At 50.4% G+C, this 50,769-nt stretch overlaps 4 protein-coding genes across 4 annotated transcripts; all 4 read left to right on the forward strand.

The window, feature by feature from the left end:
• The first annotated feature begins 6,556 nt into the window (after positions 1–6,556).
• Positions 6,557–11,472, forward strand: LOC128090490 (keratin, type II cytoskeletal 4-like). The gene is made up of 9 exons (XM_052702882.1): positions 6,557–7,115; positions 7,667–7,881; positions 9,007–9,067; positions 9,481–9,576; positions 9,657–9,821; positions 9,945–10,070; positions 10,236–10,456; positions 10,626–10,660; positions 10,740–11,472. The coding sequence occupies exons 1-9, from the start codon at positions 6,603–6,605 to the stop codon at positions 10,967–10,969; spliced, it is 1,662 nt and encodes a 553-aa protein (XP_052558842.1). The 5' UTR covers positions 6,557–6,602; the 3' UTR covers positions 10,970–11,472.
• A 4,798-nt stretch (positions 11,473–16,270) lies between these two features.
• Positions 16,271–21,072, forward strand: LOC128090489 (keratin, type II cytoskeletal 6C-like). Its single transcript, XM_052702881.1, has 10 exons — positions 16,271–16,867; positions 17,485–17,699; positions 17,928–17,988; positions 18,214–18,309; positions 18,465–18,629; positions 19,101–19,241; positions 19,436–19,650; positions 20,139–20,173; positions 20,280–20,318; positions 20,412–21,072. The coding sequence occupies exons 1-10, from the start codon at positions 16,271–16,273 to the stop codon at positions 20,627–20,629; spliced, it is 1,782 nt and encodes a 593-aa protein (XP_052558841.1). The 3' UTR covers positions 20,630–21,072.
• A 4,191-nt stretch (positions 21,073–25,263) lies between these two features.
• LOC128090483 (keratin, type II cytoskeletal 3-like) lies at positions 25,264–29,542 on the forward strand. The gene is made up of 9 exons (XM_052702874.1): positions 25,264–25,869; positions 26,649–26,863; positions 27,049–27,109; positions 27,241–27,336; positions 27,497–27,661; positions 27,792–27,917; positions 28,128–28,348; positions 28,627–28,661; positions 28,750–29,542. Exons 1-9 carry the CDS (start codon positions 25,264–25,266, stop codon positions 29,097–29,099), a joined length of 1,875 nt encoding a protein of 624 aa, XP_052558834.1. The 3' UTR covers positions 29,100–29,542.
• Positions 29,543–33,326: 3,784 nt separating this feature from the next.
• On the forward strand, positions 33,327–37,902 carry LOC128090484 (keratin, type II cytoskeletal 6C-like). Its single transcript, XM_052702875.1, has 9 exons — positions 33,327–34,084; positions 34,917–35,131; positions 35,317–35,377; positions 35,515–35,610; positions 35,771–35,935; positions 36,066–36,191; positions 36,394–36,614; positions 36,892–36,926; positions 37,029–37,902. Exons 1-9 carry the CDS (start codon positions 33,575–33,577, stop codon positions 37,295–37,297), a joined length of 1,698 nt encoding a protein of 565 aa, XP_052558835.1. The 5' UTR covers positions 33,327–33,574; the 3' UTR covers positions 37,298–37,902.
• Positions 37,903–50,769: the final 12,867 nt, after the last annotated feature.

Raw genomic sequence — 50,769 nt, forward strand, 5'->3', positions numbered from 1 at the left:
AGGTTTGGGTTTTGGGGTTTGGGATCTGGATTATGGGGTTTGGAGTTTGGGATTTAGGATTTGGGATTAGGGATTTGAGGTTTGGGATTTGGGGTTCGGGAACTGGGGCAATGCACAGGGTGCATCCAGGGTGCCCCACAGATGAGGTTTTGCTGTCACCTGACCCTGGGACACTGAGGGACAGTGGCCATGACTTCCCACCCAGACTCTCCCACCCCACCTCGTGTTCCCCACCCCAAAGCCAACCCAACTCACCATTCTATGGGGGATGAGCACCCAGGTTCTGGGGGGCTCAAACCCATCCCTCACCTCCCCAAAAGCCACAGACCCCAAAGGTGAGCCCATTGGGGGAGGGCGTTGTCACCGTGCCAAACTGGAGATGTTGAAGTTTGGGGACACCAGGGGTTGGGGGACATCAAAGTTTGGGGACACTGATGTTTAGGGAACAGCAATACTTGAGAGACACTGAGGTTTGGGGAGACCAAGAGTTGGGGACACCAAAGCTTGGGGACACTGAAGTCTGGTGACATCAAGGGTTGGGTACACCAATGATTGGGTGCCCAAAACTTGGGGATATGGAGGTATGGGGACACCAGTGGTTGGGGGCACCAAAGCTTGGGGACACCAAGGTTTGGGGAAATGGAAGTTTAGGACATCTAGGGCTTGGGGACACCAAAACCTGGGGACATTGATGCTTGGGAGCATTGAAGTTTGGGAACACCAAAGTCTGAGTACAGTGAGGTTTAGGGATACAGAGATTTGGGGACACCGTGCCTGGGGACACCAAGGTCATCAAGATTTGGGGTCATCAAGATTTGGGGATAACGTAGCTTGGGGACACGGTCTGATTCTGCGTGTGGGCTGTGACCCCATGTCCCCCTCCTGTGTCCATGTCCCAGGGCTGATGTGGTGCCAGGGCATCACACCACAGGAGGTGCTGCTGACTCATGGGCAGATGTGCCCGGCCCTGTGGGTGCCCATGGACATATGGGGTCCTGGAGGGGGCAGAGCCTTTTGGGTTGTCCCAGCACTGGCACAGGGAATTTCCAGCCCTCAACCCAAATTTTTGCCTGAATGGGTTCTTTTACCTCAAAATTGGATCCCCCTTGGGATCCCACTGCTGGAAGACCCAGGATGGCATTTTGGGGACTCCTTTCTGCAACACTGCACCCTAATTGGACAGGGGAACCCCAAAGCTGCCCCCTCCTCCTCCTCCTCTGACCCAGTTTTACCCCATTTGGGAAAATAAGGGCACTACTGGGAAGTTAGGGGCAATAGTGGGGAATTAAGGGTAGTATGGGGGGAATAAAGACAGCATTGTGGAAGTGGGGATGATATTGGGGGAAATGAGGGCAGTATTGGGGAATTATGGGCAAGATTAGGGAAATAAGTGTAGTATTGGGGATTTAGGGGCATTACTGGGGAAATAGGGACAAGACTGGGGAAATAAGGGCAGTATTGGGGAAATAGGGTCGAGATTGGGGAATTAGGAGTAGCATTGGGGGAAATAAGGGCAACATTGGGGTATTTGAGTCAGTACTGGGGACACAGGCAGTATTTGGGAACTGAGGACAATATTGAGGAAATGGACACTATTGGAGAAATAGGGACAAGACTGGGGAAGTAAGAGCAGTGCTAGAGAATTAGGGTCAGTATTGGGGAAACAAGGGCAATATTGAGGAAATAAGGGCAGTATTGGGGTATTAGAGGCAGTATTGGGGAAATAAGGGCACTATTGGGGAATTAGGGGCACTGTTGTGGGAATAAGGGCATTATGGGGGAAATAGGAAGAAGACTGGGGAAATAAGAGCAATGTAGGGGGTATTAAAGGCAGTACTGGGGAAATATGGGCAAGATTGGGGAATTAAGGGCACTACTGGGGAATTAAGGGCGCTGTCGGTGGCGGGGGGCTCAGCTGGGGTGCGCCAGGGGGCACAGGGCCAGCAGCAAGCTGGGGCCTGCTGACAAGGTTTTGCCTGTAATTAGTGGTGGGGCAGGAGCCGCCCAAAGCTCGCTCTCTGCATTTTCACACGCACACCCCTCGCGCCCTTCCCGGCCCTGGGGGGAGATTTCCCCGGGGGGATTTGGCTCCTCTTGGAGTTTCCCCATCCCAATAGGTTCCCCCCCCCCCCCCCCCCCGGTCCCACAGAATCCCCACAATTCCAGTTGCCCCCTCCCTATTTCTGTTCAACGCTCCAACACACTGCATACTGGGGAGGGCATTGCTTTATTTATTTTTTTTAGGGTAGGGGGGGGGGTGTTTTCCCAGAGTGTGGGATGAGGTGATGGGGAGGGACAGATCCATCCTCCCCCTCTCCCCCAGCTCTTCCCCGTCCATTTATGCAGATTTCTCCTCAAAATGTGCTCTTCCCATCCAAAAACCCAGTTCTCCCCAATGTGCAGCGCAATGGGGCAAAGACCCCTACTCCCTCTGCAGCCCCCACTGGAACTGCATTGCATTTCTATGAAGCTCGAGGGCTTCACACTTGTCTTCCCTTGTTCCTTTTTTGCATCCCGACCCTGGGGAGATGCTCTACACCCCAAATCCTGGAGGCAAAGCCACATGGCAGTTCAGCCCCATATCCTCCCATTGCCCATTGGTGCAGCACAGCCCCTCTCTGCTCCTCATTGGCCCCACTTTGGGGACTCTGCTCACAGAACTGCAGGTCCTGAGCCGGGAGCTCTGCCCCTATTTTTTGGGGTGCTCAGAGAGGGAGTGCCGGGCTCTCCCTATGGGGCAGTGGCTGGGCTCTGACCTTTGGAAGTTGCCCACCATTCTCCCTGCGTGGCACGCGGGGCTCATTCTGCACTGCAGCTGGGGCCGCTTTCCGATGGCCACAAAGCACTCCACGCCATCACCAAAAGGAAACAGTTGCCCTGATGGATGCCACCGACGGAGGGCCACGGTTCCCAGAAGAAGGTGTTGCCTGTGAGCAAGGTTAGCAGCCGGGTATTGCAGGCAGAGCCCGGGGCTCCGCCGTGCGCAACGCAGTGGGGACGGCCCAAGGAGTGCCGCCGTCTTCTGCAATAGGCGCCTTTGATCTCGCTCGGGATCCGCCTTGTTATTTCTGCTCGATGATTCCCAGCTCGGGTCCCAGCCCTGCAATTTGCCCGCTTACTAATTGCGAGTCCGCGCTGCTCGACGGAGCGGTGCTTTGCTCTCCCGAACGCATCTTTGGGGCGAAACCGGGTGGACTTGGGCTCACGGATCTAGCTTTCCACTGCGGGGTGAGGGGTGCTGTGATATGAGGTTCCATACATGGGGCAGAGGGACACGGACCCCCCTCCCTGCCCTTATCCCACCACCCTCACCGGGCATCAAAGCACGGAGCAGCCCCAGGCACTTTCCTGCCCACTCCGGCTCCTTCCTCCCTTTATTCCTTCTGTTTTGCATCCCAGACCCAGCTCACCCTGGGGGAATATGGGGACAGCAAGCAGACAAACTGGAGAGCCCAGTGCTGTTCCGTCCCCTCCCTGCCAGTAGCTTTTTTGGGGCTGTGGGGAGCATCCGTGGGTCTGAAGCACTCCATGTCCCAGTGGCAGCTGGGGGGCTTCCATCACTGCGATACCTATGGGAGCTGTGAGATGCTGAGCCTTGCCAGCTCCTGTTGGGTTCAGTCATGGAAAGTTGGGAAAGAGCACCCAGATCCTTGAGCCCAGCCATGAAGCCAGTCCCTAAATGCTGGTATTCCTGCCTGGGAATGGAGCATCCCATCATGGTCACCTCCTGCTCCTCCACGGAACCCCGAAGATGCATCATCTCCGTGTCCCCATGAAGAGCTGCAGTGGCACACTGAGTCCGTGGGTCCCAGCCCCATGGTGTCACCTCAGGGTGCTAGGCATGGCCTCTACCGGTGACAGGGCTCGAGGGGAATGAGGAGCTCATTAAAACGGGCTGGCTGCTCTAATTGGAGCAGCTCAGGGCATTACTGGGGTGGTGGAACCTCTGGCTCAGGATTTCCACCTCTGGGTTCTGGAAGGGCCAGAAAGCTGTCAGGTATTTGTATCTTCCCATGGGAAGAGCCTCCTGGCCTGATTCTGGCTCTTTTCTAAGCTGGGCTGAGCAAAACCTTCATGCATGGGCAGAACCCAGGAGTTGTCCTCCTGTCCCGGGGTGCAGGAAAAGTCCCTCTGGAGGTATTTGTGTGTGGTCATGGTGTTGTGTGGCGGGATGGCATCTGCAGTTGGGAACCCCCAGGCTTGTGATGGGAACACACGGCTCTGAACCTGGTGGTGACTTGATTTAGCCCAGTTTTGGATATAGGAAAGGAGTCTGGGGTGCTGTTCTGAAGGAGGATCCATGTCTGCTGGCTGTGGAAAGGTCTTGGCTCCATTGTGCACTTTGTTACATTCATGGCTCTGCTCATTGTGCCCTGCAAGCCCTCGTGATCCCACAGCCACTCATGATCCTGCAGCCCCTCATGTCCCCACAGCCCCTCATGGCCCTGTAGTCCTCCCCAAGCCCACAGTGAATAAAACAGAAGGGAACTCAGCAAGGCCACCTCCAGGGCAACCCAAAGCCCCTCGCAGCAGTGCACTTGCAGCTCCAGCCCCTCAGCTGGAATCTCCCACCCCAAAAGAGGGCTGGGACCTCATGGGTGTAGCAGTGCACCCACTGAGCCTTGTATTTCTTGGGTAAGCGTCCAGATGGGCGCAGAGCCAGCGCCGCATGCCAGGGACCGCTGGCAGAGCCACCCTGGGAGCTGCGCCGGGCTCCAACAGGTTCACTCAGTTTCTCTGTCGGTTGCATAAAGGTGGAGGAGATGCAGCTGCCGCCGCCTTTGGCAAAGAAACCTCAGGGTGTCCCCGTGGAATCGGAGAGCCCGAAGCTCTGCAAAGGGTGGTGGCTGTGGGTTGCAGAGCTCAGCAGCTTCTCCACACGGTGCAGATCCCCTTTGGGCTGGAAATGGAGAAGGACAGTGAGGTTCAGGAGAACTGCTCCTTCCATCCCAATTCCTCCGCAGAGGTGGTTCAGATCTGCTCCTGGACCCAGATTTGCATGTTTGCAGGGGAAAAGCTGAGAGGGAACAGGCCCTGAGCTGGAACTGGTTCCCCAAACCTCTCCCATGAGTGTTTCCAATAAAAGATAATTACAGAGTGCATGGTGTGAGGCTGGCTTTTGTCGTCATGGCTGCAGCTGCACCTTGTGGTTTGGGGGGGAAGTCTTTTTTTTTTCCTTTTAATGGCAGGATAAGCGGGGATCCTCGGTTTGATGGCACCTTCAGTCACCTCCGCCAATTAAAATATAAATTAAAAGTGGTTAAGCAATTAAGCTGGATGTGTTAGAACAATGAGAGCGTGCTGACAGGTGGTGGCAGCTGGCGGGTGGTGGCAGCATGAACAGAATGGGGCTGATGATGGACCCACAGGGAACGATCCCAGCAGCCTTTCTACAATGCTCCTGCTGGAAACACATCTCCAGCCTTGCCTCCCTTCCACCAGGAAAGGTGGAAGTAGGATCAAAGTCCCCATGCTCATTTTCTGCCCTTTTTATCCCATAACTGTGGAATGGTGTATATTGGGCACGCTTCCAGGAGATTGGAGGAGAGCTTTGGAGGTCATCTGTGAAGCTGATGGCTGCTGGATTCTGTCCTGCTCATCTCCAAAGGGCTGTTTGCTTTGTGGGGAACTCATAGACACCTCAAAACACGTCTGGTCTTGGCACGATCCCCATTGGGGAATTGGAAACCCTTGACATGGACACTCCTTGTTAGCGGGTAATGGCACCTCGACCCTAATGAAGAAAGGTGAAGATGTAGGGTGAAGGTTACCTGGAAACACCAAGATGTTTTGGGCTCTGCAATCCCCGTGTGTCCCTCTGGGCTCAATAATCACAGAATCACAGAATCACAAGGTTGGAAATGACCTGCAAGATCATCTAGTCCAACCACCCTCCCATTCCTATCAGTACCACAAGCAATACCATAACCATAAGTCACAGTCAGAGTGGTCCAACCTTCTAGAAACCCTTAAAAACCTTTAGAAACTCCCTTATTGACACAAAGCTGATGCTAACCCTAAGACTAAGTCCTGCTGGGCTCCCTCCCTCGGTTGTGAAACAGCTTTGGCCAAACAGAGTCGAACCGGAGCAGAAAGTTGAACAGGAGCGCATCTGGGGCTGTGATGCAAACCAGGCTTTTGTCAGAATTCAGCGAACCAAGCACCTGCCATATGGCTCCCAATGAGTAATGGAGGCAAGACAGGGGTCTCCCTGGAGGGTGTAACACATCAAGCAGCTTGTAGTGCTTTGTCACTGCCAGGAGAACTATAGAAGGGCCCGTGATGGATTGACAGCACCAGCTCAGGAAATCTGATTTGACGATGTGCTTCCAACACCAACAATAGATTTGTTTTACTTTCTGAGTTATCTAGGGAGTGTTTTGAGGCAGGTCACGGAGAAGGCAAAGAGGAGGGGGGAGGGCACAGTTCCAAGCACACCTAAAACCATTCTTAGAATAAAAAATCACATCTCCACTCCCCTGACAGCCGGCCAACTCCCTCCGAGCATAAAAAGGGGCGTTCAGGCACTGTGCTCACAGGACAGAGCTTCTTTCACCTCTGGACACCACTCAGCTCTCCTCTCCTACCACAAACCTATCGCCATGTCTCGTCAGTCATCTGCTTTCAAGAAGGGATTCAGCTCCAGCTCTGCTTCCTTAGGAGGGAAGAACAAGGTCACCTTCAGCACAGTGCCCCGAGGATGCCGGGGGCCTGGTGGCAACGCCGGGGGCTTCAGCAGCCGCAGCCTCTATAGCCTGGGAGGGAGCAAGAGCACCGCTCTGGGAGGATTTGGAGCTGGAGGCATCTGCAGAGGGTTTGGGGTTGGCGGCCAAGGCTTTGGCTATGGTGTTGGCAATGGGATAGGGTTTGGCAGCGGGGCTGGATATGGCTTCAGTGCCATATCTGGTGGTTTTGGTGGCTTCGGCGGAGGGTTTGATGGCGGGGTTGGGGGCTTCGCCCAGTGCCCACCGGGCGGCATCAAGGAGGTGACCATCAACCAGAGCCTGCTGACCCCGCTCCACCTGGAGATTGACCCCGAGATCCAGAAGGTGCGAACGCAGGAGAGGGAGGAGTTGAAGACCCTCAACAACAAATTTGCCTCCTTCATCGACAAGGTAAGAGCTGGGTCTGGGGGCAGGCTGAACCTTGCTGGATTGTGAGATGGGCATAGAGGGAACAGGGAGCCCAGCGCTGCCCCAAAGCTGTGCAGGCAGAAAGGAGGCTGCAGTGTCAGAACAAGTAATGATCCCAAGGTGTTGGAGAACAGCAGGAATGGGATCCTTGATTTGGAGGCCATGACACTGGTGCTAATCCATGGGGCCATGCAGCAGCATGCAGGACATCCTCAGGGAAGGTTGCTCCCCTCCACCTGTGGGCCATTGGGTGTTTTGTCCCTGTGCTTGTAGCCCTGAAGTGATGGAGCTCAGCACATTTCTTCTGTTTGGACCTTGTGGAATGGGAGAGGGAAAGTCACCCATCGCCGTGAGAATGGGTTTCCCATCTCACCAGTGGGACTCTGGGGGAGGATGGGGAGTTTTTGGAGAGGAGGCGAGAACAGACAGAAGGGCTGAACTCATTAAATGTAGGCAACGGAGGAAAACAAACAACAGAGAGATGCTTTGAGGAACATTCTGACTTTTCTCTGCCCACCCCCGTCATTGCTCAGGTGCGATTCCTAGAACAGCAGAACAAAGTCCTGGAGACCAAATGGAAGCTCCTGCAGGAGCAAAGCCCCACCACGAGCACCAGGAGCCTGGACCCATATTTTGAAGTCTACATCAGCGGGCTGAGGAAGCAGCTGGACGGCCTTTCCAGTGAGAAGATACAGCTGGAGTCAGAGCTGAAGAGCTTCCAGGACATGGTGGAGGACTTCAAGACCAAGTGCGTTGCTCACGGTGCCAGCGCGGGGCTTGGCAGTGCTGGGCAGCCCTAGGGATGTCCCCAAATCTAGGACCAAATGGATTTATTCTGGATTCACTCCTAGCAATGTCTGAGCTCTGGCTGATTTCACCAGCTGTGCAAAAGCAGATGTTTTGGAGACTTTTTTTTTGCCACTTCTATTTCACTTCAAATTTTTTGGGTAGCAAGTGGCAAAAAAAATAGGAGTAAAGAATCACTTTGAGCGGTCAGAAAGTTCAACGAATGATGGGAATTGGCAGTGTTTCACTTGTTGCAGCCATCCGTGCTATGAGGAAGTTGCAGCAGCTGTGAGCTCTGACAGCAGGCGATGGTTTTTCGAGGTGTGCCCCAGCACTCATTGTTGTGTGAACTGCCGTTGTCACCAGCGCAGGATCTTCTGCTGTTTGCCTTTCCCCGCTCGAGAATCCATGACATTATGATTTAATGAAGCAATTAGGGCAGTTGCTAAATCCCACTATAATTTCCTCATGGGTTTCCTCATGGATTCCTTACAATAATTTCCTTCATAGTTTGAAGCTTACTTAGATGGTTCTTCGGAACGCTGATGGGAGGGGGATCAATTATTATCCTGACGTGATGAGATTAATTTGCTCCATCAGAAGAGCAAAGATGGAGAAATATCTCAGCTGATAAGCTGCAGATAACTGGGATTTGGGAACAACTTGATCCCTTGCCTTGCTCGATTTTTGCTGAGGCTGTAGGATGAGAGGTGATGTGGTTCTGGATGTGACCTCCATTGCTCCGAGCTCTGCAGTGTGCAGCTGCCACGGACATTCTCTCTTCATTGCAGGGTGTTAGCTGGGATGACCATTAAAAAAAAAAACAAACTCCAGCAGTTCCATGATTGTAAGGTTCTGTGCCACGGCTACGATGGCCAACTGGAGACCAGGAGGTCTCCTCGTGGAGGCAGCAGGATGTTTGTAATGGAAGGTTCATGCAGGATGGACCCCACTTCTGTTTGGCTGCAGTCTGCTCACAGCACATCTGTTTTTTGCTGCACCCATTGCTCCAAGGCCAGCAGCCGCCAGCAGTGGAGCAGGAGCCAAAATAAGCAGAGAGATTGAATCTCCCTCGTTATCCCAACAGGTACGAAGAGGAAATCAACAAAAGGACAGCTGCAGAGAACGACTTCGTGCTCCTAAAGAAGGTAAAGCTCTGGGCAGCCCAAGTGTGTGTGAGGAGGACCAAGCACTTGCAGGCACAAGGGCAGGCTTTAATTAAGCTTGTGCCTTGTTAGAATAAGGAGAGCTGAAGGCAGAACCTCATAGGGCAGAGGGGGCAACTGATGGGAGTTGGTGCTCCTCCTCCCTGGAGCAAAACATCCAGATATCTGAATTGCCACCTTTTTCTATGTTTTCTAAGAGCATTGTCATTTTTAATTCTTTTACACAAATTTCCACCTGGTTCTCAGCAGAGCTTTGCATTGGTGGGGCTCAGATGAACCCAGGGCCCCCAGAGCTGTGTGCTGCGGAAATGGAGCAGCACACTGACTTACAGTGCTTGACTTAGACCCAACTGTGTGCATCAAGGGAAGGCTTTCAGCCCTAATTTCTGCTGCAGGATGTGGATGGCGCCTACATGAACAAAGTGGAGCTTCAGGCCAAGTTGGACTCTCTGGCAGATGAGCTGAACTTCCTGAGGAACCTCTACGAAGCGGTGAGTGTGCAGCAGAACGGGATGGAACCACGGGGAAGGTGTTCTAGCAGGGCTCAAGACAATGCTGGTGGGAATTGCAGGAGCTGAGCCAGATGCAGAAGACTGTTTCTGACACCTCTGTGGTGCTGTCCATGGACAACAACCGCAACCTGGACTTGGACAGCATCATCGCAGAGGTGAAGGCGCAGTATGAGGAGATCGCCAACCGCAGCCGGCTGGAGGCTGAGACTTGGTACCAGAGCAAGGTGAGGGCTATCTGCATGGCAATGGTAGGGCTGAGGGGCCTCTGTGCTCCCCTTCCTGGTGTGGAGAAATCCTGGGAAACCTCATGCTGCCCCTGATGATCTCCTCTGTCCCCTGTCCATCAGTATGAGGAGCTGCAGGCCACTGCAGGAAAGCATGGAGACAGTCTGAGGGACACCAAGGCTGAGATCTCTGAGCTCAACCGCGTGATCCAGAGGATACGGGCTGAGATTGAGAACGTGAAGAAGCAGGTAGGGGTGTTATGTTCTGGGGAATGCGTGTCAGATCCTTGTAATTCCTCTTGGAGCTGTGCCCCTGGTCGGAGCTGTTCGGGATCAGCTGAGCCAGGTGATTTGGGCACAGAGCGCTGCAGTGGCCTCTGCTCAATGCGCTGCATCCCTGTCCTTGTCCTGCAGTGTGAGAGCATTCAGAGCTCCATTGCTGATGCTGAGCAGCGTGGGGAGCTGGCCCTGAAGGATGCCAGAGACAAGCTGACTGAGCTGGAGACAGCCCTGAAGAAAGCCAAGGCAGACCTGGCCCAGCTGCTGCGCGACTACCAGGAGCTGATGAACGTCAAGCTGGCACTGGACGTCGAGATTGCAACCTACAGGAAGCTGCTGGAGAGCGAGGAGTGCAGGTGGGTGGGGATATGGCTGGATCACATCCTGCTAAGTCAATGGGAGGGATGCAGAGCAGCGCATCTTCTGTTAAGATATCAACGACGCTGCCCTCCACCGTGGTCCTACGGAGCGTGATGGACCCAAGCTGGTGGGGCGGTGCTGACACTCCATCTCTTTTCCTTGCAGAATGTCTGGGGAGTGCCAGAGCAACGTGAGCATCTGTAAGTACCAGCCTGCCCCTGATCCCTGTGCTCCCTGGCTCTGCTGGTAGTAACCTCACACCTTCCCTTGTCCCCGCAGCTGTGGTGGGCGGCAGCAGCTCCATAGGAGGTGGATACGGTGGTGGTCTCTGCCTTGGAGGAGGAGGATTGGGATTCGGCATTGGGAGCGGGAGAGGCAGCTGCAGCATGGGCGGTGCTGGCTTCTGCAGCCTGGGAGGGGGAGGATTTGGCTCTGGAGCCGGCAGCTCCGTCGTGGTGGGCTCTGGAGGCATCCTGAAGAACAGCTCGGTGTCCGCCCGGCGGCAGTAGGGCAGAGAGCTGTCCCCATCCCCGGCACCCAAAGGAGAAAGGAAGCAAACATCACCAGGACCACCACCCCGCTGCCCAGCTGAGGGCCGCCCATCTGTCAGACCAGGCACTGCCCTCTTTTGGACATCGCCCGGGAAAAGAACAGCAGGCTTCATCCACCACAGTGACTCAGATGCTCTGCAGAGGGCTTGGGAACCTCTCGCTTCACCAACCTCCTCCTTGAGACACTTTAAAGCTGTTGCATGGAGCTGAGAGCTGGCATTGGAAGGACCCACCACCCCAAAGCCCCCAGCCACAAAACACCCCATGCAACGCACAGCCTGTGGGGTCTGGGCATCCCTCAAGGTCTCCCATGGGACCCTGATGTGCTGCAGTGGCCACAGTACTGCTCACCTCTGTTTGGGCTTTGCCTTTTTGTTGTGATTGTGAGAACACTGGTGCTTGTTTGCTTAAGGCTTTCTCCTTTGGCGTGTGCCATACCCCAATAAACACTAGAGGCAGTACACTGGTGTGGTTTTCTTTCTGAGCAGGCATTTTCGTGTTGCAACAAGACTGCTGTTCTGCTGAGGCCTGAAAGCTGTCCTGACTTTCTCCTGCCCTTTCAGGGACACAAAGCGAGAGCTGGGACATGTATGCAGCTGGGATGGGCAGAGGCTGACAAAACAGTGGCCACAGGGAACCCAGTGAAACCCACGGGGACCATAATGTCCTGGTAGCATGTGGCACAAGAAAGACATAAAATTATTATAGGGAGGAGGCTGGGCTGGAACTGGCTGTGGTCTCTATTGCCCTCATCTCTTCGGGGCATGGAGGGAGCTCTCAGCCCTTTGAGAGCAGAGCTGATGGGATTGCAGTTGGAGATGTCAGCAGATGCTGCACTCCATTTGGGTCCCTGTGATGGTGTCCGTCTGTAGAGTCGTAGGATGTCCCCAGTTGGGTGAGAGTAAGGCTGTCCCACTCTGCTCTGTGCTGAGGGGAGGCCTCATGGTGATCCTATAACTCCTCATGATCTACAGGCCATCGTGGCCTACAGACTCTCACGGCCCTACATTTCCTCATAGGGAGCAGAGCAGCAGCTGCTCTCTGATGACAGCAACAGGACCCGAGGGAATGGCATGGAGCTTTGTCTTTGGAGGGTCAGGTGGGGGTGAGGAAGGGGCTTTGTCCTAGAGAGCGGTGGGCATGGCCCCTGCCGGAGCTCAGGAAGCACTGGGACACCACTCCCAGATGTCGAGTTTGGGTTTGTGTGGTGTGCTGTGGAGCCAGGATTTGGACTCTGATCCCTGTGGGTCCCTTCCAACTTGGGACATTGAGTGATTCTGTGATTCTATAATCTCAAATTGGAATGAATCCCCAAGGATCAGAATCCAAAACCAACTCCACTTCTGCCTGACCCCTGGGGGGCAATGTGCAGCCTCCATCTCTGCCTCGCCACCTCCTGAGGTCCTCATGAGGGTGGAGGTGGGCACCTTCCTCTGTTCTGCCAGCTAGCTCTTTTGGAGCATCCTGCAGGGAATGGGGGAAGGGTGGCTGTCCTCTATCTGGATTATTGATGTGATTGCTACAGATCTGTGTTAGATGGGACCAGGCTTGGGCATGAGGTTCCAGCCTCTGAGGACAGGGAGATCACACACTGCTGCAGCCCACCCCTCTCCCAGCAGTCAAATATTGCTTACAGCTGCCAATGTAGAGCCAAAATCGCTCAGTGTGGTTTTACCTCTTGCTCAGGAGACCTTGAGTCACATCCCTGGTCAACCACAGCTGATGAGTCACCGTGCTCCGCTCCCTGCTCCTACAGCTGGAGACACTGCAAGCAGCCAAGGCGTGTAGCTGCTCGGATGGGGACATTGCCTGAGCAATGGTGAATGCTCCAGGAGGTTGCAAAGGGACTTGGGAAGGTGTTGAATGAAAAGACATCGCTGCCCTCTGTGTAAGCTTGCCTCCATGATTGACTCTTGACAGGGCTTCAGGATGTGTACAGAGGCTTAAAACAAACAGACACCTGAAAGCATTTTTCTTTTGTTCCTTTGATTGCAGCAGCAATTAGAGGAGAATTCTGGGCTGGACTGAGTCATGACAGTTTCTGCGTTTTGTTGGAACAGCAAGAACTTTGCTTGACCTGAAAGAAGCCTTGTCTAATTTTATTGAGCTTGCCCTCCCTGTCAGTAATCTCCTTCAGAGCATGCTTGCATGAAAGGAATGCTGAGATGTCAATGTTTTACTGAACATATAGTGTTTTAGTGCTCAGCTCAGCTTGTCCTCCTGCTCTCCCCAGTTCCATGCAGCTCCTGTCCAAGCACACAAACACTGAGCACCTTCTCCTCCACCACTTTGTGCTGTCCTTCAGCAGAGCAGTGGGCACAGTGATGTCACTGCAGATCATTGGATCCTGAGCCACATGTAGCGTTTGAGCTCTTGACGGTGTCGATACCCAAATCCCTGCCTGATTTCCCAAACTTGGCCGGAGACGCGTCGGTGACTCAATGAGAACGTTATCTAACCATTGCTTGGGCCGGGAGCATTGTGCTGACTTAACGAATCTCCTGCTGAGGTCTGCTGGGAAACTGAAACCTCCCAATCACGTCGTCCTGCCAGCAGGAGGAGAAAGGAACCACGCAACCGTGTGTTTGGCAATCCAGAGGGAGGAGAAGGAATAGATCAGCCTGATGCTAAATGTAGGTGCACGCGCAGCCTTGTGTTCACAGCACCCTTCAGAACCCTGCTGAGTTTGACTGATATATCATAGAATCATAGAGTCATTAAGATCGGAAAAGACCTCTAAGGTCATCCTGTCTAACCATCAACTCATCCTCACCATGCCCACTGGTAGAATCATGAAAGTTGGACAAGACCTCTAAGGTCATAAGAATCATAGAATCACCAAGGCTGGAAAAGACCTACAAGATCATCCAGTCCAACCATCCATCTATCACCAATGGTTTGTCACTAGGCCATCCAATCCAACTCCAGCCCATCCCACCATGCCCACTTGTAGAATCATTGAGGTTGGACAAGACCTCTAAGGTCACAGAATCATAGAATCACCAAGGCTGGAAAAGACCTACAGGATTATCCAATCCAATTGCCCATCTATCAGCAATAATTCTCTCTGGGTCATCCAGTCCAACCCTAACCCATCCCACCATGCCCACTAACATGTTCCTCAGTGCCACATCTCCACAGTTCTTAAGCACCTTTTTGGAAGGTGATCCCACCACTCCTCTGGGCAGTGGCCTGATGACAACTCCCTTCTCCACTGCAGCACACGCTGGGCTCCCAGTGACATCCAATCCTTGAGGTGAAGGTGCTGCTTTGAACCCTCAAAACTCAGAGACAAAGCCCAAGCAGTCAACCGTCCGTGGTGTCCCCATGCCACGTGACTCTGACCCACGCACACTGCTGGGAACAAGCACTGAGCCCCATCCTCCCCGCCCTATGGTGGAGCTGGGAGCTGGATGCCCTCCCTGAGCCGTGCCGTGTGTGCCGGGGTGGGATGAGCACACCCATAGGGTCAGTCAGGGTTTGGTGGCGGTGCCGGTCTAACCGCACGTCGAGCGCAGCCTGGGTGCCCCAGGTGCTTTTGGAAATAGGTGTCTGGGTGATATTTCTGGAGCTATTCAAACAACTGGAGATATCAGGAGTTGCTGGTGTGGATTTTCAAGAAGCGCTTAATTGCCTGTGTCGCATGGGAACTTCAGAGAGTCTCGTTAGACAGCACAGTTAGATGCCCAAATAACCACAATGACTCTGGGGCTTCAAAATGGCCTCAGTGGCTTTGAAGTCGCCACGCTGATTCCTCTGCTGCTGGGGATTGTGGAGAAGGGGGAAAGAGGGAAAGAGAATTTCTCAGTAAAAGTTTTAAAAAAGGGAAGTGTTTGGTAACCAGGTTTCCACAATGAAACGTTGCAGAATCATAGAATCACAGAGTTGTTTGAGTTGGAAAGGACCCTTAAAGGTCATCTGGTCCAACTCCCCAGTGCATGCTGCTTGCACAGTAGTATTTCTGTAGGTGTGTCTTGTAAACTTATTCCATCTCAGCAACAACATCAAAAATGGAGAGTTTTTTATGAAGTTCCACCTTTCTAAAACCCTGCTTTAAATAAGCTAAAAAAAGACACCTGCCCACGTTCATACAGAGGGCTCAACACAGCTCACGGCTCTACATGTCTGCGAAAAATATACTTGCATATAAATGCCAAAGTAAGCCAGGTAGTTGAAAAGCATGCATTTCCTCCAGTGAAAGTTATTGTGCGCTCTGTTCATCCATTTTATGTCTCTACAAACAAGGTGAGCTGTTTAGCATCCTCTGCCTCACTAATTGCATGTAAGCAGTTGCAGCATGCATTATGTGGGCAGCTCGTTTTGCATGCCTCCTTCTCTCCGCCTGTTCTCAGGGCTGTCCGCCTGTCTGTCCGCACTTCCCGTGGCAGCAGCTGACTTGCTGAGGTTTTCCCTGGCTCTTCTCATGGTCAGTCACTTCCTGAAGCCTTTGGAGAGCCCTAAGGGGATTTCACATTGGCATTTCTCCACGGATGCAGAGGCTGTCTTGGCACGAAGACTGCAGCACTCATGTTCAGTGAGAGCTTGGCCCAACAGCAGGCAAATTTCCAGCTCCAGCCATTGCCATGGCATCTCCTGTCCAGTAGGGTTTTATTTATCGAAAAGATGCAAAGCCTCATCAAAATGCAATTTGCTGAGCCCTGGCTCTGGATTGAGAAACTACTTCTCGAAGCCAAAGGCAATTTTCCACGTAAAAAGAAGGCTAAGGGTGTAACATAGGTGTGTTTTGGGAATTGTGTAAGCTGTGCTACAATTTGGCATGAGCCGCAGCGCTTGCCTGCCATAGGGCTTTGGAGTGAAAGATCAAAATAAAGATAAACGTAAGCAGGGAAACAACCACAATGGATGAAAGGTGAAAAAAAGCCACGTCTGTCACAGCGGGACTGTTACTGTGCCGCAGAACTGCATGGCTTCTTAGTCAGAGTGCTGCCCTTTGGTAGACATGGTTGTATCTTTTTTAATTTTCTTCTGCATTATAGGGTGTGTTTCTGGGTAGGGTCAATGTTTGGCAAAGTGAAGATGAAAATCTGTAAACCACGCCAAGCTGATGAAGACAGCAACTGTCTCCTCCTTCACGCCCATGCAAACCCAGCCCACCTCCAGAAACAGATAAAAGAGTGCATCAACTGCCCTCGAGTCAGAGGGACTTCCTTCCCTTTTCCTTGCACGCATCTTCTCGCCACCCAGCTCCATTCATCCTCCTCCTCCTCTTGATCTTGACTCCACTTGGAAGAAGCAGCCATGTCCCGGCAGTCTGTCTGCAGAAGCTTTGGGGGAGGGAGCAGAAGGGGCTACAGCTCTTGCTCTGCCATCGGCGGTGGCTTTGGAGGAGGTGGTGGCAGAAGCAGGAGCAGCTACAGCTCGTTCTCTATGTCCAGGGGATATGGAGGTGGTGGACGTTGTGGAGGCTTTGGCAGCAGGAGCCTCCATAACATGGGGAGCAGCGGAAGGATTGCCATAGGTGGATGCTACAGCGGTGGAGGTTATGGAGGCAGAATGGGTGGCTTTGGTGGAGGCTACGGAGGACTAGGCAGCTACGGAGGAGGAATGGGCTTTGGTGGAGGAATGGGTGGTGGTGGTGGAATGGGCGGCTTCGGTGGAGGGATGGGTGGCTATGGTGGAGGAATGGGAGGTGGAGGAATGGGTGGCTATGGTGGCCCAAGCTTTGGCTTTGGTGGCCCTGGTAGAGGTGGCCCTGGCATTCAGCCCGTGCAGGTCGACACAACCCTGCTACAGCCAGTCCATGTTGAGATCGACCCCCAGATCCAGCAAGTGAAGAACCAGGAGAAGGAGCAGATCAAGACTCTTAACAATCAGTTTGCCTCCTTCATTGACAAGGTGAGGGAGTGGGACTGGGGCTAATGAAGGGCAAAAATTAGGAGGAGCTGCCAAGCTCTACAGAAACTTCCTTTTGAGCCAAATATGGGCAGGCTAAGGAGCTGGAGAAGAGCCTTTTCTCAAGTGCTGCTATGGAAAAGATGAGAATCTCCCTTCCAGATGAGATCAAAGCTGTATCTTCAGGGCTTTAATCTAGCCTGTTGCACCAGGTTCACCTAATAGGTTATTACTGCAAGGCTAAACGCCTCCAAACTTCTTCAGGTTTCACTTCTGCACTCTTCCCTTTCCAAACGCTCCTATTTAACTATTCACAAATTTAGGGTTGCTTTTCTTATTTTTCCCCTGCTGGGTGTTCAAATATCCAATCTTTTTTTATTTCGGACTAGGAATCTAATATTTCCAAGCTACCAGCTATGGGAACGTGTTGGAGTTCGTTCTGCACCCTTGACTTGGAGATTCCCTCCTTTCCCTCATCCTGCAATTGACTCAACGGCAACCTCTTTCTTTTTTTTAACTAACAAAATCACATAATGACACAAAGAACGGACCACTCTTTGTACCTGGTGGAAGGAGTGCCTTCATGACTGACTGTGCATCCTCCGCCTGTTGGCTTTCAGGTGCGCTTCCTGGAGCAGCAGAACAAGGTTCTCTCCACCAAGTGGGAGCTCCTGCAGCAGCAAGGGCCTTCAGGACCCAGGAAGAACCTGGATGTCATCTTTGAGAACTACATCCAGAACCTGAGGCGGCAGCTGGACTCCATTCTGGCACAGAGGGGACAGCTGGAATCCGAGCTGCAGAACATGCAGCAATACGTTGAGGATTACAAAAACAAGTAAGTGCAGAGATGATAACACTGAGAGCAATGCAAGCAGCTGGCAGCAATGGCAGTCTGTACCTCACTGGTTATTTTGCTTCACATTTGTTTGTTTTATGGTAATTATGGGTGTAGATTTGTCAGTTTAAATATTGTATTCGTTCTTATTTTGCATTTCTTTTTGCTTTTGTGTGGCCTTAGGCAAGAAAATTCAGGAAACTCAGCTTGTATTTTAACTTTCCATAGGTATGAGGAAGAGATCAACAGGCGCACAACAGCTGAGAACGAGTTTGTGGTGCTCAAGAAGGTGAGTCACGGGCGCAGTGAAGTGACTGCTTGAATGCTAAGCTTTGCCAGAGCTTCGAGGAGATTTCTTCTTGGGTGGGAAATCCAATGGAGATTGTAGGTTGCTCTTGGAAATTTCTCGTCCTTTCTTGTATGGCTGAGTAATGCTACCAGAGCTGTTACCCTCAGCACTGAGCAGATGCTGTGACTGGAGGATTTCCAAGAGAAAATGTGATCTTTCCTGTAGGATGTGGACACCGCCTACATGACCAAGGTGGAGTTGGAGGCCAAGGTGGGAGCTCTGACTGATGAGATCAACTTCTTGAGGGCCATCTATGAGGAGGTAGGAGCCTTTCCTGGGTTGGGCTGGAGCAAGGGTGAGGAGGGGAGATGTGGCTCAGGACCCTGCAGTGAATGGGTGCCCATGGGGGATGTGTGTGGAGCATCCCTTGGGCTCCTCTGCTCCCGTGCTCAGGTTTACTCCTGTGTTGGTTGCAGGAACTGTCTCAGATGCAGACAATCAGCAGGGACTTGTCTGTGGTGGTGTCGATGGACAACAACCGGCACCTGGACATGGACAGCATCATTGAGGAGGTCAGACGGCAGTACGAGCAGATTGCCCAGAACAGCAGAGCTGAAGCTGAGGCTTGGTACCAGAGCCAGGTGAGCTGGGAAGCCCTTGAGGATGCCTGCAAGGTGGCAGGAGATTACAGATAAATCATGTGAGGTCTGTAAGCCAGTGGTACTGGAGCCTGAACAAGGAAGTCTCACAGAAAGTGTGTTGATCTGACTCACTCGTTATAGCAAGTCCAGAATCTCACTCTGGTGAACCATGCAAGCCTTTCATTAATATGACCATCAGCATAAGTTAGCTAGGAAATGCCAGAACAAAGTAGCTGTCTAGAAGACACAGAATGCTTTTTAGTGTAACTAAAATCTACCTCAGTGTTGGGAAATGAGGGAAACAATAGTAACTGAGTCCCAGATACATCTTTTGCATTGAGATGGGCATCAAAGTTCCACTGACCACCAAGATGGGTTCTTTTAGCAGAACATGAACTAGAAAAGCAGACAAGTCTTGGCAAGGCATCGGGAATGTTTCACTGAAGGTTTGCTTTGTGTCTGTGCCATCAGTATGAGGAGCTGCAGAGCACTGCTGGAAGGCACGGGGACAGCCTGCGCAACACCAAGATCGAGATCCAGGAGCTGACCAGGAATGTCCAGCGGCTGCGGGCTGAGATTGAGAACGTGAAGAAGCAGGTAGGGATGTGTGGTGTCTCATTGGATGCTTGCATTGGGTTCAAATGTTGACTTTAGGTTGTGGGGGAAAATGTGTTCTTCAACTCTACCACTATTGACTCTGTAGAGTGTCGCCTTTTATCCTTGATCATCCAAGCTTGGGTTTGAGGACTGGTGGTATGGGACAGAAAGTGATCTGAGAGAGTGCCCTTCTCCTTCCTCAGAACCAGCAGCTCCAGGCAGCTATTGCTGAGGCCGAGGAGAGGGGTGAGATGGCCTTGAAGGATGCCAGGGTGAAATTGGAAGAGCTGGAAACTGCTCTGAGCAAGGACAAGGAGGAGCTGGCTCGCCTGCTGAAGGAATACCAGGAGCTGCTGAACATCAAGATTGCCCTGGATGTGGAGATTGCCATGTACAGGAAGCTGCTGGAGGGAGAGGAGAACAGGTAGAGCATTTCATTTTTGATTGAAGGGGAATCTTGCTGTCTGGAAGGTACCCCTTGAATTTTGGGGTCATAGTGCAATGTCAAAGTGTGTTTCCCAGTAAAAAAGGGTTGATACGCCATTTGTACTCTGGATTACATTTGAGGTTATCAGGATGGGCAACTGGCAACCAGTTCATTGCAGCTTGTCCATATATCAGTTTGATTCTGACATATGCAAGTGTCATAAAGAACTTGAGGTTTGGGAAAACCTCACTGGGAACAGGGATTATCACTGATACCCTCCTTAAATACTTTACTGATACCAGCACACCAGAAACAGGAATAAATAGGCAAAAAAAAAAAAAAAAAAAAAAAAAAAAAACAAAGAAAAAAGAAAAAAGAAAAAAGAAAATGCCTTAAGGGTGTGATGGCTCAATAAAAATAACCCTCTAAGGTTTTAAGATGACTCTTTCATTGGGTCACAAAAACGTACTCATTTTCTTTTGCAGGCTGTGCAATGATGGAATGTCAAACGTCAATATCTGTAAGTATGGTGGGCTGAGAAGTCTGGTGGGTTGTTGAGTCATGGAATGTGTCTCAACTGAGAAAACCTTTTGTTGTCCCATGTGTAACCTGTGTGTCTCTTCCAGCTGTGATAGGCAGGACCACCATCTCTGGAGGAAGAGGAGGCATGGGAGGAGGATTTGGAGGCAGCGGCATGGGAGGAGGATTTGGAGGCGGTGGAATGGGAGGAGGATTCGGAGGCAGCGGCATGGGAGGAGGAATGGGAGGAGTGTGTGGCTCAGGAGGAGGCTTTGGAGGTGGAAGCTCTGGCGGCAGCTGTGGAATGGGAGGAGGAATGTACAGCGGAGGCTTCTCCTCTGGAAGTGGAAGGATTTGCGGCTCTGGGGGTGGCAACTTCAGCTCCGGTGGGGGATCCTCCTCCATACGGAGATGCGTCACAACCACCTCCGTCAAGTCTTCAGGAGTGAGGTTCTGAGCCCTGAAGGCCGACTGAGAAAGAAACAAAGCATGTCCTCCCTTCCCCCGGCAGCAGCGCAGCCTCCTTAAATCCACCTCCGGTAGCCCACCGTGAAACAAACTGTGTCCCTCATGGCCAGCATGAGCCAGCTGGTCTACCTGGCTTGTTCCCAGCATGGGAGCCTGGTGGCCGGGACACACTGCTCCACAGCCTCCTACTCAGTGAAGAAATAGCAGCCCGAGCAAAGTCTCACACGTGGATACCCCGTACGGAGAGCTGATTTCAAGGAGGAACCGCTCTGCCTTCCTTGCTGCATTGTACATTTCTGGCTGCCCTGTGGCAAACGTGTATAAAACCACTCTTTCTTCCTCTGTCCTGATGGCCGTAGCCCTGGGGTGCTTCTGCATGCAGTACATCCTGTTGCTTCCATTCACTTGTGTCGTGGCTTGTGGCACGTGAGGGGCAGACGGGACTCCTTCTGTGGCGGCAGGTGCCCAGAGGACTTTTTCTAAACAGAACCGAGCTTGCTTTTCTGTGCCAGGCCCCTGGTGACATGGAACAAGATGTATTGTCCCCACCTCCCTTCTTCTTCTGTTTGTGGTATGTCCTTGGGATGTTGCCATTCTCAATAAATTGCTGAGAACATTTTTGATGTCTTCTTGTCATTGTTTTAGAGGTTACTTTTCAGCAGAATGAGTATTGCCATGGGCGATGTGAGCTGGTGGGATCTTTGGTTGTTCTGCTCAGTGTGGGAAGGCTCTTCCTGGTGCAGTGTCACCTGGAGCACTGCGTGAGAGTTTGGGCACCATAATGTCAGGACATAAAGCTATCAGAGAGCAACCAAAGGAGGGCTCTACAGAGATGGGGAAGGGCCTGGTGAGCAAGAGATATGAGGAGAGGCGGAGGTCCCTTGGTTTGGTCAGCTGCTCCCATAGAGGGACCTCATGACCCTAAGCCCTTCATGGCCCTACAGCCCCTCATGCCCTACAGCCCATCATAGCCCCATAGCCCCTCACAGGGAGTGAAGGGGCAGCGCTGAGCTCTGCTCTGTGGGGACAGTGACAGAACCCAAGGGAACAACATGAAACTGTGTCGTGGGTGGTCAGGTGGGGGTTAGGGAAAGGTGCTGTTCCAGACGGCGGTGGGCATGGCACAGCTCCACAGGGCAGCAGGCACGATACTGAGTTGTGTTTTGGGAGTGCTCTCAGACATGTTTTAGATTTTAGGTGGTGCTGTTTGGGGCCAGGAGTTAGACTTGGTGATGAGATATTTTATCTCTATGATTCGATTCTTCTTGACTTTTACCAGTCAAAGCATTCCCTCACTGCGTGATCCTGAAGGTGGCAGGGGCTATGGGAGCGCTGGTCTGATGATGAGCGGCCAGTAGGCTCAGACACTATCTTAACCTTCATGGCACAGTCATTGATACAGCCAAGGTATCTGAATGACCTGCTGACCACATCCCTATCAGGTCTACCCATGGACGGGACAGGCATGCCATGTCAGGTGGGGAAAATGGCAGTGGACCTGCAGGAAGTAGTGAGAGGGCAGCTTGGAAGATGTCTGTGAGAGTGGAAGTGGACACTGACCACGCAGTGAGCCATAGGCACCTAAGGTGGTGGCCAAGAACACGAGCAGTGTTTGAGACCAGCAGCTCCTCCTGCTCTCCACTTAGCAGCAGTCGGAAGATGAGGGACTGGAGAGGGGTGTTCCGTCCTGACCCATGGGCATCTCATCCCAATGGGGTGCCTGAGAAGTTGGACCAGTCTCTCGGTGTGTTTGCTTTATAGTGAGAGTGAGTGGGAGAGCTGGGCTCTAGCTGGAGGGCATGGGGAGCAAGGTGGGCAGAATGCTGATGCGTTTGATCTGAGCGGAGCTTCAGCTCCTGCATCGCAAGCAGAGATCAAAGAGACAGCAACCGCTCTCAGTAGTGGTGTAGGAGTCCCAAAGCAACTCGCTGGTTGCTGCTGTGTCCCCATAGTGGGTGAGGAAGTGCAGCCCTCTGATAAGACCAACTGCGGGCCACGGGAAAGGGCTGAGGGGTCTTTGGAGAGGCCTACTCGTCCCTTGGAGCAGCAGGGGAGTTGGAGAACACAGCTCTGTTTGTCCCCAGAATAAGGGGATGGGAAAGCAACGCCTCTGAGCAGCTGGGCCCTTGCCAAGAGTGCTTTGGGTTTGGCTTGGTGAAGAGTCAGCGGCTTTGGTGCCTAATTTTAGCTCTGTTTCTTCTCAGTCTCACCATGTGAGTGAGGAATCCTGGTGGCATCTCTGCCCGTGCTGCCTCCAGAGCTTTGTGCCAGGACCTGCTGGCTGTGCAGAATCAGGACCCAAAGCTGCCTCCTGGAGAGCTCTGCAGCTGGGCTCAGCATCAGCTTCTCAGCCAAGTCTGGGCTTTGCTTTGCGTGGACAATTGTGCTGCGCACGGCTCCTTGTGTAAGAGATCGCAAGGAATTGCTGGAGCCCAGGCTGCCTATCGAGTTTCACCTGGAGGAGGCTGATGCGACTCCAGCTCTGCTATAATCTTCCCATCTTGTCTGGAGACGTCAGAGTGACTCAATCTGGGCGTCTTATCTGGGTGAGCTGAGCGTGGTCAGCACCCAGGCATTTGGCTGAGTGAGCACGTTTCTCCCAGTTGTGGAGCTGCCGTGTGGGATGTTACAAGCAGCTCGTGCTGCCTCCCGAGAAAAGCATCTCGCAGTGGTATTTGCCAGCACAGAGGGAGGCCATGAGCAGATACAACCCGCTTTTCTCCAACAAAACCCCAGCTCCCCTTCGTTTCTCTGGGATTGTCCTTATCTTTCCTGGGGACACCAGCCAAGGATGAAGGCCATTCTCCTGCAAGGCAAAGTGTCCCTGTCCCAGTGTTGGGATGGTGCCCGTTCTCCAGCTGCAGCCTGTGGCACTGGGCGAGCTGCAGACACCTGGAGAACCTTGTCCAACATTGCTTGAGTCCCTTGGGTGTGACATTCCCCACTCTCCCATGTCCTGTTGTGTGAAGAGATTGGTGCCCAGCATCCTCCCTCCCAGTGCATTTATGTTATTCTCTGGGATGGTTTTCCCAGGTCTTTTAAGGCTGAAGGCTGATACCAGCGATATTTTCAAACAGCACTTCGTTGCCCAAGTCTTAATGGAGATTCTGAATTTAAAAGTTCCTACTGAGATCATTTGAACAGCCTTATGTTCATGCTTATTGTTGTTTTAAATGTTTTGAAGGTCTTCAATATATGTTTTCTTTTTAATTTCTTGATTACTTGCTCTGGCTGTATACCAGAGGCAATGTAAATGTTAATACCTATTTCATACATTGACTGAAATACTTATTTACCTTCCAATATGCAGTCAGGCAATGCGCACAGAAGGTGTTTCAAATGGTATTTGCAGATCTCTGTCTCCTTTTAACCACTGTCTGTATTCTAGGCTCTTCAAAATACTTGTACATTGGTTTTATTTTATATTTTCTATCCTTCATATGGAACTTTATGAATAATTGTTTTAAATTTCATTCACATGCAAATCAAAAATCAGCTTCTTTATTTCAGAGATGTCCTATAGAGTACACACCTTACCTTACCCCAAGAAAAACTTGAAAATAAGAGCATATACTGTTCCTTAGGAGTTGAAATACTTCCATTCCTTAACATTTTTCCTTATTAGTTGTCTCATCTTTGGAAATAACCGAGTAAAGAAGAGATCAGCATAATTCCCCAAAGCAGGAGGAAGCCCTCACCATCTTGAATTATTAATCTGCTTTTCCACTTTTGTAGTGCTTGTCTCTCTGCCCTCGGTCACAATCAGCTCCGTGAAGCGTCCCATCCTTCTCCCAGGGTTGTCCTTCTCCATCACTGCCAGATGAGCACAGGAGTGGAGCAGGACAAGGCGTGGTGTGCCATCCACTCTGCTCCATCCTTCTCTAAGCTCCCAGCTCGTGTTCTCAGATTTGAGGAGACTCAATTGGAGGGCATTTAACCTGCACGGTGAAGACACTCCCATCCAAAGCGCCAGCACTCACGCCCCAAGATGTCATACCTTCCTAGCGGGAGAATAATATGCTGAGTCTCTTCAAACTCTGGTGTCACGAATTCTGATTGAGGATTGGGAAACTTCTAATATGCCGAAGGCAATTTAACCTATAAAAAGGAGATTTAGGGTGTGTGTGAGGAGTTGTGAAAGCTATGTTATAGCTGTTATTTCATCAAAACCTCTCCTTTCCATGAAGGTTTGATTGGGAAGATCTATATCTGCAATTATTTGGAGCTATTAAAGAAGGTTGGGAGTCCAATGAGGGGCTGAAGAAAAGTACATTACCATGCAAGATGGTTTCCAGCAGGTCATAAACCTATGAGAGTCCACTTAGTCACTGAGACCTATTTCAATATTCTTTTATTCACTTCTATATTGCAGGGTGTGTTTCTAGGCAGGCCCAAATAAGGTAAAGCTACACTGGGAATCTGTCAACAGCACCATGCTGATGAAAATAATGAACTGGTTTCCACCTTCACGCCCAAGAGCTTCAGGAGCGGATAAAAGGGAATGCCCGAAGCCGTGGAGCCAGAGAAGGCTGTGCACACTTCTCTCCACATCTGTCCTCAGCAGCACAGCTCCGTTGGTCTTTCTACTCTTCCTGACTTTGACTCTGCTGGGAAGAAGCAGCCATGTCTCGGCAGTCTGCCTGTAAAAGCTTCGGAGGAGGGAGTAGAAGGGGCTACAGCTCTTGCTCTGCCGTTGGTGGTGGCTTTGGAGGAGGTGGCGGCAGCAGAAGCAGGATCAGCTACAGCTCGTATTCCTCATCCAGAGGAGGAGGAAGCGGTGGACAGTGTGGAGGCTTCAGCAGCAGGAGCCTCCACAACATGGGTGGCAGCAGAGGGTTTGCTGCGGGTGGGTGTTACGGCAGTGCAGGCAGAATGGGTGGCTATGGAGGAGGAATAGGTGGCAGAGGAATGGGTGGAGGAGGAATGGGTGGCTGTGGTGGAGGAATGGGAGGAGGAGGAATGGGTGGCTTTGGTGGAGGAATGGGTGGAGGAGGAATGGGTGGTGGAGGAATGGGTGGCTTCGGTGGAGGAATAGGTGGAGGAATAGGAGGAGGAATGGGAGGCTTCGGGGGTCCTGGCTTCCCTGGAGGCATCCAACCAGTGCACGTTGACTCGAGCCTCCTGCGGCCCGTCCACGTTGAGATCGATCCTCAGATCCAGCAAGTGAAAAACCAGGAGAAGGAGCAGATCAAGACTCTTAACAATCAGTTTGCCTCCTTCATTGACAAGGTGAGAACTTAGCACCACTCTTATGTGGAGATGAGCGTTTTGAACAAATTCCTGTAGTGTGCAAAGGGATTACATTCCTTGCAGTCAAGTTTAATGTTACTTGACAAAGTCTGCAAGACTGATGGCTTTGTAAGAAGTTGCCACTGAAGTCTTATTAAGGAATACTGAACAATTAAACGGGACTTCATGCTAATGGAGCATTAAAGGCAGCATCATCAGGGCATGCTGAACATTCTCTTGCCCAGTAATTTCTTCAGTTTAATTTGTAGTGATTCAGGGTAAAGTCATCATATTGTATTTAAATGTCCTAAGGAGATCTCATTACTGTAGTTCTATTTGATGTCATTTTCTTTTCAAGGAACCGATCCTATAAGTGTAAAAGTGTTAAATACAGTTCCAGTGATCTTGGATAAATTTAATTTCAAACAGAAACTAAAGAAAGACAGAATCTTTGAAGAAGCATAGATGAACAGTAAATGAGACAATAATTGCTTTCTTGACTTAACTTCTACTGAGATGAAAGTAATGTCCAAAACTGACATGGAGAGAATGGAAGTTACTATTTCAATTGTCAAAGAGTTTGTCCATAGCTCAAAATTTCAGAATAGCCTCAAAAACAGTAATGCTGTGAATAATCGTGCACTTTAGAAGCTTGAAAGTTTGAGTCAGCCGCAGTGGGTAATTCCCATGGCTTCCAGAAGGAGCAGGAGGTCTGAGAAGTCTGACGGCTCACAGGATCCCAAGGTGAAATTCTCACACAACCCCCTGTGGGCTTTCAGGTGCGCTTCCTGGAGCAGCAGAACAAGGTTCTCTCCACCAAGTGGGAGCTCCTGCAGCAGCAAGGGCCTTCAGGACCCAGGAAGAACCTGGATGTCATCTTTGAGAATTACATCCAGGGCCTAAGGAGGAGGTTGGAGTCTCTGTTGGGACAGAGGGGAGAGCTGGAATCCGAGCTGCAGAACATGCGCCAGTACGTGGAGGAGTACAAAACCAAGTAAGTGCAGAGATGGAGTGAGCAGCAAGGCAGGAGAGCTGGGGCGGCATGCAGGTCTCTGGTGTCTGCCAGTTGCTCCAGGAGCTCAGCAGGAGTGTGAGAGGGGTTCTGTGGAGGAAAGAGGAGGGAGCACCGCTACTTGATGAGCCATGCAGGAGGCTCATCTGGCTTGTCCTCTTCCACAGGTATGAGGAAGAGATCAACAGGCGCACTGCTGCTGAGAATGAGTTTGTGGTGCTGAAGAAGGTGAGTGCAGGGAACAGGATGGCAGGAGGTTGGGAAGAGACAGATGTGGGACAGAAATTTTCTGGACAGTGCTTGCTGGCTGCTAATAGGGTGGGAAGAAGCCATGGTCTAGAGCGTGGTTTTTCTTGTAGGATGTGGACACCGCCTACATGACCAAGGTGGAGTTGGAAGCCAAGGTGGGAGCTCTGACTGATGAGATCAACTTCTTGAGGGCCATCTATGAGGAGGTAGGAGCCTTTCCTGGGTTGGGCTGGGCTGGAGCAAGGGTGAGGAGGGGAAATGTGGCTCAGGACCCTGCAGTGAATGGGTGCCCATGGGGGATGTGCGTGGAGCATCCCTTGGGCTCCTCTGCTCCCGTGCTCAGGTTTGTCCCCGTGTTGGTTGCAGGAATTGTCTCAGATGCAGACAATCAGCAGGGACTTGTCTGTGGTGGTGTCGATGGACAACAACCGGCACCTGGACATGGACAGCATCATTGAGGAGGTCAGACGGCAGTACGAGCAGATTGCCCAGAACAGCAGAGCTGAAGCTGAGGCTTGGTACCAGAGCCGGGTGAGCTGGGCAGATTCGTGGCAGCTGGGATGGCCCCTTGCTGCTGGATGTCTCCGTGCCATGGAGCAAGGGGACTTTTGGGTTCTGGGTAGGCTTTCTCATGGATGGTTTTCTATGCCTGTGCCATCAGTATGAGGAGCTGCAGAGCACTGCTGGAAGGCACGGGGACAGCCTGCGCAACACCAAGATCGAGATCCAGGAGCTGACCAGGAATGTCCAGCGGCTGCGGACTGAAATTGAGAACGTGAAGAAGCAGGTAGGGATTTGTGGGGGACTCTCCAGATATCAGCATAAGAATGCATCAAAAATAATGTCTATGGATTCTGGGGCAGAAATGTGTTCTTCAACTCTACCACTATTGACTTTGTTCAGTGCTGTCTTTTATATTTGATCATTCAAGTTGTGTTTGAAGGCTTTTGTTAAAGAATGAAGTGTGTTCTGAGGGAGTGCCCTTCTCCTTCCTCAGATCCAGCAGCTGCAGGCAGCTATTGCTGAGGCCGAGGAGAGGGGTGAGATGGCCTTGAAGGATGCCAGGGCGAAATTGGAAGAGCTGGAAACTGCTCTGAGCAAGGACAAGGAGGAGCTGGCTCGCCTGCTGAAGGAATACCAGGAGCTGCTGAATGTCAAGATTGCCCTGGATGTGGAGATTGCCATGTACAGGAAGCTGCTGGAGGGAGAGGAGAACAGGTACTATCCTTTATTTGTGTCTTCTTAACCTTTCTTGACAGTCCATGTGAAGATGAGGTCTTTACATATCCCTCTGGAGATAAACCTTATATATTAAATTTAATGCAATTCTTAGCCAGAAACACAAATGTTTTCCACTTTTCTTACAATGGCACTAGTACAGTTGTGAAAATCAAAAAGAAAAGAGAACATATAGCTAGAGAATATAGCTAGGAGTATTCTTAGCCAAAAAAGCTATTGTGCCCCCAAAGATTAACCCTTTCTGTTTCCTCTCACAGGCTGTGCAATGATGGGATGTCCAACGTCAATGTCTGTAAGTATCTGCAAAGGACCAGCAGGTTGCATCTCAACTGAAAAAAATCTTCCCACTGGCCCATTTATAACCACTATATCTCTTCCAGCTGTGGTAGGCAGGACCACCATCTCCGGAGGAAGAGGAGGCATGGGAGGAGGATTTGGAGGCAGCAGCATGGGAGGAGGATTTGGAGGCGGTGGAATGGGAGGAGGATTCGGAGGCAGCGGCATGGGAGGAGGAATGGGAGGAGTGTGTGGCTCAGGAGGAGGCTTTGGAGGTGGAAGCTCTGGCGGCAGCTGTGGAATGGGAGGAGGAATGTACAGCGGAGGCTTCTCCTCTGGAAGTGGAAGGATTTGCGGCTCTGGGGGTGGCAACTTCAGCTCCGGTGGGGGATCCTCCTCCATACGGAGATGCGTCACAACCACCTCCGTCAAGTCTTCAGGAGTGAGGTTCTGAGCCCTGAAGGCCGACTGAGAAAGAAACAAAGCATGTCCTCCCTTCCCCCGGCAGCAGCGCAGCCTCCTTAAATCCACCTCCGGTAGCCCACCGTGAAACAAACTGTGTCCCTCATGGCCAGCATGAGCCAGCTGGTCTACCTGGCTTGTTCCCAGCATGGGAGCCTGGTGGCCGGGACACACTGCTCCACAGCCTCCTACTCAGTGAAGAAATAGCAGCCCGAGCAAAGTCTCACACGTGGATACCCCGTACGGAGAGCTGATTTCAAGGAGGAACCGCTCTGCCTTCCTTGCTGCATTGTACATTTCTGGCTGCCCTGTGGCAAACGTGTATAAAACCACTCTTTCTTCCTCTGTCCTGATGGCCGTAGCCCTGGGGTGCTTCTGCATGCAGTACATCCTGTTGCTTCCATTCACTTGTGTCGTGGCTTGTGGCACGTGAGGGGCAGACGGGACTCCTTCTGTGGCGGCAGGTGCCCAGAGGACTTTTTCTAAACAGAACCGAGCTTGCTTTTCTGTGCCAGGCCCCTGGTGACATGGAACAAGATGTATTGTCCCCACCTCCCTTCTTCTTCTGTTTGTGGTATGTCCTTGGGATGTTGCCATTCTCAATAAATTGCAGAGAACATTCACTATGTCTTGTTGTCATCACTTTCTGGTAGAATGACTATTGCTCTGGGGAAGCAGCTTGGTTGCCCTGAGCTGCTGGAACTCTCAGACTTTGGGTTTGGGTTTATGTGGTGGCAGGGGTTTGGGCTCCTCCTAGATCAAGGTATTCTATGATTCAGTGATTCAATTCCCTTTGACTTCTATGTGTCATAGCGCTGCTTGAAATCACAGGGCCACATAGGAGGGGCTCTGGATGCTCTCTCCTTGAATGAGCAGTAGATGGGTGCAGCCAGGGAGCCCAGAATGGAGAAGTGCTGGAGTCTGGGGAAATGTGGGTAAGATCCTCATATAATCCTAACCTGGGAATCACAATTTCCAGATCAGGTGTCATCACTTATTGTGTCTTTAAACTACTCAGAGACAATGGATTTATCCATGCCATAATCTAGGGCTCAGTCCTTATGCAGAGTAATGCACTCATTATGGTTCTACGCATGTCACAGCTCACCACCATGCTCTGATGATGCAGAAACTAAAGCTGACCTAAGAAAGGAGTTTATTTGTCTCTTTGTCTTCATAATCATCAGGAAGAAGACATGTAAATAGTATGCAGAAATCAGAAACACAAAACTATTCTCCTAGTGCACAAATGCTGGCACAGAGTAGTGGCTAAACCACCAGAGACCAAACACAGTGATTGTGATGGAAAAAGACAGCGATGGGGAGGGAGCAGACATCAGATTACCCTGCTGTTGTGGCTGCATCTGAAGGCGCTGCCCTGGAGTGGACTCTACTATGTAGTAGGGAAAGATGGGAACAGAAAGAGTCCTGTAGGCAGCAGCTGCCAGCGAGCATGGATGTGGATGCTGACCTAGAGCAATCTGCAGAGCAAGGTCAGCAGCCATGAGCATCAGTAGTGCCAGAGACCAGCAGCTCCTCCTGCTCTCCACTTAGCAGCAGTCGGAAGATGAGGGACTGGAGAGGGGTGTTCCGTCCTGACCCATGGGCATCTCATCCCAATGGGGTGCCTGAGAAGTTGGACCCGTCTCTCGGTGTGTTTGCTTTATAATGAGAGTGAGTGGGAGAGCTGGGCTCTAGCTGGAGGGCATGGGGAGCAAGGTGGGCAGAATGCTGATGTGTTTGATCTGAGCGGAGCTTCAGCTCCTGCATCGCAAGCAGAGATCAAAGAGACAGCAACCGCTCTCAGTAGTGGTGTAGGAGTCCCAAAGCAACTCGCTGGGAGCTGCTGTGTCCCCATAGTGGGTGAGGAAGTGCAGCCCTCTGATAAGACCAACTCCGGGCCACGGGAAAGGGCTGAGGGGTCTTTGGAGAGGCCTCCTCGTCCCTTGGAGCAGCAGGGGAGTTGGAGAACACAGCTCTGTTTGTCCCCAGAATAAGGGGATGGGAAAGCAACGCCTCTGAGCAGCTGGGCCCTTGCCAAGAGTGCTTTGGGTTTGGCTTGGTGAAGAGTCAGCGGCTTTGGTGCCTAATTTTAGCTCTGTTTCTTCTCAGTCTCACCATGTGAGTGAGGAATCCTGGTGGCATCTCTGCCCGTGCTGCCTCCAGAGCTTTGTGCCAGGACCTGCAGGCTGTGCAGAATCAGGACCCAAAGCTGCCTCCTGGAGAGCTCTGCAGCTGGGCTCAGCATCAGCTTCTCAGCCAAGTCTGGGCTTTGCTTTGCGTGGACAATTGTGCTGCGCACGGCTCCTTGTGTAAGAGATCACAAGGGATTGCTGGAGCCCAGGCTGCCTATCGAGTTTCACCTGGAGGAGGCTGATGCGACTCCAGCTCTGCTATAATCTTCCCATCTTGTCTGGAGACGTCAGAGTGACTCAATCTGGGCGTCTTATCTGGGTGAGCTGAGCGTGGTCAGCACCCAGGCATTTGGCTGAGTGAGCACGTTTCTCCCAGTTGTGGAGCTGCCGTGTGGGATGTTACAAGCAGCTCGTGCTGCCTCCCGAGAAAAGCATCTCGCAGTGGCATTTGCCAGCACGGAGGGAGGCCATGAGCAGATACAACCCGCTTTTCTCCAACAAAACCCCAGCTCCCCTTCGTTTCTCTGGGATTGTCCTTATCTTTCCTGGGGACACCAGCCAAGGACGAAGGCCATTCTCCTGCAAGGCAAAGTGTCCCTGTCCCAGTGTTGGGATGGTGCCCGTTCTCCAGCTGCAGCCTGTGGCACTGGGCGAGCTGCAGACACCTGGAGAACCTTGTCCAACATTGCTTGAGTCCCTTGGGTGTGACATTCCCCACTCTCCCATGTCCTGTTGTGTGAAGAGATTGGTGCCCAGCATCCTCCATCCCAGTGACAGCCAGAAGCATTTACATCTCTGATTCCTGTAGCTGCTCTGTGGGCTGTTTCTTTGAAGTGCCTGTGGCTGAAGGCTGATACCAGTGATATTTTCAAACAGCATTTTGTTGCCCATGTCTTATGAGAGATCCTGAAAGTTCAAACATAAGATGTTTATTCCACATTGAAAGCTCATATACACTGTATTCTGGAAGACTGAAATGATCAGAGTGCTGCATAATGTATTTCCTTTGACATCTATTGATTTTTTTTGGAGTTAAGCATTAGGGATTTTGTTTTTCTTGAAGATTATACTCATGACTAAAATGATACCCCGAAGGCATCTGCACAGTGTCTATCAAATGAACTTCCTATTTCAGAGCCAGATACTTTGAAGCAGCTGCTTGTGTCTGAAAAATACATTTCTCTAAAGTAAATTTAGTCTTCCTACAAAGATTCACGTGTTCTTACATGTCTTTGCTGTAGCTCTTAAAACATGCATCATATACACCGCGATACCGTAACTCTACTTCTGAAGGCATCCGAGCTTCTTCAAACTTCTTGTTGCCTCTTCTTTAGGAATGATCAGATATAATAATCTCAGCCTGATCCTTTGTCTGCCAATTTAAGTAAAAAATACTACTTTCTCAAGTCGTGGTTTTCCCTGCCTGTATTTTTCTGCTGTATTTCTTTCTTCGTTCTTTATTACCACTTACAGCGCTGGAAGGGTCCTTCCATTTCTCTCTGGGTTCAGCAGTCCTTGTGTCCATCAGAAAAGCAAACGGGAGGAGCTTGGTCATCCCCATTCTCTTCTTCCTTCTGCTCAGGTTCTTGGTGTCTTGGTACTCAACTGCAAGAAATTCCGGGAGTTTTCCCCTGGAGAAGGCACTCCCATCTCCAGCGATGGGGATCAGCCTGCTCTTTGGAGCAGAACTAAGCACCTCCTTTCTGGATAATAAAGAAATGCTGACCGTTGTCAAATGTTAATGTGTGGTATTCTTGCTTTACACCACGAAACTGCTTCTTGAAAAACCATCAGCAGTTTTCCACATAAGTAGGAGATTCGGGGTGTGCTTGGGGGAATTGTGAAAGCCTCACTCTTGCTGATTTCCACCAAAATGCTTGTCTGACACTGAACCTCAGTGCAAAAGATCCGAATCAAGATAAACCGAGAAATTGTTAAGAACAGCTAGAAAGGTGGGAGGAGGGAAGAACATGACTACATCACTGTAAAACATATTTTTCCAGATGACAGAAAGATATGAGAGTCCACTTACTCACTGAGTCCTATTCCAATGCTCTTGCTCTTTTATTCTCTTCTGCATCGCAAAGCGTATTTCTGGGTGGAGTCAACAATTTGGCAAAAATCTGTTAACCGCACCAAGCTGATGAAGACAGTAAATTTGTTTCCTCTTCACACCCATGTAGACCCAGCCCACCTCTAGAAACAGATAAAAGGGAATGCCTGGAGCCGTGGAGCCAGAGAAGACTGTGCACACTTCTCTCCGCATCCGTCCCCAGCAGCACAGCTCCGTTGGTCTTCCTACTCTGCTCAACTCCTCTTGGAAGAAGCAGCCATGTCCCGGCAGTCTGTCTGCAGAAGCTTTGGAGGTGGCAGCAGAAGGGGCTACAGCTCTTGCTCTGCCGTTGGCGGTGGCTTTGGAGGAAGTGGGGGCAGAAGCAGGATCAGCTACAGCTCGTTCTCCACATCCCGGGGAACTGGAGGCGGCGGACGCTGTGGAGGTTTCAGCAGCAGGAGCCTCCACAACATGGGTGGCAGCGGAAGGATTTCCATGGGTGGCTCTTATGGCGGAGGATACGGATGTAGAATTGTTGGCCTTGGTGGAGGCTATGGAGGAGGATTTGGCAGCATTGGAGGAGGTGTAATTGGTGGAGGAGTAGGCAGCTTTGGTGGCCCTGTGAGAGGTGGTCCTGGGTTCCCTGGAGGCATCCAACCGGTGCAGGTTGACCCAACCCTCCTGCGGCCGGTCCATGTTGACATTGACCCTCAGATCCAACAAGTGAAGTGCCAGGAGAAGGAGCAGATCAAGACTCTGAACAACCAGTTTGCCTCCTTCATTGACAAGGTGAGAGGCTGAAACTACATCTCTCTGGGAATGGGGACTCTGGGGAAATCTTTTGGGCTGGGATGAGGGAAGTATGCTTCTCAGCTCCAGGTTGGAAGGTCTGGAAAGCAAGCATTGTTCTTCTCATTGAGTCCTCCTAGAGAAATGTGAACATTTTGCTTCTGCAGGGAGATCAAAGGTCCTTCTCTAGTTCTGTTTGATCCAAATCTTTTCTTACTTTCCATCTCTGTCTTTCTCTGAGGAGAAGGTGAAAGTGATCACAGGGTACTCAGTTATCCCGAGCAGTTCTTCAAGCCAGTCCTCTTTCTTCTCAATGAACAAGAAGTGTAGGAATGAAATTTCAATTAATAATTGTCTATTACTTAATTTGCTTCACATACAGATCAAAGTTCTTCAAGTTCTCTGCAATCGGAGAACATGAACTGGAAATTCCTCATGTATTTTCTAAGATGAGTGTTCTCCCATATAGAGGAACATGAGAGTTGATTCACTAGAATGCAAAAGATAAAAAATCTAATACTTCAGTAAATTAATACTTGACAAAATTTGGAAATAGAAGTAGTCTGTTAACCTGGAATCTACATATTCTTATTGGTATTCAACAAAAGAGAAAAAATGTAGTAGAAAAGAAATCAAATTAATGTATAATTGAAGGAAAAGAGGAGAAAGAAGGGAGGAAACATTCTCTTAGAAAAGAGGCTTTAAAAGTCATGGTTCTGTTGGTCAGTTGAGAAATGATTCCCTTGGCCTTCAAAAGAAGTAGATTTGAGAAGAGTGATGCATTGCGAGATCCCAAGGTGAAATTCTCACACAACCCCCTGTGGGCTTTCAGGTGCGCTTCCTGGAGCAGCAGAACAAGGTTCTCTCCACCAAGTGGGAGCTCCTGCAGCAGCAAGGGCCTTCAGGACCCAGGAAGAACCTGGATGTCATCTTTGAGAATTACATCCAGGGCCTAAGGAGGAGGTTGGAGTCTCTGTTGGGACAGAGGGGAGAGCTGGAATCCGAGCTGCAGAACATGCGCCAGTACGTGGAGGAATACAAAACCAAGTAAGTGCAGAGATGGAGTGAGCAGCACGGCAGGAGAGCTGGGGCGGCATGCAGGCCTCTGGTGTCTGCCAGTTGCTCCAGGAGCTCAGCAGGAGTGTGAGAGGGGTTCTGTGGAGGAAAGAGGAGGGAGCACCGCTACTTGATGAGCCATGCAGGAGGCTCATCTGGCTTGTCCTCTTCCACAGGTATGAGGAAGAGATCAACAGGCGCACTGCTGCTGAGAATGAGTTTGTGGTGCTGAAGAAGGTGAGTGCAGGGAACAGGATGGCAGGAGGTTGGGAAGAGACAGATGTGGGACAGAGAATTTCTGGTTGGAGACAATGCTTGCTGGCTGCTAATAGGGTGGGAAGAAGCCATGGTCTAGAATGTGATTTTTCCTATAGGATGTGGATTGCGCCTACATGACCAAGGTGGAGTTGGAAGCCAAGGTGGGAGCTCTGACTGATGAGATCAGCTTCCTGAGATGCATCTATGAGGAGGTAGGAGCCTTTCCTGGGTTGGGCTGGGCTGGAGCAAGGTTGAGGAGGGGAGATGTGGCTCAGGACCCTGCAGTGAATGGGTGCCCATGGGGGATGTGTGTGGAGCATCCCTTGGGCTCCTCTGCTCCCGTGCTCAGGTTTGTCCCCGTATTGGTTGCAGGAACTGTCTCAGATGCAGACAATCAGCAGGGACTTGTCTGTGGTGGTGTCGATGGACAACAACCGGCACCTGGATCTGGACAGCATCATTGAGGAGGTCAGACGGCAGTACGAGCAGATTGCCCAGAACAGCAGAGCTGAAGCTGAGGCTTGGTACCAGAGTCGGGTAAGCTGGGCAGATTCGTGTCAGCTGGGATGGCCCCTTGCTGCTGGATGTCTCCGTGCCATGGAGCAAGGGGACTTTTGGGTTCTGGGTAGGCTTTCTCATGGATGGTTTTCTATGCCTGTGCCATCAGTATGAGGAGCTGCAGAGCACTGCTGGAAGGCATGGGGACAGCCTGCGCAACACCAAGATCGAGATCCAGGAGCTGACCAGGAATGTCCAGCGGCTGCGGGCTGAGATTGAGAATGTGAAGAAGCAGGTAGGGATGTGTGGTGTCTCATTGTTTGCCTGCATCAGGCTCAAATGTTGACTGTAGACAGTGGGACAAAACTGTATTCTTCAGCTCCCAATACTGACTTTGTGGAACATTTCCTTTCATTCTTGACCCCTTAAGTCTGGGTTTGAGGACTGGTGGTAGGGGACAAAAAGTGATCTGAGAGAGTGCCCTTCTCCTTCCTCAGAACCAGCAGCTGCAGGCAGCTATTGCTGAGGCCGAGGAGAGGGGTGAGATGGCCCTGAAGGATGCTAGGAGGAAATTGGAGGAGCTGGAATGTGCCTTGAGCAAGGACAAGGAGGAGCTGGCTCGCCTGCTGAAGGAATACCAGGAGCTGCTGAACATCAAGATTGCCCTGGATGTGGAGATTGCCATGTATAGGAAGCTGCTGGAGGGAGAGGAGAACAGGTGAGTCTTGACACTGTCCTCCCCTGGCCAAGATTGTGCCTTTCCTTATGATGGGCTGAGTGTTCATAATCTCTCTGTCCATAGAATTGGGAACACATTTACTCTAATTTTTCCCCAAGTGTTTATGGTTACAATATAAATGAGGTGTTCACAGTGACTGTGTCCTGTTAATGCCCATTAAAAGAAATAGGAACTCAATGAATCATGTTGGCAACTGCACTGACCTGAAGAGCTGTGTTGTATTGCACTGAGATCTTATGTTCTTCTCCCTTCATAGGCTCTGCGGAGACAACCCGTCCAACGTCAATGTGTGTAAGTAGCCGTGCATCCTCCTTGCACAGTGATTTCTCCCATGCTTTGCTGGAATTCCCAGGCTGCTCCTTGGCACACAGTGATCCTCTCTTTCTCTTGCAGCTGTGGTCGGCAGAACCACCATTGCTGGAGGCAGAGCTGGAGGCTTTGGTGCCGGCAGTGGCGTGGGAGGAGGAGTATGCACAGTTGGAGGAGGAAGCATCATCGGGGGCAGCTGTGGGGTGGGAGGAGGAGTGTATAATGGGGGCTTCTCCTCTGGGAGTGGGAGGATGTGTGGCTCTGGAGGTGGCACCTTCATTCCTGCGGGAGCATCCTCGGTCCGGAGATGTGTCACCACCACAACGGTGAAATCTTCGGGCGTGAAGTACTGAGCCCCAACCTCAGTACCGCCAAGGAAAGAAGCATCGCCCGCCTCCAGCCTGCGGCACATCCCCAGAATCCTGCAAAGAAATGAAGCATCCCGCCTCCTCCCCAGAGGCAAACAGCAGCAGAACACCACCCTCTTGGCACCGCTGCTGCTTTCCCCACCCCACCAGTCTCCAGGGATGAAACATTTATGGCCCCGCTAGGAAATATCTCCCTCGGGGTTACCCGTGACTGGAGAGTTCATCCAAGAGCCCTCCTTCCCTCGTGCCAGTCTGGCTGAGCAGAAGCGTGAGCGGATCTGCTCTTTCCTTTCCCTTCTGAGGTCTCTTTTTCAATGGCCATGTTCTCCTTTGCGCTTCCTGCGCGTCCTGCATGTTGCCTACATGCTTGTTTCAGCTGTATTCATGGAAGCAGAAGAAATGTGGCAATGCCCCATAGTCAGGCTTAGGAGTGAGAAGCAGCTCTCCAGAGGATTTGGCAGCTTTCATATTTTATAGATTTGTATCACGCTTCTCCTTCACAACTGACATGTGCATGGCCCTATTGCAATCCTTCTGCTACCGGAATTTTACTGCCTTGCTGCTTTCTACCAACATCCCTTCCCCCAAATTCTTTCATTACCAATAAACTGCAGACAGGTGAAAAGATTTCTCTGTGTTGTGTCATTGAAAGTTCCCTGGGGGAGGGTACAAGAGGAACACAGATATTGCTCCTTGCTGCAGCAATGGCAACACAGTGGTGCAGAGCAGGGTACATCCTGCTGTACAAGTTGCATCAAATGGGGACGTGGTGGGAACGTGCAGCAGGTGGCCTGTCCCCACGGACATCCAGTGCTCTCCAGGCTAAGAGCTGCCCAGATGAGGAGGGAGGAGGTGGAGGATGGGCCCTCATCTTCCTTACACAGCCACGTGGCACCACCCTGCTCCTCCCCAGCAGGATTCCTATGTCTAAAGGAAAGAAGAGCCAAGAGCATGGCATGGGAAGGGGACAGGGTTGGAACATGTCTATGGAAAGTGATGGTCTGAGTGTGATAGTTGGGATGTGGCCGCTGGATTGGGATGGGGTGAACGTGGCCATTGGGATGAGGCAGTTGGGATGTGGCAGTTCAAATGCAGTAGCTGTGATGTGGTGGTTGGGTTGGGGTTGTTTGAATGTGGCCTTTGGGATATGGCAGTTGGATTGGAATGTTTTGAACACGGCCTTCAGGATATAGCAGCTGAATTGGGATGCTTTGAATGAGGCCCTTGGGATATGGCAGCTGGGAAGTGGCAGCCTGAATGCAGCCATTGGGTTGTGGCAATTAGCCAGTGGTGGTTTGAAGATGGACATTGGGATGTGGCCACTGGGACCAAAGCAGGGCATGCACAGCCACCCCCCTTCCACCACATTGCATCCTGCTGTGGATGTGCTGGAGACCTCAGTAGGGGATGTATTCCATATCTGGTTGTCCTCCACTTCCAAGGCTAGTTGTCCTCCACTTCAACAGTTGATTGTGTTCCACTTTCATGGTTGGTTGTCCTCCACTTTCAAGGCTGTTTGTCCTTAACTTCCACAGCTGTTTTTCCTTCAATTCCATAGCTGTTCATCCTCCACTTCCACAGCTGGTTGTCCTTCACTTCTATTCCTGGCTATCCTCCACATCCACATCTGTGTGTCCCCCATTTCCACAGCTGTTTGTCCTCCATTTCCAAGGCTGGATGTCCTTCCATGGGAAGATCCTCAGGCCAGATGTGGTGTGAGGGTGAGCAGCACCATCTATCTGACATGCAGGGCTTTTACACAGCAACTGGCACCTCCTGTGTGAGTGATAGCAATGCCCAAGATGCTGTGTGGACACAAATTGCTCACAAAGAAAAGCACCATGAAAGGATAAGACGTGGCCTTGAACCTGCTATTATAACTCCAGATCATCCAGCTAGGTTAGTCATTAACCCTCCATAAATTGCATCCCATCGCATCCCAATTAATTTGATTAATGCTTGGGAGGAGCGAGAGCTGGATGAATGAATCAACATTGGCTGCAGTGGTGAATGTGTACAATCCTGCTGCAGGCACTGTGTCTGGCAGATAAAAGCACGGAAATAGAGTTGGTTTTTGCTCCAGAGTCCTTGCCATCCAACTCACAGAATCACAGTATCACATAATACCCTGAGATGGAACAGCACCACACAGCACCACACAAACTCAAACTCGATGTCCTAGAGTGGTATCCCAATGCTCCCTGAGGGACTTCTCTGGGAAGATGTGCCCTATGGGGCAGAACCTTTTCCTCATCCACCCACCCTCCCCTAACACAGCTCTGCGTGCTGTTCTCTGAAGTCAAACAAATGAGGAAGAAATAATAGTTCTAATTTGAAGCCGTTTTACTATCACTTTTTTCTCCAAAATATTCTTTCTGTTGATACACCTGACTGAATTATGCCGGGCCATAATATACCTTATCCTCCTGTTTGCAGAATCAGTGACATTTTTGATTCTGAAATTTGCAGCTTGGGATGGGAGAGCTGAAGCTGTTATCTCCTGTTTCCTCATCCCAAAGGAATTCCAATAATAGGTACAAACCTAGACATTGCAAAGCCCAGGAACATTCTTGGGGACTCCTTTAAAAGATGGATGTGTTGGATGTGTTGAAAGCAGGAAGCTTAAAGTCCTGCAGTGTCTCATGCGCAGCATGTCTTCCCAGTGCCATCCGACAACACCCAAGCCAACAGCTCTGGCTGCAGGCTTGGTTCTGCAGCAGCTGCTGGCACCTTTGGGTTCCCTGAGTTCCTCTGGAGTGCGGCCAGGCTGTCACACAGAACCAATGGAGTTTACCTTTCCTGTCTACTGGGGCTGTGTAAAAGGGAGCTGAGCTCATTGCTCAAGTCCTTGCATGGGAGATGGGGCAGCCTGGTGGCTGGGCTCTATGGGGCACGCTGAGAGCTGCGAGCTCCATTTTAAGCACAGATCCCTACTTGCAGTGAAGGGAGTGGTTTTGTTTTAAAATCAATGAACTCATTTGTGGAACTGCCTCGGTCTCACCAAGCAATGATTATGCTTTAATTGCTAACATTTTCAGTAGGAGAAAATTGTTGCCATTTGGAACACAGAAGATAAAATAATATTAGGGTTTTTTGTTTGTTTGTTTATTTGTTTATTTTCATTGTTTGCAAGACCACTGGTGGTCAAATATCTGGTGGCTCTGGGTCAGACATGAGCTGGTGGGACCCAGAGCCATTTTCCTTCTGCACCGTTTGCTCAGCTCCAGGTGAGCACTGCTGAGGTGGAGCAGAATGGAGACCTCACCCTCCACAATGCCAAAAGCGAAGTGGAGGAATTCTGCAGAGCCCCCAGAGAGGAGCTGGGCCGTGTGCTGGAGTGTCAGGACTTTTGGGTGGGACACAGAGATGGCTGCATGCAGGACATTGCCAGAAGCAGAGTGAGAAAGCGGGTGTCCACCATATGACCCCGATCTGGGTGCGAGTGGTGCAATGTTCTTTACACTGGAACTCAGAAAGAAATATGACAGTTGCCATATCTTTATAAGCTACTGGTGAATGAACCCAGGTGGCACGATACTGGCTGTAATTAAAACTGTAATGAATTTTTAATTGTTACTAATCAAGTTTATTATGGGAGGGCCTCCGGAGACACCAAGATTGCTTCCCTTGAATTGGTCACTGAGCAAATATGGAGAAGACTCACCCTCTTTGCAGCTGTATTGGATAGGGCAGCAAACAGCTGGTGTGCAGGAAACATTTGTCTTTATGAGGAATGCTGCTTTGTGGGAAGGATGGGAAGATCGTTTCCTGGGAGGTGATCCGTGATGCTGTGTTTACGTAGCACATCTGAGCAGCAAGGTCCTTTTAATGGGTGAAATGTACAGGGCAATGGAGCTGAAGTGCAGGGAGGTGATGTGAGGCTGAAAGCAGAAATGAGCTTCCATTGGTTCCTCGTGTCCTCTTCAAACAGCAGTGGCACCCCTTTCCTTCAGGTCTACTTATCCAAGTTCAAAAACAGATCAAATGCTCAACTAAACGCTGACATTTGCAAGTTCCTAAGCAACCATCAGATATCACAGAAACACAGAATTATAGAACCATAAAACCATAGCATGGTTGGGTTTGAAGAGCCCTTAAAGATCATAGGCGTAGGATGGTTGGGTTAAAAGGGACCCCAGAATCCCCCCAGCCCCACCCCCTGCCCTGGACTGGTCCCATCAGCTTCCCAGGGCTCCATTCACAGCCTTGAGCACCTCCAAGGATGAGAAACCCACACTTCTCCAGGCAGAATGCCAGGGCCTCACAGCCATCTGAACAAAAAATTTCCTCCTAACATTTCACCCAAATCTCTCCTTTTTTTTAGCTTAAAGCCATTCCCACTTCTTCTGTCTGACCTCAGAACGAGGCAGGAGGAAATTCTGCTGTCTGCCACGATGGAGGCCCAAACTCTCCATGTCATGGAGCATCCTGAAGGGGCTGGCAGTGCTCTTATTTCAGTTCTTATTCATCTCAAATCCATTTGTGAAGATTGTGCTACCAGTCAGGCACCTTCCACCCTGGCCTTTTCCCTTTTCTTTTTGATGTCAGCCCTATTCCTCTTCGCCTCTCCCATCCAGCCCAGCCTGTGGACGTGCTGTGCTTCCTGCTCTTTCTTGGCCCCATTTCATTCCCTCTCAGCTAAAGCTGGGACGGGTAGAGCAGGATTTGCTGAATTCTGTCAACCACATCACCTGTGCGTAGTGCTGACAGCAACACTTCCAACTCCTCTTCCTCACGCCCACTCTGCCTTGGAATCTCATGCTTCTCCACCCTCCATCCTGCTCCCACGCTCACTTGCTCTGACCCAAGAGCTGCGTGATGTACCCTTACATTCACACTCCTGACCCCACAGTCCACATTTTCTGACCTGCTCTACTGCTGCTTGAGAATCCTGGCATGACACAGCATGATGACCCACTCTGAGCTACAAGCACAAATGGAAACCTCTTCATATCCCATGGCCTAGGGGCCAAATTTGCAGACATGGTCATCAAATGCCACTAGAGGGCTTGTGCAAGGGACACTACCCTGCTGTCACACACTTGCTCGTGTCCTCCAGGTTGATGACAAATTGACTTTCCCCTAAATTATGGGATGTGGACTTCGGGTTGTCAAGAAAAACACTACCTGAAGAGAAGACTTGTTTCAAGCTTGTGGCTGACAGACTGATGAAACATGACAGGACAAATGATGGATTGCATCTGTCTATAGCCCTGCTTGTAACAGCTCTGTCTGAGCTGCAGGCCCTCTGCTTTAAGGGGTTGATATTGAGCCAGGACATCAACTGGAATAGGAACAAGTGCTGTCTCAGACACTTTGCACCGATGTTGCAGATCTTTGGAGCAGCATTCCATCCTCCTTCCCAAGGTCACTCTCTGCAGAACCCAGAATAAATGAGTTAGGTCATCTGTGTCTCTTCAGGATTTGGAATCTGCTGGAGCAAAGGCTGGGCCAGCAGACAAAGGATGCTTTCTGCACCTGGCTTGGCTTGCCTTCTCATCTCTCCCATCACAAAATCACAGAATCATTTAGGTTGGAAAGAACCTCTAAGACCCCTAAGTCCAACCTCAACCCATCCCACCATCCACTGACCATATCCTCAAGTTCATCTCCATGTTCCTGAACACCTCTGTGGTCACTTCCCCAGCCCCCTGGGCAGCCTGTGCCAATGCATCACTGCTCTTCCAGAGGTGAAATTTCTCCTAATATCCAACCTGACCCTCACCTGGCACAACTTCAGGCCATGACCTCTCATCCTATTGCTGTGACCTGGAGCAGAGGCCAACCTCTTCCTTGGTCCAACCTCATTTCAGGGGATTGTAGGGAGCCATAAGATCTCCACTGAGTTTGCTCCAGACTGATCCAACCCTCTTCCCTTGACCACTCTCTGCAACCCCTGTACTCCTTCACAGCTTTGTTGCCCTTCTCTGGACATGCTCCAGTACCTTGATGCCTTTCTATAGTAAAGGACACCAAGCCATGCAGACGTGGGAGGGAATGTAGAGATCCTTTGCAGCAGGAGATTTTCCAGTGTTGGAGGGATGGAAGCATTACAGGGAGGATGCATTGGTGCTGAGTGCTGCTCAGGTTGCATGGCAAATCCCTTTGGTGAGCATTGGTTGTTTGATGAAAAGAGAGCCGCCGCTCTTCTACATCACATCACATCTCCTCAAGAAGTCTGCACTGTTCCAGACCTCCCAGCACTTCAAGGTTGTTGACCCCAAGGCTCAGGATGTGCATACTCTGGAAAAAGTGCAAACCAAGATCCTCAGCAAAAGCATTGCCTGCTTCATTGACAAAGCAGGAGCTGTGGCAGACGTGTAATTTTTCCCCCCACTGCATTTGTAAAGACTCATAGCACCCAGTGTTGGTAGGTCAGCACAGGGGGAGTTTGGTGGCTGGATCTGAGGGCTGGGGACACAGCAGTGTGCCAGGATACTGATACTGGATGCAGTGGGATAACTTGGGCTCTGGATCCCCTTTGTCCACATTGAGGACTCAACAATTTGCACTGAACTGCACTGCCCTTGGTGGACTATAAAGCTGAGCACCACTAGAGGGCTCAGAGAAGACTTCATGTGCATTTGAAACATATGTAGATACACACCCACATCTCAGTGACTCCTTGCTGCACAACAACCCCTGTCCATACAATCATAGAATCACTAATAATGGAAAAGACCTCTAAGATCACCCCAACCCTAACCCTAATTCGCCAGCCCATCACCAGCATACCACTAAGTCCCTCAGTGCAACATCTCCATGTTTCCTGAACACCTCCATCTCCCTGCAAGGTGGAGCAGGAGAGAGTTTATTGCTGATAATTCTGGCGTGGGAAAAAGCAAAGTGTGGTGTGGGAGAAATTGTGCCCTGGGTGCCAGGGGTGCTTCACAGCCTTCTGCTTTTTTGGATCTGTGTGAATAAACGACTGTGATGAGCAGCAGCTCCATGTGGTTTCCTCTCAAGTTGGTTTCCTCTAGTGGTTTCCACAATCATGGGCTGAAACATCCCACCCCTCTTCCACAGCATCACCTGCAGGACCTGGAAAATGTGCACAATCAAGTTGGCTTATGGCACTGACCCACCTGAAGCAAAGCAAGTGTTGCCCCACGTTCCCCCTTCTTGCAAGAAAGAGTAACCTTCATGCCATGCACTGGTGTGACATGCACTGCTGCCGTGCAGCCTGGCCTGTGGGTATGATGGGATGGATCTCGCAGGCACAGCACCATTTTTGATCCTGGAAGCAGAGGTTGTCTTGAAACCAGAGGTCTCTGTGGAGAGGATGAATGGACAGAGATGCTGTGGGAAGCTCTGGGCTGGTTGTTGCCACAGCTGTCACCACTTGGGCAATTGCAGCCCCGGTGGAGGTTGGCAGAGAACTCCCCAAATTTCACTGCTTTCTGTGCTACTTCACCTCTTCTCCAGCTGTTGTGTTGTCCTGTCAATGCTGTTATTGCTCTGGTGGAGCTAATGACAGCAATTGAGCTTCCAATAACTCAAAAGAGCGATTTACTCAATTGATCAAGCGCTGACCTTGATTGGACTAATTATCAGCTCTATGCCAATTGGAAGGCCAACCCAGGCGATACATAGGCATGATTGCGAGGGCGCGGCGATCTTCCCAGCTGTGACAACACTCAGCTCGATGGAGGCAGCACTGGGACCCACTTCTTTCATTGGCTGCTAATCACGTTGTTTACCGGATTCTGAGTATCTGCCAGAATTGTCCCCAGCTGCTTCAGCTTCCTATTGGGGTGGGAAGGATGTTATTAGCATTGTTCTCTGTCGTGAACAGAGTCTGTGGGTGCTGCCTTTGCCCTTTTCACGCATCTTTTTCCCCATCCAGTGAGGAAGTGCAGATGCACTGCGCATGAAAGGCATTTCTTGGGTTTTCTTGGTTTTTATAGAAGTGGAAAGAACTACAGGGATGTTTAATGACTTTGCCTTCTATAAAAGAGACCTCATGAATGGGGCCATGGCTCAGCTGGATGTATTAAGTCCCTCTTAGGGGATGTCACCCCATTCCTCTTCTCCTTATTCACCCTGAAGATCTGGATCAGGAACCGCCCCAACCTTTCCCCTTTGTTTGTACTGCAGATGCCTTTAGCATCAACTATTTTTGCTCTGGGAGAGCAACTGTGCATAGGTAGAAGTCACGATTTCTTATGACACCTGATGTATTTAAGCTGGAGTTCAGCCCAGTTTCCTCCCTGTGCTCATTTTTCTATTTTTTTTTTCTTTTTTTTTCTTCCTCTGTTTTGTATCTCTGCTTCTCCTGAAACCCTTTGGAGATTCCATCTCCCCATTGCTCCAGCACTGCACGCCCCAGCTCCAGGGCATCAGCCGTCCTCATAATGCAGCTGCGTAAAGTAAAGCTAAAGAATGCAGCAAAGCTCTGCTTCAGCCACTGACAGATGTGATTAATAACAGCGATAGAAGAATTACTTCACCATTTTCACACATTATTTTGAATTGGTACTTTCACATTCTTGTAGGGGAAATAAGGGATTAACAGATATTGTAATCATGATTAGTATTTTCTGAGGAGATCGCTTAATTAATATTATAGGTGGTTAAAAGTAAGTTATAGACTTGTTTACCTTCCTGCTAACCTAGAATAATTAGCCATTAGTCATTTGTTAACGGGATTGCAAGGCAAAGCAATACTGCATTTTCTAACAGAAGAATCCCTGCTGGTTGGGACCTGAGGCTAAAATTGAGCCTTACCCCCCACCCAAAGCATCTCAGATGGGTGAGAAAGGATGGGGACAGACCTGCCCGAAGCCAACACCAGAGAGAACTCATCCTGCAAAGCTTTGGCATTCTCAGAGGTGAATGCTTGACCCAAGGCTGGCCAATGGGAGTTGGGTCAGTCCCTACCAGCTCTCCTGGTTGGATGTTTGGAGAAATGTCACCTCTGAAAGAGTGGTAATGCATTGGCACTGACTGTCTGGGGAAGTGAGGGAGTCACTGTCCCTGGAGTGCTCAGAACTGTGGAGATGTGGCACTTGGGGACATGGTCAGTGGGCATGGAGGGATGTGTTGGGGCTGGACTGGGTGAGCTTGACTGTGTTTTCCAACCTTAATGATTCTATGATTCCTGTTGGTCTTCCACCCCCTTGTTGCTTTCTCTGAGCTCTCGGTTCCAACCATATGCGGGCTGTTCTGCTCTGCCCCTCGTGCTTTGACTTCCACTTTATTCTTTCTTCCATCCAAAAAGCAGCCTCTCACATGCCAGCAGAACTGCTTCTTACCATCCAAAATACTGATATCTGCCTCCATACATCCACATTATGGGGCAGCTCCCAACGGAGGGGTGACGGCACATGCTCACACACCCACCTGGCCAGCACTGACCCCAGCCTGCTTCTATACAATGCCACCAAAGCTTTCCCACAGAATCCTTCACGTTACCAAAGACAAAGGGACATTTGCCCCCAAAACCATTCCTAGACAGCAGTCAATACCAATGCGTATTATCCCTTTCCTCCTGTCTTAGGGAGACATCCCTGGACTGTATGTTCTCCTACAAGGCAGTGGGGGAAAATGAAAGTCTGTGGGGAGAAGACATTTATCTGTGGGTATCTGCATGACCTCAGTCCCATTTCCTAGGTGACTGAGGCCCTACTTACGCAGGTATTTGGGCAACTGCTGATCAAGATCTACTATTTCAATTTTCCATGTGCATGCCTATCTCTTCCATCTGGGCAGATCTTAAGTACCTTATTTATGTCTTACTGCATTTATGTCCTACTGTACCACACTGCTGGATTTCCACTGCACTGCCAATTTCCTTTTCCTTGGCTCATCCAACTTGTAAAAGCCATCAGTTTCTGTCCCAAGTTGGATAGAAGTAGATCTCTCAAATCTGCCCTATTTTAGTCATGTTTTGGCATTCTATTATTAATGGCTTATGATAGTCCTTCCAAAACGTTGAGATATTTCCTTGAAATGAGCCTAAGTACCAGTTATGATGTTTCCCATTTACTGCTTAGGTTGACTGGAGGTGGAATGAGAGACATTTCCCATTTGTTACTTGGTTGACTGGAGGAGGAATGAGAGAGGGAGCAGTGGGTTCCTCTTTCAGTCGTTCCCAAGAAAACCAATGTGTGGCTTTGTTGAATTGTATCAATGGTTTGAAAATGCTAATATTTTGTGTGGTCCCTTGGTAACATGGATCTGCTGGAGAAGAGCTCAATTTGCACGACTTTCACCACCCAAACTCAGGAGCTGATGAGTTCTCCAAGTCCCGTTCTGGTCCATGGAGGAAAATGAGAGAGGCAAACTCACGTCACCTGTGTAGGAAACTTCTCTGAGTAGGAGAAACCACACATGGAGGTTCTGGGCTCTCTATAGAAGAAGCCCAGGCAGTAAACCGTGCCTCAGTGACTTGTTGGACACTACTTCAATTTGCTTATTAAAAAAATGCTACCAGCAAAGACCCAGATGCTCGTGGCTGTGGGAAGCCCCTCTTCAGGGGGGGAATTCCTTCAGAAGGACTCTGCTCTGTGGTGCTGGTCCATGGCAAGGATATGCTGAACTGGAAGTCTTTTTGTCTACGCATTGAGGACTCTCTTCAGCATGAATGATCTGAAGGCACTGGGACACATCTGAGAGCAGTGCCAGGTCCTTGCAGGGGAGAGGAACTTGTGACATCTCCCCCTCCATCCGCAGGATGTGTCGACGAGATCCAGCCCAACAGGTCCAGGTGTGGCCAGGTTTGCTGTGCCAGCGCTGAGCTGTGCCAAGGATGGTCACAACAGCAGCCTACACGCTGTGCCATGTGTACATGGCACATGGGGCAGGGTGGCTGCTCCATCACACAGGGGTTACAGGAAGCAGGGCAGAGCTGCTTTGGCAGTTGATGCAGCGGTTCTCTACATCTGAACGGGCACCTGGTTTGCTTCAAGCAGTGAACTGATGTATTTAGGGCAGTGGTTTGTACAGACACCTGCAGCCTTTGTTCTACATGGAAATGGCTTGTTTGGTCCATGGGTGTTCCCTCCCCTGGCTCATGGCACTTCCTTCCCATCCTGTGTGGGTGATCCATCATGGATCATGGTTGGTTCATGGTGTGTGGGGGTGAGCTGCTCTCATCAGGAAAAGGGGAAGGTTGAGGATGAGCAGACCCCAAAGCTCAGCAGATAGGTGGAGGGGCAGCAGGTCTCTATCAGCTGTTGCATGACACCAAGAAAACGTTAATTAAGGTGAGGAAAATGGATATTTTAGCTCAAAACTGGTAAGGAAAACGATGAGTCATGGCCACTGAGTATCAGCTCCTCCTGACGGGAAATCTGATATTGTCTTAATCTTCACCTGAGCCTAATAATGGCCCCGAGGTCACATGGGATTGTCAGGCTCTGCAGTGCTCATGCACAGCATCTCCTCAACAAAATTCTTCAGGGAGTAAACAGAGCTCAGGACTTCACAATACAGGAGTGAAGAAGAGCCCTTACGTTTTGTTCCCTTGAGATGCAACAGCATGTAGGAAATATTGAGCCAAAGCAGAAGAGGAAGGATTTTGTTAAAAATCCAAGTGCTGTTTGGCAGATGCATTGTAATGGATCTGTTTCCTACCTCTCCATTTTAAATTATGATCTTTTTTACTTTTTTTGTTGCTGTTTACCATAATTATTCCTCCCCGCAGGACACACAGTTCTCAATCCAAGTCATGTTTTTATTTAGGCATATTATCAGAGGGTAAATTCAGCTGGAAACTGTTAAAATTCTCAGTAATTGTAACTGTAAGTAACCGTTGAAGTTTAACTACAAAAATGTAGCACAAATGAATTGCCTGGGCTGCTATTGGCCATTCCTGGGGTAAGGCTGTAAGACACCAAGTTTTGCACAAAAAAACCCCAGTATTTCTCATTTAGAATTATTGTTTTCAGTGTTGGAACTAAATGATCTTTGAGGACCTCTTCAACCCAACCATTCTGTCCTTCTATGATCTCAAAGGGCCCTTTCAACCCGATCATCCTATGGTTCTGTGATATATAAGGACCCTTCTAACCCAGCAATCCCATGGTTATGTGATCTTTAAGGACCCTTCCAGCCCAAACCATTCCTTAGTTCTATGATTCTGTTCCTGGAGAATACTGTGTCTGCTTCTGGGAAAAGGCCTTCATCTGGTTGCTGAGCACCCCAAAACTTGCTCATTTTTATTGATACCAACTGGTCTGATGGCAGCTCTCCCTACTCTCCCTACAAACCCTTCATTTAGGAGACCTTCCCAGGGGAAGATCACAAAGCCCTGACCACACAGCCACTGTGCAACTGAAGGGTGCCCAGAGTGGCTTTCCTCCAGCATCTTTGGAAGGAAGAGGATCACTCTGGAGACACAGGACAAAGCTGAAGACTTGATGCTCTCAGGACTTGGCTCCCAAATGCTTTTTGACACATCCATGGTCATTATATCTGCACTAGTACGTGCTGGGGCTGGAAAAGTAAAGAAAGCCCTGCACAGAGATGGCAAGAGAACGGAGGGGGGGATCAGAGTGATGCTCAGTGTGAGAATCTGGGCAAGAACATCTTGGTTTAATTGACGGGTGTTTACACCTCTCAGAGCTTCTTCTTTTTCATTTACAACTCTGTTGATTAAAGTCAAGATCAATACAGATATTTTTTTTCTTTCCTTTTTCTGTTTTCAAACACACAGTCTCAGCTTTGTGAACCAAAGACTGTTAGCAAGAAGACACAACCTCACCACCCTCCCTGTCCATGCAGCCCTTTGGAAGCAATGCTTACAAGAAAAAAAGGAGAAAAGGAAACTAAGGCAGAAAATTCTTTGCTCTGTGTGGTGCATTCTAGCATGTGTGAAGCAAGGTGAGCCACCCCAAGGCCAATTCAACAGCAGGACGATATCAAGACCTCATGTCGCATAAAACGAGATGCCAAAGGAGGTGGGGAAATTCAAGAGAAATCAAACCATGCTAAGGTGCATGGATAACTGTACGAACTGTAATTAATGATGGAGGGGCAAGCTAATGAGATAAGGAAATCTCATCTGAGCAAAGCTGATGAGTCAAGCAGGATTTGTTGGAGTTTCATAACTCCTTCATTGGTGTGTGATGTTTACTCTATCTCCTGCTCAAGTGCCCAATAATTGCTGCTTGATGATACAAACCAATAATAACATTAACAGAGCTGATAATTACCACGGAATGGAGACGAACTTCTCTGAACATATAAAGGAGAACTTCTGTTACCCCCAGCAGAGGAGCTGAGGATCTTGCACTCTCATTTCTCCTCCTGTTTTACAGCCTTCCCCATCTGCTCTCATCTTAACTCTCTGAAGCATCGCTATGAGCCACCATTTCTTCAGATTTGGCGATGGGAACTTCAGCTCTTCTTCTGCTCACTGTGGCACACTGGGGAGCGGGAGAGGCTCCTCTGCCATGAGCCATTGGGAAGACGATAGAGGACAAAGATTTGGTGGTTATGGCTATGGCTATGGC

The sequence above is a fragment of the Tympanuchus pallidicinctus genome, unplaced genomic scaffold (genome assembly GCF_026119805.1).
Source record: "Tympanuchus pallidicinctus isolate F22 unplaced genomic scaffold, pur_lepc_1.0 scaffold47, whole genome shotgun sequence".
NCBI classification, from domain to species: domain Eukaryota; kingdom Metazoa; phylum Chordata; class Aves; order Galliformes; family Phasianidae; genus Tympanuchus; species Tympanuchus pallidicinctus.

Coding starts and splice junctions, on each gene's coding strand:
- LOC128090483 (XM_052702874.1), top strand. CDS start 25,264: ATGTCTCGGCAGTCTGCCTGTAAAAGCTTCGGAGGAGGGAGTAGAAGG. Junction 27,662..27,791: donor AGGCTTGGTACCAGAGCCGG/GTGAGCTGGGCA, acceptor CTGTGCCATCAG/TATGAGGAGCTGCAGAGCAC. Junction 28,662..28,749: donor GATGTCCAACGTCAATGTCT/GTAAGTATCTGC, acceptor TATCTCTTCCAG/CTGTGGTAGGCAGGACCACC.
- LOC128090484 (XM_052702875.1), top strand. CDS start 33,575: ATGTCCCGGCAGTCTGTCTGCAGAAGCTTTGGAGGTGGCAGCAGAAGG. Junction 35,611..35,770: donor TGAGATGCATCTATGAGGAG/GTAGGAGCCTTT, acceptor TATTGGTTGCAG/GAACTGTCTCAGATGCAGAC. Junction 35,936..36,065: donor AGGCTTGGTACCAGAGTCGG/GTAAGCTGGGCA, acceptor CTGTGCCATCAG/TATGAGGAGCTGCAGAGCAC.
- LOC128090490 (XM_052702882.1), top strand. CDS start 6,603: ATGTCTCGTCAGTCATCTGCTTTCAAGAAGGGATTCAGCTCCAGCTCT. Junction 10,457..10,625: donor CTGGAGAGCGAGGAGTGCAG/GTGGGTGGGGAT, acceptor TTTTCCTTGCAG/AATGTCTGGGGAGTGCCAGA. Junction 10,661..10,739: donor CCAGAGCAACGTGAGCATCT/GTAAGTACCAGC, acceptor TTGTCCCCGCAG/CTGTGGTGGGCGGCAGCAGC.
- LOC128090489 (XM_052702881.1), top strand. CDS start 16,271: ATGTCCCGGCAGTCTGTCTGCAGAAGCTTTGGGGGAGGGAGCAGAAGG. Junction 19,242..19,435: donor AGCAGGTAGGGATGTGTGGT/GTCTCATTGGAT, acceptor CCTCAGAACCAG/CAGCTCCAGGCAGCTATTGC. Junction 19,651..20,138: donor CTGGAGGGAGAGGAGAACAG/GTAGAGCATTTC, acceptor TTTCTTTTGCAG/GCTGTGCAATGATGGAATGT.